Here is a 72,089-nt window from a genome sequence, read left to right on the forward strand (position 1 = left end):
CTCTATTGGAACATCTCCGGGAGTTCTGTTATAGCTTCTATTCACGTCTCTGCCAGCCCGCTCCTGGGGGACGGGGACCGGCAACATCTGGCGCACCACAGCGCAGATGGCCGCAGACACAAGCCTTCTCCGCCGTCTCCTTTCATGTATTTATCCAGCTACTTCCTGTTTTTCCTCCTCCTCTTTGATTGAGTGCCAGGGTGACTCGTCAGGTTCACGTGCACGCGTGTGTCCAACGTGTTGATGTAGGCTACGTAAGATCCCTCTGAGATGGATGCACATGCACAGCAATGCGCTTTGACGAAAACAAACTCACCCACATGTGTTCACAGAAAGGCATGCGCACACACTGCCTAGTTAACTGAACGACTGATTTATTTAATTCTGAATATATGTTTTGTGTGTTTTGTGTGTGCTCACTTGAAGGCGGGTGCTGTTGAAGTTTAAAACCTATTGGCTCTGCCCAGTGCCACTCCGGATCTGCGTTAACCAATCGCTAAGGTTTGGTCGTGACGTATTTCATGCTTAGCAAACTCCTTCACCACTAACGGAACCAGCTGGAAAATTAAACTTTTCCCGAATCCCGTGGGAAGAAGTGCCACAACATCTTGACCACCAACAAAACTAAGCAAAGCCTGTTCCTGCTCCGGCTTTAATTTATCTATATTCGGCAGAGTTTCCACAACAGACCGAATAGCTTCGTTAGCATCTTTCTCCATGGTCTTCCTGCTGCTTCCTGGTATTCGTTTGACTACTAGTGGTGGCTCATTCGCGAACGAATCAGTTCGAACGAACGACTCTTTAAAACGAACGAACCGACCTGATTCGCGGCTCTCGTTCGTCGTCATTCGTCTCGTTCGCCGAGACTCGACTCCCAGCTCCACCCACTAGTCGCTGACTCGCGAGTCGCCGTTCGTTCACTGACTGTGTTTAGCGGTGAAGACTCGAGGACTGAGAAGTCACGAGAGTCAGCCAGGTAACAACATCCCGATTCCGAAGATTAAGCTGATGATCGTTTGCACCATTGCACGATCGTGATTCGTTTGAGAATGAGAACGAGGGAGGAGCCGAGTCTGACCGACTTGGCTGAGAACGTGCATTCACGATTCGTTTGAACGAGAACGAGGGAGGAGCCGAGTCTGACCGACTTGGCATTCGCGAACGTACATTCGCGATTCGTTTGAACGAGGGGGGAGGAGCCGAGTCTGACCGACTCAATAGCCGTTTCTCAATTCGCGTTCTCGTGTGTTCTCGTGTACTTGCGTTCTCGATAAACGTCATCAGTGGTAGCCCAAGCACTGTTCCAATTCCAAGTACGCGAGTATGCGAGTACTGTCGTAAAACCCGGAAGTGTTCTCGATGCGTTCTCGATGAGGCCGTTCTACCGAGGATGCGTCGGAGGTGACTTGTGTGGACTTGGGACCGTTAAATATCCCAGAATGCATCATCGAGTCCGCTGCTGTTCCAATTGCAGGTGCGTACTCGCGTTCTCGGAAGTCTGTACTTGAAAGTCCTGACTTGCCAAGTACGTACTTCCAAGTCTGCGAGAACGTAGTCCGCGTACTTGGTATTGAGAAACGGCTAGTGACTGAGAATCATGATTCACCGCTACCGGAAATGCGAACGAACGAACGAACGAATTAACAACTCTTCTTGGAGAACTGACCGGCGCGAACTGATTCATTCAAACGAATCATGAAATCCACCACTATTGACTACAACTGAAACTCGCGCACGACCTGTATGTCACTGTTCTCAGGCCGCGCCTCCTGTTCGCTGATTGGAGGGACAAACTTGAGGGAAAAGAAATTGTTCGAACATACACTACTCCCAGACCGAAGTATTGAAGTGAAATGAAAATTGAGCGGAAGTACGGAGGCGGGCGGAACCAGTTGCCAACTGTCGGCCTTTAAAAGTTTGAATATTTTATTTTATTTTAAAGAATGTACTGCTTCACTGCCCAAACACATCATCTAGCAAGCAAAAATCTCAATCAAAGTGCTAAAAGTACATAAAACATAATCCTCAGATTCACAGATTACGGTCCCAGTTCGGCCATAAACACAATGGCCTGGAGAACAGATTATATTAGGCGCAATTGACTTTCTACACCGACGCATGTGTCGTTGCTAGTTTACACCCGGCGCAAAGCTGATTTCCCCCCGCAGCAACCAGCGCCACTACACTTGCGCCTGGAGAGGCGTGTCGGCGAAAAGCAGGGGCGTGTTCCGGCGCAAATGATGGTGCTATTTTACCGATCTAAGCATTGCGCCAGTACAATTGCGCAACTGACCGGGAAATACCTAGTCTAAAGTCAGTGGCGGATAGCGCAGTTGGTGTTGCTATTTTGACGTGCCATGGCAGGTCAGAACTGCAAAATACGTTTACACACACGTAGGCTATACACAGCACAAACATGCAAACGATTAGGATGATTTAAGTATTATGATGTCAACGATTGTTCATATGAGTGAAACTGCATAGAAATAGCTTGTGGAAACATTTTTTTTTCCATAGGGGCTGCATGAATGAACACAGTAGAGTAGGCTATGCCATGCGTTTAAATAACAATAATAATAATAATAATAACAACAACAATAATAAACTCGAGCAAAGTATATTCCAGCCTCCCAAAACAAAATCTCGTTTTAAAATCTCGAGTAGGCCTAGGCCTAACAGCTGATACAGCGGTAAGTTATAGGCCTACTTTTAAATCAATGCATCTGCAAACACCGTAGGCCTACAGCAAACACATATTTTCTTGACACAGACATCGTTTACAAGTAGCCTATATTAACAGGGGGACACATGCATATTATGAACACAAGTCGATAACGATAATGTATACAACAGGCCTACTGGTAACAAACGATGTTTGTTAATGTATTTCCGCATATCATTAAATAGACCCACAGTTGCGGCCACATGACCGCGTCCGCATATCATATATGTGTTAAGTTGTCTTTGCCGCAATTTACATGACGACTCAGTGTTTCTGAAGTTGTAGAAGAAAACTCTATTCCATGTGTGAATTAGGCCTATTATTTGGCCATAAACTGAGCCATTTGAATTTTGAAATTCATGTGGTCATGCATCTGTCTCAGCGGAGACGTCAAACGCGCTGTCAAAATATCAACTCGTCAAGTAAAATGCGCTGGCTCTTAAAGGGGATGGGAGATGGCACTCTCATTGGTTGATTGCACGTTTTGCTCAAAACACACCTACAGGTTTCAGACCAACCCATTTTAGATTTGCGTCGGGCGCAAAGCTCATTTATCTCGCCGTCATAATAGCAACAGCGCCATAGAATCGCCCTCAAAGCTACTTTGACTTTGCGCCTTGACGTCTGCGTTTTAGACCGTCTAACTAGGGCCCTAGGAATCATGTCTGGCATGTTGTCTCAATGTACAATATTTATATGACGGTGCATTGCTATGATAGTGTTCAAATAGGGTATAATAACCAGCTCATATTTATAGGTTATTAATGTTTGATGAAGCGTTTGAATACAGGAGCTACTTTAAGAGGCTGGCTCGGTGAAGCCTTCACACTGGTGGGTGGAGGCTTTCTGCTGGTGCAGAATGGAGACAGCAGGAGGCAGTGAGTAAGCTAAGCTTAGTTCAAAATACATGAGAACACCACACTGACAATTGTCAAATCACCATATAGCTTTTTTGACGTACTTAGAGTAGATCCCATAACAATCAATAGCATGGACATTTTGTCATTTATGGGTCCGGCTGAAAAGGTGGATCCTTGTTGGGTTTGCCACAATGTAGCCACAGTGTGCACCCAGGTAACCCAAGCACTGCTATTACCTGGGGTATAGCTATGTTGCAGTGAACACGGGTACAGTGTATAATTACTGTTCTACTTGAGTAAGTGCCAGAGCATACAGGGGACTTAACTCTGCTGCTGCTGCCTCAAAGCTGGCTACAAGACATTCTCAATAGAAATTAGTTCACACACGTCATTAATTTTAGGTCAATAAAATAATAGGTCATAGTAAATGTAAATAAGTATCAACAGACAATAGGTTCATGCATTAGTCATACTGTATCAAAGGGTCAGTCCCTGTCCTGTCACTGCAAGCCTATACAGCCCTTAGCACATTCATGTGGACATTTTATTTCATTTAGTATCTCTTATTGTCTGTGTACCTCACTGTGTACCTACCTGTACCGCATTACTACCACTAGAGGGGAGTGTTTCCTGTTCTTCATTACTACCACTAGAGGGGAGTGTTCATTACCCAGTTAGTCTCCCAATTTCCCAATATTGCCGGGGCCAAACAGGGTTTTGTACAAGAGATTCTTACAAAACCAATGATTGAAAAAGTAAAAGCTTACAGCATCTGGTATTCCCAGGCAGTCTCCATCCAAGTACTAACCAGGCCCGGCCCTGCTTAGCTTCCGAGATCTAACCCTAGCTTGGCTAATTTGGTTATATTATTATTTATTACTATTTTTATTATAGAACAATGAAATCAAGCAAACATGGAATTTAGCATTAATATAAGATACGTTTTAATAGATTGTCACTGGAGTAAGAGAATCCAAATAGTGCCATGACAAGTACAAGTCAGTGTAGAGGTTTCCAGAAAGGACTATAGACTGACCCCACCCCTCCCCTGGTTCTAGACCGACTCCTCACCTTGTTCAGATTGACCCCACCCCTCACCTGGTTCTAGACTGACCCCATCTCTTACCTGGTTCTCTGCACTGTCTGATCAAGGACAGACCGAGGGACACGTTAGGCTTTAGGGTTAGCTAGTTTAATATTGGTAAGCTAGTTTAATATTGCTACGCGATTAAGGATAATTAAGAATGTTTTGAATGGAACGGTTTAGGGTTAAAGGGTTTAAAGGGTTCAGGTTCTATGTTACCAATGGTTAAGTTTAGGTCCTATTTTATGCGGTTAAGTTAAGGTCCTAGGTTAGGTTGAGGGGTTAGTTAAGAATAGTTTAGCTTGAGGGGTTAGATTGTTTAAGTCTAGCTCACAGGTTTTGATGGTTTAAGTCTAGTTTAGGGGGATAGATAGTTTAGGTCTAGCGTTAGTTGCCAGCGGTGTCCCTCTAGTACTCCTGTCTGCTGTCGGCCACCAGGTCACAACATCATCTTTAATGCCCAACATATATTTACAATTAGTATGATAATGATTATGTATGATTATTTATAGTATATAAAGATAAACTTCTATTTTCATTGTTCCAGGTAAATAGCTAAATTAAATGGCCGAAAGAGAAACGTTTTCTACAACGTGGTTGAGAGAACGGTGGCTCTCCTAGCGGAGGAGGAAGGGAGCTCTGACAATGCAGCACGGGGCTTCTGGATCAAAACGTCAACACTGACTGGAAGAAAGACACACAACAAGGTCTTAAAAAAAACAATATTTAATTGGTTGCACATGTGACCACACTGAGCCCAGGGTTTATTAACACTGATGGAGGCGCTTCTGCACAAATCCATTTGGGTCACTTTGCCACGTCAACTCAAAGTGAAGAGACGCCAGGAGAAAGCAGAGGGTCCTCAGGGGCCGGCTGGGGGTCGGGGGGGGGCCACCTGGAACCTGACTGGCCAACACGAGTCCGTACGCGGGTGTACGTACAATGCGGGTGTACAAGTCCTTACTGTGTGTATGCACGTGCGCGCCCACACGGCGGCTCCGGCGGTCACTTCTTCTCCACGAGCGTGGGCTCCGACAGCTTCTGGACGGTCAGCTCCTTCAGCAGCTGCTCCACGTAGCCTCTGAACTGGGGCTCGGGCTCCTGGGGGCCAGAGGAGACACGTGAGAGACCCTCCCCTCTAACCCTCCCCCGTGTGGAGGAGGACAGGATAACAACACAGACCCTGACCTTTATTCATTTTTTACACTCAAACACACACCGTTAGAGTTATGAAGGCTCTGAGAGTGAAGTGGATCTTCCGGATCTGAAGGTGTGTTACCCGTTACCTTGCATATACATCCCTAACCTATGGAGGAGGCAGGAGTGCAGTACATACACGATACACCACAACACAGAGTGCAGCTTGACAACATGCTGTGGTCATGGGCGGTGTTCACCAGACAGGCTCACCTTGTGCTCCAGCAGTCTCTGCTTCTCCACAGCCTCCTCCAGGTTCAGACCCAGCCACTCCGCCTCCTCCTCCAGGATCTCAAACTGCTGCTCGCCACAGGGAACCACCAGAGCACATGTTGACGTTCACATCCAGAAACACAGAGCTAACAAAACACTGTATACAGATCCTGAATTGCATTTAGTGCGCACTAAATGCAGTTGGTGTGAAAGCACCCTCAAAGACTGCGTCGGGTTCTCCGACGTCTCTGCTCCTTCCACATCAATCTGAAGTCGTGGTTCAATCTGGACTTCAGAGAGCCAAAGCCAAAAGGTCCTTTCCCCCAATTCCTTCTCCACCATGGCAGAGATAACCCCCACTACGAGCCTTTACTTGTTGTGGAAGTACCAGAGAGTCGGAGAACCCGACGAAGTCTTTAAGATTCAAAATATCATCCGGAGGTGCACACAGCTTTTGGCCGTGATATTATGTATTATACAGATACCTATATATTTAACAATTATTCGCCGAAGGCAATGTAAACGGAGCCTGAGGGATTTATTAGTTTTTATTAGTGTGACGATGCGATGAAAACAATATCCCGAGTTTGAGATCTCAATCTCAGGATATTGCGCAAGATAGCGAACCAATCAAATTGCGCCATCTTAGGAGGTTCACGTGTAGTATATACTAATATAGAATATTATATATATTCTATATTATTCAACTGAAACAAACTATAAAATGAAGTTCCCTCCCTTCTGCACCTAGATGTCGCACGGGATTGGTTGGTGAGTGTGTGACGCAAGTGTTGTTGTTTTTTTTAGAGGGAGAGGGAGAAAGCGTTAATGTTTTAAACACGAAAACCAAGGCGAGTCTCGGCTGCCTCTTGAAAACACCCAGATGACCATAAAATACTCGATACTTAGATATAATAATTGTATGTATCTCACACAGCTATTTCAGAGCTATATCGATTATGTTCGGTATATGGCACAGCCCTACTCTCGTGTTTGAATATTGTTCTACACAAGATGTTTTTTAACAGGACAATGTCAATGCTCTGTGTTGTTACCGCCACGTGGGGGAGTGGTTGAGGGGAGGGTGTCCACGCCTCATGGCTGTGTTTCCTCTGACCAGTATCCGTTAGTGTGCAGCGGACCCACACACACACACACACACACACACACACACACACACACACCTTGTATTTGCTGTAGACGGTGGCCCTCTTCACGGGGTCCTGGGGGTAGAGCTCGGTCTCCCTGCGAGCCAGCCTCAGCAGCATGGCCCTCTTCAGGTCCATCCCCAGCTTGGAGTTCAGGTCCTCCTTTGAGGTCTGATGAGGTTCATACACAGCATAAAATACTGAAATACTACATCCTACAAAAATACAACAAATCAAATACTCAGACTCAATCATAGGAACTGATTTTTGAATGATCGTACATAACAAACTCTGTAGGTGGCGAAGAAGTAAAAGCTGCGTCACGTTTTGAACTACACACTTTTCCCATCTACTTTCCACTGAAGTTTTGGATTGTCTGTGCCGTAAAAGTAGTTAACTATTATGAAGAAGCATTATGGTAACGCAGATCTGCACCGACTTCGGACGTCACGACTATCCCAGCTTTTACTTCTTCGCCACCTACAGAGTTTGTGATGTACGATCATTCAAAAACTCCATGTTATTTCCCATAGACATTTGACAGAGGGAACCGGAGCCTCCAGAGCGAGAGTTCTTCCGATACAGATACCGAGACCCAAGGTCAGGAATCGGGAAGGAAAAACAGTTTGGAACATCTCTAACCACAGCGCTTCGTGTGAGAGCAGGGTGCGTACCTTGAGAATGCACAGATCAAAGCCGTAGGGTTACGGTTAGGGTTAGCGCTTACCTTGAGAATGTACATATCAAAGCCGTAGGCAGCGTCGATGAGGTCCAGGGTGCGCGGGGTGACGGTGATGGTGAACTTGTGGTCCAGGATCTCGCTGTAGAGCTCCCTCTTCAGCAGCTGCGGTTTCCACAGCTTCTTCACACGGTTAGACATCTTGGGAAGGTCAAAGGAGGAGAGTCAAAAGGCTGCGAAAATGAGGGCGAGTTGTTGCTATAATCATGAAAAGAATATCTTTTAAACACAAAAATAAACTTGAGTTTATTCATCTAAATAAACACAATTTACCTGAAGGTTTGATTCCCTAACCCTTAATAAGAAACGTTTATGTTTATGGTTTCAAATTACATGAATAAAGTAATTAGTAGCTCCTCACTTTGTCATTGTTGGCGTATCTGAAGCCTGAGATCCAGCCCTCGCCCCCCCACAGGCCGTCCTGGGACTGTGGGGGGTAGTAGATGGGGATGGGGACGTCCTGGACGCGTTCCTTGAGGCCTGTGGTGGGGTTGGCTCGGTACTTGGCCCCCAGGGGCCTCCAGTGGACCGGCGTGGGCTCCCGGGGCTCCAGAGCCTGGAGGTAGTGCTGGGGCAGGCGGGCGTGGATGCCCTGTTTCAGCTTCATGGCATCCCACAGCTTGGGAGCGTACTTGTGGAGCGGCATGGCTCTGTGTCAGGCCTGGCTCAGGACTACCTGCTGAGAAGGGGTTCCAGTACAACGGTCACAATAATATGGGTGTGAAATATTATTTGTCACGTTAAAACTAATGTTAAGCCAAGATGTGCCATCGTTTTCCTTTATGCATTCATAGTCATGATGTGCCACTCAATGCTATATACATAGCAAAATACATGAAAGAATGAATATGGATTTAATCAATATGATTGAACAACTTACCTATGGAAAACTGCTGAATAAAAACTATGAATAATGACAATACGACAATACATAATGAATGTATGCTGCAAGTGAACAGTTTGGTTTTCTTGCTGTCAAGCAGTAGCGAATAATCCTCATAGGTTAAAGGAAATGAAACATCTTATGTGGCTCTATGATGACTTTAAAGCGACGGACAGAGCAAACCATCGAGAAAGCACATTCATCATCATAGCATAAAGACTCTAAATCACAAGAGATTTCATAACATAACAGAGTTTTACATGATTACCTTACAACCAAGGACACACCGCCACCCTCACACATGGAACACTTCCGTGTTTATCGAACCCGCCCACCGAATCATGCCATACGATGATTGGCTGAGCTGAAACTCTTGCTGATGATTGGCCCCTGAAGCGGTCTCTTTAGTGTTTCCGGGCCAAGTCGAGTTCGCGCATGGGCGTTGGCAAGTATTGGTGTGAACATAAGAAGTTTACGATCCCGTCGCTTTTCAATAATGAAACAACTATTGTTTGTTTCGTCTTCAGTTTCATTACACCTCATTCACCCTAACTTAGATTGTCCCCATGTAATACGCTGCAGCCAAGGTTGCCAGATTGGGCAGGAAATCTGGCCCGATCTGGCAACACGGATAACTGTTGTGGGATGGCGTTTACATTATTTCAAATTTGTGTGTTAATAAGAGAGAACAGATTGGAAAAGGTCCACCTCGCCCGAAAGGTGGAATTGAACCACTCTGCCGCTAAGCAGCTACAGGTTTGAAGCCTGCACCCCGGACCACCGAGGTTCATCCGGGCAATGAGAGAAGACGTCTGACTTCTTTTTATACCTCATCCGTAGTATTGGTATTTTTCTTATGGTGCTAACCGGTCACCGGTCTGTTTTACATACCTTGGCTAGAATTAATCATAAGATCCCCTTAGACACCATTGGCGGTGAGGATTTGGTATAGATGTTTAGATGACTTCATAACACAAGTGCTAGAAATAGCACGGATACTCGGGAATATGCATATTAGCTGGACGTCTATTGGCCAGCTGAGAACAAAAAGAGGCGTCAGATACCTGAGTCATAGGTAGACCTTTGAACTGCGTCACATTAATATTACAATTTTTTTGATCAAGATGCTTTTCCCCCTGGGAAAAGCTTTTCCCACCTTTTCTGAGATGTCTCCCAAATCTGAATTGATTAGGTCTGAATTGCATTTATGTTATTTATGTTGCATTTACATTGTGATGCATTTTTGTATAATTGCCTTGATCATTGCTGTTTAGGCACTAAAAAATATGTCCTACTAGGGGGTATTTCCCCCTAACCACATCATTATTTATGATACTGATTTGTACAATTATGTATGGCTTATTTGACAGTCATGCATTTGTTTTTGCCATGATGTTAAAACAATTGTATAATAATGACATGATTGTTGACAATCAACTTTAGTATTGGTTGTTCTTGGTTAATGCTGGTATACAGAATATACGTTATAGTATTAATGTAGTGTAGTATAGTAGTACACATTAAGAGGGAATGAGAGACAAGTTATTTTATTTCCTTTAATATATAAATGCAAACAAATAGAATCTCTAGACTATACATAAAATAAGCATACTTTATTAAAGCCTATGCACATCTTAACCCCATCATGACCCTAAGCTTTCACCTCTAAGTTCCCCAGTGGTGTAATGGGTAAGGCACTGGGCCCCCAGACTGGGGTTGTGGGTTTGAGTCCTGTCTGGGGGTGTCTGAAACATGGTCCATAACCCTGAGGCTCAGGGATTTGAAACATTCTCTGTCAAAGCATACCTATGAACCTATTCTTCAGTCGTTATGTTAAATCACTACTCCACTACAGAGACGTTCTCAATGAGCTCTTCCTCCTCCAGCTGGGGGCGCTGTTACAGTTCTTCTCTTGGCGAGCAGCACATCTTCTCCTGACAGGCCTCCCCACAGGCCAGCCCACAGGCCCTGCTGGGGGGCCCCGGGGCAGCACTGCTGGGGGTCACGTCGACAGAGGCGGGGCCCAGGGCCGGTGAGGGGGCAAACTCTGGCTGGATGGTGCAGCAGCTGATCCCGAAGCCCTGAATCACCTTGGTGACCGCAGCTATCAGATCACCACACCTGGAAGAATACTGAGTTTATATATACCCGGAAGAACACAGAGTTCATATGTACCTGGAAGAACACAGAGTTCATATGTACCTGGAAGAACACAGAGTTCATATGTACCTGGAAGAACACTGAGGTCATATATACGTGGAAGAACACTGAGTTCATATATACCTCGAAGAACACTGAGTTTATATTTAAGCAATAACTCACAACAGGCTGTGGAATGTTTTCATTATACCACAGTTAAGGCCAAGGGGCGTTGTTACATTTTTTTTTTTTAACAAATACAAAAATGTAGTCCCTTCTGGCTGCCTGCAAAGTGCACAACGGTTGCTATGCAACACACTGTAGCGTCCTTCAGAGAGAAGGCTAGGCTAGAGGCGGTAGCTTGGTTCACAGAAATTTAGCCTACTATCGAGCAGTTCACTCGCCGTGTGCCTATTGCTTTCGTTAGTGTCCTGGACCTCTCTCAATCGAGCCTTGCTCACTCCTGGAAAAACAACATTTTCACCCTCTCCATCAATCAACATATTTTTAGGCTTCAGTGAACTATGCTATTGCTTTTATATATAAATAAACGACTAGACGACAAATAGACGAGTTAAAGTTAGGCGCAGTGTGATATGGAACTCTGCAAACTTATTGAACGTCATAGCAGTTATGTGCAACATATACAACAGTGAGAAACCAATCAGATCGCTTGATTTAAGCCAGCCGTTTTATAAATACCTGGTAGAACATGTCGTTTATAAATACCTGGTAGAACATGTAGTTTATAAATACCTGGTAGAACATGGCGTTTATATATACCTGGTAGAACATGGCGTTTATAAATACCTGGTAGAACATGGCGTTTATAAATACCTGGTAGAACATGGCGTTTATATTTACCTGGTAGAACATGGCGTTTATATATACCTGGTAGAACATGGCGTTTATAAATACCTGGTAGAACATGGTGTTTATATATACCTGGTAGTTCGGTGTCATTTTATTCTAATTGATAAGAGACAGCAGAGAGAGAGGTCGTGTTTCCCGAAGCTCCGCTAGACAGTGGCAAAAACTACTTAATTCATCGTTCAGGTCTACTTTATTTTATTTTATTTCATGATCATAATACTTAAGAATATATCGTTTGTTTCTGTCAACCTCAATTGCTCGATTCAACAATACTTTTTGGCACTTTGACTACCGGATCAGACCGCAGCAAAAGCCTTGGACTTTCCTATCGCCAACATGCCTCTGTACTCGGATGTCTCAGGCACAGAGACTGGGAAATGCACAGACTGCACCAAACTGCAACAGACAGTGGCTCTATTTGAAGCGAGGCTAGCAGCATTAGAAAAATGCAAAGGACTCCTCCAGGATACAGTGCCGATGGGTGAGTTTGCTGAGCTAGCTCAGACAAATACACAACAGGATGATCAAAGCTACACTGTATCCTTCCCGAAGCTGGACAAGAGAGAGACAATTCCAACTGCCTCTCATTGGCACAGAGTCGGCGCTAAGCCCAAACAACATTCCAAAGTGAATCAACAAGTTCACTCAACGCCAAATGCTAAGCTTCCCAAAGCTAAAATCAGCCGGATTAGCCAATCGCTGAAGTTTACCATGCCGCTGAAGAACCGGTTCCTGCCACTCCAGGAGTCCACGAACGCGCTTGCCACCCATGCACCCCTAAGCCCCGAGATGCGTCCAGACGGATGGTGTGGACAAAGACCGACCATGACCCTGTTGCCAGAGAGGTCAGCTGCGCATGCATCTGCCACCCGTGCACCCTTGAGCCCCAGGATGCGTCCGGACGGACGGTGGGGACAGAGACGGAACAAGAACCAGTCGCCACGGAGTCGAGCTGTGCATGCGTCTGCCACCGCCACCTCAAGCCAACAAGGGCCCATCTCACAGAAAGCAGATGAACCAGACACTCTGATTGTAGGAGACTCAACCATAAAGGATATAACTGGTAAGAAGATCAAAACATGCTACTTCCCAGATGTGATGGTTAGTGATGTCAACCAGAAACTAACCACAATTATATTGGAAAACCCCAAAATCTCACAGGTTATTGTGCATGCAGGACTTAATGATATTCAAAGAGAACAGTCAGAACTTCTGAAGAGGGATTTCACTGAACTATTGGACACACTGGACAAATTACACGTTAGGTCATTCATCAGTGGACCCATACCAGCAGTTGACAGGGGAATAAACAGATTCAGTCGTCTACTTGCACTGAATACATGGCTTTCAAGAGTCTGCAATGAAAGAGGAAGGGGCTTTATTGACAATTTCAACTTGTTCTGGGGGCGCAAATATCTTTTCAGAGCATATGGCCTACACCCAAACAGGTTAGGCTCAAAACTGTTAAGGGACAATCTTCTCTTCTCACTCTCCCACCATGAGAAGAAGCAAGACTACAGCCTCCCCCACACATCTACTGTCCCACTATCTGACACACAGATAGCAGACAGACCACAGACCTTGAAGAGAGAAAACAGCCTGCCCGACACCATCGACACCATGCTTTTGACCCTTTGCCTCTGACCTCCAGCTGTCTCCCGTTGATGATGACCACCAGCCTCATCTCTCCCATAGCCACAACGACAACTCCAGTTCCACTGTCTCCTCCCTTTATGATTTTCCAGATGAATTTAAGAAACTGAGAAATGTTGGCATCAAAATTGCATCTGCGTCAATGATACCATCCCCACGTCATGATCACAGTCTGATAACACCCAAGCGGAGGGTGCCCCAGCCCCCCCCCTCCCTGTACTGATAGTAGTCCTGATTATTACTGAGACAAAAAAGGGTTCAGCCGTAGACACAGCACAAAGGAAGTTTTGAAATGTCTCAACATGTGAAAGAGGCTACTCATTGTAAGGGGCACACTCTAGACCTGGTTATCACAAAGGGTCTCAATGTTTCAGATCTCTCTGTGACTGATCCTTCACTGTCTGACCATTTCTGTGTTTTCTTTAATATATCTTTTATTCCCGACATACAGACAAAATCAAATACTGTCAAAAAACGGTATATCAATGAACATTCTAATGTACTTTTTAAAAAGGCCATCTCCTTGCTACCACCTCTCAACCCATGTTCTGCTGATGACTTTTAGAAAACTTTAATTTGAAAATTTTGAAAGTCATAGATGTCATTGCACCTTATAAGGTTAAAACGATTTCTGGAAAGCAAAAGGCACCTTGGAGAAAAGTTGCTTTTGTAACAGCCCAGAAAAAAGAATGCAGGAAGGCTGAACGCATATGGCATAAAACAAAACTTCATATTCACCATGACATCTATAAAGAGAGCCTCTGTGCCTACAATTTAGACTTAAAAAGTGCTAGAGCCTACATTTTTCTCCAATATCATTAAAAACAATACTAATAATGCCAAAACCCTATTTACAACTGTTGACAGACTGACCAAGCCCCCAACACAAATTCCACCTGACCTTCATTCCACTCATAAAATGTTGCAATGAGTTTGCAACATTTTATACTGATAAAATTGAAGGCATCAGACGCGCCATCAATGTCTCCACTTTAAACAAAAATGCTGGACTACCACCATATTCAGGCAAAAGTAACATGGCAATGACATGCTTTAATGTCATAGACTCTAAAACTCTTGTGGAAACTGTGACACAACTGAAGCCATCCACCTGTTGCCTTGATACTTTACCTACCAACCACTTTAAGAATGTTTTTGACTGCCTAGCAATAGACATATTGCAAATAGTTAACAACTCTCCAATCAGGCACTTTCCAAAAGCCTTAAAAACTGCAGTTATCAAACCCCTTTTAAAAAAGCGGAGCCTAGATGCCTCTATTATTAACAACTACAGACCAATATCAAATCTACCCTTCATAAGTAAAATCATTGAGAAAGTTGTTCTCCAGCAACTTAGTGACTTCCTGGCATCAACTGGTTGCTATGACACCTTCCAATCCGGATTTCGACCCCTTCACAGCACCAAGACCTCCCTTATTAAAGTTGTAAACGACATCCGTCTTAACACAGACTCTGGCAAAATCTCAATACTAATGCTACTAGTCCTCAGTGCTGCATTCGACACTGTAGACCATACAATACTTTTGGACAGATTAGAAAACTGGGTGGGGCTTTCAGGCACTGTCTTAAATTGGTTTAGGTCCTACCTACAAAATAGAAACTACTTTGTTTCCATTGGCGACTTTGTTGGCGACTGTTGGCGACTGTTGACAGACTGACCAAGCCCCCAACACAAATTCCACCTGACCTTCATTCCACTCATAAAATGTTGCAATGAGTTTGCAACATTTTATACTGATAAAATTGAAGGCATCAGACGCGCCATCAATGTCTCCACTTTAAACAAAAATTCTGGACTACCACCATATTCAGGCAAAAGTAACATGGCAATGACATGCTTTAATGTCATAGACTCTAAAACTCTTGTGGAAACTGTGACACAACTGAAGCCATCCACCTGTTGCCTTGATACTTTACCTACCAACCACTTTAAGAATGTTTTTGACTGCCTAGCAATAGACATATTGCAAATAGTTAACAACTCTCCAATCAGGCACTTTCCAAAAGCCTTAAAAACTGCAGTTATCAAACCCCTTTTAAAAAAGCGGAGCCTAGATGCCTCTATTATTAACAACTACAGACCAATATCAAATCTACCCTTCATAAGTAAAATCATTGAGAAAGTTGTTCTCCAGCAACTTAGTGACTTCCTGGCATCGACTGGTTGCTATGACACCTTCCAATCCAGATTTCGACCCCTTCACAGCACCAAGACCGCCCTTATTAAAGTTGTAAACGACATCCGTCTTAACACAGACTCTGGCAAAATCTCAATACTAATGCTACTAGACCTCAGTGCTGCATTCGACACTGTAGACCATACAATACTTTTGGACAGATTAGAAAACTGGGTGGGGCTTTCAGGCACAGTCTTAAATTGGTTTAGGTCCTACCTACAAAATAGGAACTACTTTGTTTCCATTGGCGACTTTGTTTCAGAATCAACAAACGTGACATGTGGAGTCCCACAAGGTTCGATCTTAGGACCCTCTCTATTTAACATCTACATGCTCCCACTAGGGCAAATCATGCAAAATAACAATATTGACCATCACTGCTATGCTGATGACACACAAATCTATGTATCTCTATCACCAAATGACTATCAGCCCATTGATCTGTTGTGCCAGTGCATTGAGCAAGTCAAAGACTGGATGTGCCAAAATTTCCTTCAACTAAATGAGGACAAAACCGAGATAATTGTATTTGGTGCTAAAACCGAAAGGCTTAAAGTTACCCAACACCTTCAATCTCTGTCCCTGAAAACCTCAATCAAAGCCAGAAATCTAGGGGTTATCATGGATTCAGATTTACATTTCGACAGTCACATCAAATCAGTTACAAAATCTGCATATTATCACCTTAAAAACGTAGCAAGACTTAGAGGGCTCATGTCTAACGAAGACTTACAAACACTTGTACATGCCTTTATCACTAGCAAGCTTGATTACTGCAATGGTCTCCTTACAGGTCTCCCAAAAAAAACTCTAAGGCAACTACAGCTTGTTCAGAATGCTGCTGCTAGAGTTCTAACAAAGACCAAAAAATGTGAACATATTACACCAATTCTTAAATCATTACATTGGCTCCCTGTATGTCAGAGAATTGATTTTAAAATCATGTTGCTAACCTATAAATCCCTACATGGTTTAGGGCCACAATATTTAACTGATATGCTTCCACTACATAAGCCTTCTAGGCCACTAAGATCCTCTGAGACCAATCTGTTAATTATCCCCAGAGTCAACACGAAACATGGGGAAGCAGGATTTAGTTACTATGCAACAAATAGCTGGAATAAACTCCCTGAGGATTTAAGACTTGCCCCAACTCTGACAGCTTTTAAAACAAGACTCAAGACTTTTATGTTTGCTTTAGCTTTCTGCTAAATCTTAAATGTTTATTATTTTATTTTATTAGTAACTTTGCCTTTATTTTCTCACTTTCTAAAATGCATTTCTTTTAACTCTGCCTTTCTAAAATGTTTTTTTAAACTTTGCCTTTATTTTCTATCTATTTTACTTTTTACTTAACTATTGTTTTCTTTTATTGTATGACAATGTTTATATGTGAAGCACTTTGAGTCTGCCTTGTGTATGAAAAGTGCTATATAAATAAAGTTGCCTTGCCTTGCCTTGCCTAATCAGGGACATAGAGAGGCGGGCTCACCGGTGTTTCTGGAAGCCATCTTGGCACCGTACGTGCACGGACGCCACACTGCGCGTTTCTGTCAGCTGCCAAACGTGGAAGTCGTGCAGAGACTGGACTCCCGGGATGCGGGAGATCTCCCCCTTCAGCTCTGATACGGACACGCTGGCTGGACTGGCCTGCAGCAGCAGCAGGCCGTACCGGTACACCTGGGGTAGGGTGACCCGCGCTTTGGATTCACAACATTTATCGTATTTATTTTGACCAAAACGAATGAAAAGAGCGAGCGGCCTCCTCTGACCTGCGGCATGGTGCTGACCAGCAACACGGCGATGGCCAGCATGGAGAAGGCCACGTCCAGATGGACCAGGGAGGTGCAGCTCAGGGCCACCGGGACGCACTGCGGGGCGGACAGCATCAGCAGCAGCCCCTGGACCACCGCCAGGACCGCAGGGAACAGCGCCGGGAACGCCGCCGCCGCCGCCCGGAGACGGGCCAGCCACCGGCGCCCGTACCTCCCCTCGTCGGGGTGCTCGTCGGAGGGGCTGCTCGGGACTCGGTCCTCAGAGGCTGCAGAAGGACACAAACAAACAAGCAGCCGTCATGACCTCAGCCTCAGCCGGCCAACTGTGAGGGGGAACAGGACGTGATCAACTAGGACCCCCGTCCCACACCGGGACGAGGGGGTTCTTTACCGGGCCCGGGGGGTCCTCCCGGTACCTCCAGGGCATCGAGGGCGCCTGGGTTGGAGAAGACGAGTGCGTGGTCCCAGTGGGAGGCGTCTCGGCCGGCTGTGGCCCCGCCACGCCCTGGCTCTCCTCCTCCCCCTGTCTCCGCTGCTCCCGGGGGGGGGGGGGGCCCGGAGGAGCAGAGGAGTGGAGACAAACAGGAAGAGGTATGTGATAGATCTCCCAGCTGCGTCAACACCACACCGGCCTCCCACCGAGGACGCTATCGTCCTATCACGGGGCTCCGAGTGCTCACCGCGTGTTAGAAGCTGCCTCGTGAAGGGATGGGGAGGTTTACCTCGTCCGGCGGCCAGCAGCCGGGCCCAGCTCAGGCCCAGCACCAGGGCGTTGTGGAGCACGCTGAGTGCCCCCAGCGCCGTGGACACCAGCGGGAAGCGCTTCTCCGTGGGCTCCGTGACCTGAGGGAGCACCTCCAGGAAGTAGGTCCAACACAGGGTGGCCAGGCAGAGCGCCGAGGAGAACACCTCCACGCTCTGGGTCCTCATCTCTGGGTAGGACAGCCCGGAGCAGGGGCGGGGCGGGGCCAGGCCACTCTCGGGACGTCGGCCCGACTCGGCCTCCAGGTCAGGGGTCGGAGGTCGGGGAGAGGAGGTAGGAGGTGAGGTAGGGGGCGAGGTAGGAGGTGAGGTAAGAGCTGCGGTAGGAGGGGAGGTAGGAGGGGAGGTAGGAGGGGACGTAGGAGGTGAGGTAGAAGGTGGGGTAGGAGGGGACATGGAAGGTGACGTAGTAGGGGACGTAGGAGGGGACTCGGTGGTGTCGTGGCCCGCTCCGCGCCGGGCGTGGAGGAAGACGGACATGTGCATGAAGAGGTAGAGCGTGTGGAAGCCGTCCGTCATGGTGATCAGAGACCTGCAGACGTTGCTGATGACGAGCTGAGCCAGCAGCAGACCCAGGGTCTGCAGCCACAGCCACCACCGCAATGCCCTCAGCCCCCCTGCGGACAGAGCCATGCCTGGCCGGGGAGACACAGGGGGACACAGGGGGACAGGGAGGGAGACAGAGGGGGAGACAGAGGGGGAGAGAGGGGGAGACAGAGGGAGACAGAGGGGGAGACAGAGGGGACAGAAGGGGAGAGAGGTGGAGACAGAGGGAGACAGAGGGAGACAGGGAGGGGGATAGAGGGGGACAGAGGGGGAGACAGAGGGAGACAGGGAGGGAGAGAGAGGGTGAGACAGAGGGACAGAGGGGGAGACAGTGAGGGAGACAGAGGGGGAGACAGGGAGGGAGACAGAGGGAGACAGAGAGGGAGACAGAGAGGGAGACAGAGGGAGACAGAGGGAGAGACAGAGAGGGAGACAGAGGGAGAGAGAGGATGAGACAGAGGGACAGAGGGGGAGACAGTGAGGGAGACAGAGGGGGAGACAGAGGGGGAGACAGGGAGGGAGACAGAGGGAGAGACAGAGAGGGAGACAGAGGGAGAGAGAGAAAGAAATTGAAAGACAAAATATTTTGAATATATATTAATTATACGTAAGTCTGCTAAATTCATTGAAACGTCGAAATCTAAATACTTGCAACTGTAATGCAACTAGAGTTACTTCTACTACTACTACTACTACTACTACTACAACTAATAATAATACTATAATACTAATACTAATACTAACGTCAATACATGTTTCAGGATTTAAAATGGCATGAAACAGTTGTTTGAACACTTCTTTGTGTAAAAACAAGCGTTCAAACACTTGTTTGAACACAAATTGAGTAAGTAAGGACCATGTCCCAGAATGCAAAATGCCTTCTTTCTAAAAGCCTGTTCCTGAACTCGTCCAGCGACGCCTGATAGAACAGAAGTTGGTCTTACCTCAGTCAAAGGTCTTCTGTATCATGCACCATCCCGCATGTCAGTTCATATGTGAGGGGCTGCTGCGCCTCTTTCCCTCCCCCTCTCTCTCTCTTTCTCCCTCTCTCCACCCCCCCCCCCCCCCCCTAAGCCGTCCCTCTCATCCACCCGCAGTCATGTGAGGCAGCTGAAGGAATCGTCCTCTCTAACTTAACTCTTAGATCTACTGAGAAGAACCGTGTGATGGAAAAATGTACATGTTGCCTAAGACTTACAGCCTAAGACTTATGCCTTAGGCTGTTCTTTCCTTCACGTATTGTCTTGCCATCCTGCCTTTCCCCAGAGTCGACTTTTCATTGACCTTTGTGCTTGATTCAGCCACAGTCACAAGTGAGCGATGTCGTCAAAATGTTATCCCATGTGCTCTCGTCAGCTGTCCCACCTTCCTCCTTAGAGTCAACAGTCAATAGTCAATAGTGTTGGATGAAGACGTCCTCTTAAGAACTCTTCTGCTTGATAAGAACACAGGCAACTCTGTGTTTTGGGCAAACATTACTTGGATTGATTATTGACATCTGCAATATGGGGAGGATCTGAAACGGTATAAATAACTCTGTCAAACTGTATTCAGGACTCACTCTGCTAGAGAGGAGTCTAATGTATGCATGCATTAAACCTAGGATAATTGCTTTCCAATGTATTGTGTGCTTTTTTGCAGTGGGAAATCTCATCTGTCCTAGACGCAATATCTGTTAAAGGAAATTGCCACGACAACCGTCACTTCAGAAGGTAAACCCGGGTATCACTGGGGGGGGTAGCGCAAATCTATCTCCAATTATCACAAAGCTGCTAGTTTCAAAGGTCTAATATCTGCTATGATTCTTTGACCTTTGAATGATGGTGATCCTTACCGTAGAAGCTTGTCGTGGAAATTTCCTTAGGAGATATTGCGTCTACGACAGATGAGATTTATAAATGCAAAAAGCACACAATAGTTGGAGATAATTAACCTATTTTAATGCATGCATACATTAGACTCCTCTCTAGCAGAGTGAGTCCAGAATACGGTTGGACCGAGCTATTTAAACATCCTCGCCACATTGCAGATGTCAAGGATCGAATCAGGTAATGTTTTGCCGGTGTTCTCATCAAGCAGAAGAGTGCATAAGGGGATGCCTTCTCCCTTGTGACCGGTTTACCCAACATTTAGACAAACCATCTGCAATGGTAGGGTGGCTGACCCAAGCACAAAGGTTAACATTTAGACGACACTGAGGAAAGGTACGGTGGCAAGACAATACAAGGAATAGGAAACAGCCTTAGACAACTAAAAGGAAACCACATATGGATTTTTCCATCACAAGCTGCAGCCGTTGTCTCCTGCAAGGTGAGAGGACTGGGATCCACTGGACCGGACCTGACAGGAGTTGACACTACGGAATTTTATGAATCAACATGCTTGCAAATTCCTGAGGCAAAGCTTTACCCAAAAAGCCACAAGGCCGGACACACACACACGCACACACACACACACACACACACACACAGACAGTTGCAAACACAGACACACACACAGACACACACGCTCACACACACACACACACACACACACACACACACACACAGACAGTTGCAAACACAGACACACACACAGACACACACGCTCACACACACACACACACACACACACACACACACACAGACAGTGGCACACACATGCTGAGACCCACCCACACACACACACACAGACAGTCGCAAACACAGACACACACACAGACACACACACTCACACACACACACACACACACACACACACACACACACACACATACACACACACACACACACACACACACACACACACACACACACACATACACACAGTCGCACACACACGCAGACAGTCGCACACACACGCACAGACAGGCACACACACGCACACACATATATGCATGCATGCATGCACACACACACACACACATTCAAACCCAATGAATACATACACAAGCACACACTTGAATAAAAGGACGATAGATTTTCATGCACCCACGCACGCACACACACACACACACACACACATATATGCACGCACTGGCGCACACACACACACACACACACATATATGCACGCACTGGTGCACACACACACATACACACACACACACACACACACACACCGAAACATATACAAGCCAACACACACACACACACACACACACTTGAATAAAAGGATAATAGATACTTTTGTCCAGTTAAAATAATCAGGATGCTTTCCTCAATGATTAACCAGTAAAAAACATAGCTTACTGTAAATAATTTGCCTAAACTGCTGCTTCCAGATTTTCCTCAAATAATAAAAATCTAAAAGAAGGGAAAGTTAATGTTTTATTTAAACTTGTCTATCTACTTCAGTGTTCTACTCCAAAAAGTGTGTGTGGGGGGGGGGGGGGGGGTGCATTGTGAACCTTTTAGTACAAACTGCTTCTAAAGAGGTCCAAGGCAACATGTGAATTAATTCAAAGAACTTATGAGAAGGATGTATTGTGTGTTCAAGAGCGCAGGGCAGTTTGACACCCTGACAGTGGGCTTCCTGCTGAGATCTAAGATCTAGGGGTATTGAAGCTGCGGTCTGCCTACCACACATTAAAGCAGGAGGTATCTGGTATTCTTCACCCCAATCACACAACCTCAACAAATAACAACACTATCTATGGAGAGGGTATTTTAAGATCATTTTTTATTGTAGTCACCAGAAAGACCATCATTTAATAGAACTAACCATCTTCAGTTGACAAGCCATGGGACAAATGTACACAAGAATGAACACACAAACACAGACACATAAAACAGGAGCAGGGGCAATGCAGGACCAAATTATGCTGATGTTGAAGCTGGTTGGAATATCTAATAGTGCTCATTGATCATTGTTCAAGGCAAACCATCCCCTTGGGAGATATTGTATTGGTCAGGTGTTGCTCTTCCTGGGCATGTGCTGCTGTCTGAGGGCTTGAACACAACAAACATTTACACCTCCAGACCAAACTACTTCTTTATCACATTTTTCTTATGATTTGGAATAAAAACACTGCAGATTTTTAAACAGTAGAATTATTATTCTTTTTTTTATCCAATCGAGATCACGACCTGACCCACGAGAACAACGCTCTGATTGGCTCGGCTGTGTCAGAGAACGCAATGTAAGACCGACTGTTCGATGCCAGCGGTCCGTTAGGACGCCTGGCTGATCACCGGTTGGCTAGTTTCATCTGTCACTCATATCGTAACGACTGAAGAACAGGGCAACATTGTAAACGTACAAAGACAAATAAACACAATCATGAATAAACGTGCAAAAAACTTGTTTGGTCCCGTCTGTGCGGCTGAGGTTTGATCAGAACCATCACATCTTTGGAGGCCTCTCTCTCCCCCCTACTCATCTGAGGGAGGGAGGGGAGGATTAGGGAGGTGGGAAATTCCTTCACAGGAGACTTACAGTAGCTTGGGGGAGTGTGTGTGTGGGGGGGGGGGGGGGGGCAGAGCTCCCACCCTGGGAAAGGACCCAATGTCCCATCAGCCATGTCGTGTATTTCACCTTCAGGGCCCCAGCTCTCTGAAGAACCAGACATAGTGAATCCTGACCTCAACATCCGCACTCAACTGGGAATAATTTAAATCATACATTAGAATGAAAACGGTTACATCATGTGCTTTCATTGAATAGAATGGTGTTGGGGGAGGGATAAAATAAATGAATGACAGCTTCAGCTATATATTTGTGTAACTTCTAAGGCTCCCACGTGTTTCTTAACAAACTCATCCCTCCATTTTGTGATCTTTATTTTGTTTTTCATATCATTTCATATTCCACTCTCGATAAAAAGAGCAATCTCATTATGCATACAATTAAATACTATTTTCCTAGTTTTTTCTGTGGTGTGATTTTCTTATTTTCTCTTCTTACAAACTTTGATTTAACAAGGCGACCATTCTCCATCAACGCTCACCACATGAGAACGTAGAAGTAAGTCCAAACATTCAGACGCATCATTCATCATTACATGCATTTATTTGAGGAAAAATTGCCTTTACATGTCTTTGTGATTACCAGCACATTTTGATTAAGTTAACAAATTATTAAAAATATTTAAAAATTAAAGCATTACAAACAAACTGGGCAGCACAGCATGTTGTCCCAGACTCACACCCGGACAGGGGGGGGGGGGGGGGGAGAGGACGACCAATCACATTCCTTTCCAACTTCTCATCCCACGACTGTTGGGTTTAAACAAAGGGAATAAGGACTGATTGGAGCTCTAACGCCGTGGTCTGTGAGATGGGAGCAGTATTGCCTGAGCTTACCCCCACACGACTTCCACAGAGTGGAAAGGCTCCTCACACACGACTTGTCCTTTAACAAGTCACAGAGATTCTCCTCTGAAGTGATGCCTGTCTACAGTAGATCACTAGACTCCTCCTCCTCCGCCGGCCCATCTCACACACGTTAAACTAAGCACTGGTCGGTGTGAGTGATGGTGTGAGTGATGGGCGGGGGTGAGTGATGGTGTGAGTGATGGGCGGGGGTGAGTGATGGTGTGAGTGATGGGCGGGGGTGAGTGATGGTGTGAGTGATGGGCGGGGGTGAGTGATGGTGTGAGTGATGGGCGGGGGTGAATGATGGTGTGAGTGATGGGCGGGGGTGAGTGATGGTGTGAGTGATGGTGTGAGTGATGGGCGGGTGTGAGTGATGTTTGAGTGATGGTGTGAGTGATGGTTGTGAGTGACGGTGTGAGTGATGGGCGGGTGTGCGTGACGGTTTGAGTGATGGTGTGAGTGATGGGCGGGGGTGAGTGATGGGCGGGGGTGAGTGATGGGCGGGGGTGAGTGATGGGCGGGGGTGAGTGATGGTCGGTGTGAGTGATGGGCAGGGGGTGAGTGATGGGCGGGGGTGAGTGATGGGCGGGGGTGAGCCTGCATGTGCTGCCCGTCCTCCTCTGCATGTGCTACCCCTCCCCTCCTGACCACAAGGCTCTTCGTGCTTGTTGTCATAACTGCATTCTCCTGCATTTGCGTTCATTCAATCCAACATTGACTTAAACCCTTCACCCGAAGATATCTTTATTACCAAGCCCCTTCTCCCAATCAAGAGAAACAAACACCTAATCCAACAGGACATTTACACCAACGGGGCAAATCGCTTAAAGCAAAAACCCTTAATAAAGAAATAACATAAAACACCAAAGGGAAGGGAGGGGAATAATCCACACAAAGAGAGGCTCATAGAACTATAAAATAAATACAAAAACAATCGATTTCTCAAAGCAGCAAAACAAAAGCCAGGATAAAATTCAAACTAAGAATGAATTGAAGGCAACATGAATCACAGGGGGGGTGGGGGACGCTACCAGTGGAAGACGGAATAAAGAAGGCCAGGAAGGAAGGAACAGGGGACAATCTACTCGTATCAAGACGCCTAACGTGTCCCCCGCAACCGTGAGCAGGTGGCGGGGGGGGGGGGGGGGGGGACATCTGGGAAGCAAGACCACGTTAAAGTGTCTGCGATTGGATTTGACGGGCAGATTTGAAGGCTGTACGGTTTGACTTCCATTAACAGCACGACTCATGAGAATGACGCCACTGAGGACAGTAGTGTTGTGGGGGGGTGGGGGGGGGGGGTCAGGGGTACAGCAAACACAAGAGGGACACTTTCAACGACTTTCTCAACTAATTTCCCCTCGGGGGCCAAACAGATCTGTGAACTTGGGAGACCCCCAGGCTGAGGAACCCAGCGAGGAAGTCGCCTGGCTCCTGGTCAGGGTGTGGCTGACTCCATACCACACGTGTTGCGTAGGGGGGGGGACGACCTGTATTCTGTAGTCTTTGGTTAGTGTCATCATCTCAGCCCCCCTCTTGTGGGGGTCCGGGGGTGTCGATCGAGCAGAGCGCCCGACTGTAGGACCTCTTCCTGGGGGTCGGTAGAGGTTGTAGTGTGGTGCAGGTGGAGCTCTGATGTGTAGTGCCAAAGCGTGGTGATGATGGAGCTGTTTTCTAAAGTCTTTCTGTTTGAAAGGCTCTCTTTTTGGTCTATTTAACAAATGTTGGTATATCTTTATGTCAGGTGTTCCAGGCGGCCGGGGGCCTGTCTGTGGAGGGTCTGGCGGAGAGAGACGACCATCTGATGAGAGGCAGAGCGAGGGTCCCACGACGCAGCCTGCAGAGGACCAGAGGGGAGACACTTCACAGGGATGGGGGATTAACCCTGCTTTTTACATTCAGGGGCTTTAGGGCTTTTATCCAAAGCGACTTTCAATAAGTAAAGAGAGAAGAAACGGAACAACAATGTATATCTGTGGGCGCAGTAAGGATGTTCATAGAACCAAGTGCCTAGCAGCACTAACCATCACTAGGTTAACCCATTCCCCGTACGCAACAACGATAGCTAGGATAAGATGCTACACCATGCTCAGTGCTATCATTAAGATCAGAGCGCCCAGAGGTCGTGGTACCTGGTTAGGGTTACCTGGTTAGGGTTAGGGTTACCTGGGGTCTTCAGGGCACGTCTCTCCGCTCCGTCTCCAGGCTGGCGTCCAGCAGCATGGTCTCCACGTCCGACCCGCAGCTCAGCTCTGCTGTCACCCTCACTGCCCACAACACAACACAACATCCCTTTACTGTCTGTCCTCACCGCCAACAACACAACACAACATCCCTTTACTGTCTGTCCTCACCGCCAACAACACAACATCCCTTTACTGTCTGTCCTCAGACCCAGGGCCTTAAAGCAGCACTTATGCTACATTTTTATTGCAAAATAGGTAGTGTCAGGACCCTGAAAACGAAGACCCGGGAAACAAAGACTAAGGGGGTCTCTCTGCTATTCCCTCGAGGAAGACCAAGGAAGCCACCCCTATTGTAGCTCTGTGTCGTACTTCAATCATGGTCAGGATAGACGCCACCCTAGATCCTCAGCTCGGCGCAGCAACCCTTCCAATCCGTGCCACGCAGCGCTCTCTACCTACACCGACCTCCAAGTGATGGGAGGACTCTGGAAATGCCAATCAGTGGTCAAGAAGGCAGACTCCATCTCGGCCTCCGCATCCCTCACAACTCTCCACTTCCTAGCCCTTACAGAGACTTGGATCACTCTGCTACTCCTGCTGCCCTCTCCACCGCCTACTCGTTCTCACACACCCCAAGACCATCGGGGCGAAGAGGAGGGACTGGACTCCTCATCTTGCCGAAGTGGTCCTACCAAGTCCTTCCACTAGAACACTTGACCAGATATGCATTTGAACTCCACACTGTCACTGTGACCCTTCCTATCAAGCTCTTCATTGTGGTGATCTACCATCCTCCAGATCCCCTTCGCGACTTCTACGATGAGAAGGATGACCTTCTCAGCTGCTTTCCAGAAAATGGCACACCACTCATTATCCTGGGCGACTTCAACATCCTGCCAGAGAAGTTGCACACTAACCTGAATTAACCTGAACTTTTTCTGCCACCTTAGAAACTTAACTCTCCCCTTCTCCTCCCACACACAGGGCCGAACCAACTTGAGCTGATATTCACAAGGTCCTGTGTTACCTCGTAGGGGTGGGAAAAATAATAGATTTTTCGAGGCATCACGATTCTCTTTAGAACGATTCTGTCTCGATGCAAATAAGTTAATAATCAGAATTAAAAAATAAATAATAATAATAATAATAAAATATATATATATATATATATATATATATATAATTTTTTTTTTAATATATATTTTATAAAATATATATTAGAATTTTTAATTAAATTTGTTCGCCTGCTATCACATTCTGTTCACCTGCTGCAGGAGCGCTACAGAAAACTCCTTTCCGCCTGCGGGTTCTCTGCTCAGAGAACCGACTTTATCTAATATAAAATATTAGATAAGGTAATTCATCTGTTGATTGTCTTTAATGATCATCACAAAAGTAGAAAGTGATAAGCAAACTGAGTAGCAAACGCAGATGTATATAAATATTTTCGAAAATCACGCATGTAAATGTACGTAAAAAAAAAAATGTTGCATCGAGGTGCATCGATAATCGTTTTAGAATCGAATCATGAGGTGCATGAGATTCCCAGCACTAGTACCTTGGCTCTCTCTGTCACCCCGCTCCCTGTGTCTGACCACCACTTTGTTGCTTTTTTTTTTCTTCTCTCTCCCTCTACGTTTGCCTCAACTGTCCTGTCTTCACTACCTTCTGTCGAACGATTCTCTCAACTATCCACAGTGGAATCCTCTGACACTATAATATCCTCCCTCTCCTTCTCCTTGGACTCCCTCTGTCCCTTCCACTCCAGACCAGCGCAATCCTCACCCCTCCCTCCTTGGCTTTCCGAATCTCTGCGGACTTATAGAGCAGAGTTGCGGGCAGCTGAGAGGAAATGGAAGAGATCAGACTGTCCTAATGATCTATCTCACTATCTATCCTTCTCTCAGACTTCACCTGCCTTCTACCGGACCAAAATCAACTCCTCTGCCTCCAACCCCAGGAAATTATTTTCCATGTTCTCTTCCCTCCTCACCCCTCCCTCCCCTCTCCTTCCTCCCTCCCTCACTGCTGATGACTGTTACCTACTTTACCCAGAATGTGAAAGACATTAGCTCTTCTTTTACCCATGCCACCATCCTCTCTCTGCCCATCCCCACCTATTTTTACCCACTTTATCCCTCGCTCCTCCGAAGAAGTCAACGGAATAGTTACGTCTAACCACGCCACCGCCTGCCCCCTTGACCCTATCCCTTCCTCACTCCCCGTGGCCGTCTCGAGCGACACTCCTGCCATTTCTCACCGCCCTTAACTCCTCGCTTCACTTCAGGCCTTGTTCCAGCATCCTTCAAGACTGACAGAATAAAGCCTCTCCTCAAGAAACCGACCCTTAACACCACCGACATCCAGAACTACAGACTGGTATCTTTACTTTCATTTCTTTTTCTAAAACACTGGAACGTGCAATCTCTAACCAACTGTCCTCCTATCTCTCACATAACAACCTGCTTGACCCTCATCAGGCTTCAAGAAGGCACACTCCACTGAGACGGCTCCCCTCGCGGTGACTGAGTCCGTCCGTGCTGCCAGAGCCTCATCCCTCTCATCAGTTCTCATTCTCCTCGACCTGTGCGCAGCATTTGACACGGTGAACCACCAGATCCTCCTCACTACTCTCGCCGAACTTGGCATTGCTGAATCTGCACTATCCTGGTTCACATCCTACCTGACGAATCGCACCTATCAGGTAACAAGGAATGGCATCTTGTTCAAACCCTGCACTCTTGACACTGGTGTCCCTCAATGCTCTGTACTGTGGCCCCTTCTGTTCTCCCTCTATACCAGATCTCTGGGCTCTGAAATTACATCACAGTTTTTCCTATTCCTCTCTTTCCCCTACTCAAAACCCTGATTGTCTGGCACATCACCTGAGGCTTAACCCCAACAAGACTGAGCTCTACCTAATGCCAGGGAAAGATTGCCTACACATGGACTTACTGGTCACTGTCGAGAATCACTGTATCTTCTTCTCCAACTGCCAGAAACCTTGGTGTGGTACTGGACAATCAGTTATGCTGCACCGCAAACATCACCATGGTGGCTCGATCCTGCAGATTTGCCCTCTATAACATCCGCAGGATCCGGCCCTTCCTCACAAACTTCCACACAGACTAACTTTGGTTCAGACTAAGGTCTGTTCATACTGACGTCGGTTCAGACTAACATCAGTACAGGCTCATGTCTCCCTTTGGTTCAATAGTCTTAGAGACCGTTTCACATAAAGCCATGTGTAGTAGTGGAGGAGCTCCATCGGAACGTGAACCAGGGGCCTCACCGTGCTCCAGCAGACTGCCGGCTGCCGGCTCCAGCAGAGCGGTCTCTACCTTCGGGCCCTTGGCTTCCAGCAGACAGGTCTCTGCCTTGGGGCCCTCAGCTTCCAGCAGACAGGTCTCTGCCTTGGGGCCTTCAGCTTCCAGCAGACAGGTCTCTGCCTTGGGGCCCTCGGCCTCCAGCAGACAGGTCTCTGCCTTGGGGCCCTCGGCCTCCAGCAAACAGGTCTCTGCCTTGGGGCCCTCAGCCTCCAGCAGACAGGTCTCTGCCTTGGGGCCCTCGGCCTCCAGCAGACAGGTCTCTGCCTTGGGGCCCTCGGCCTCCAGCAGACAGGTCTCTGCCTTGGGGCCCTCGGCCTCCGGCAGACAGGTCTCTGCCTTGGGGCCCTCAGCCTCCAGCAGACAGGTCTCTGCCTTGGGGCCCTCGGCCTCCGGCAGACAGGTCTCTGCCTTGGGGCCCTCGGCCTCGAGCAGGTTGAACTCCACCCTGAGCCCGTTGGGTAGGGCTGCTGGCCCCGCCCCCTCCCCCCCCTGGTTTGCAGCCCCGCCCTGGGGGGGGAGGTCCGGCTGGAGCGGGCTCTGAGGATGGTCTCCCCAGGCGGGCAGGGGCGGGCTTTCCCTTGGTTGGGGGCGGGGCGACTGTGCTTCCTCCAGAGTCTCAGGCACTTCCTGCATGCCTGCCTGGGGGGTCCCCACACCCCTCTCCGCCCACTGCTCGGCGGCGGCCATCTTATCCTCTGGATCCTCCCCCGGTACTACCTCTCCCTCCTCGCTGCTCTCCCACGCTGCTGCTGGAGCCGCTGGCTCTGGGGGGCCGGACCACGGGGTCTGTGGTCCACTGGGGGTCTGGGGTCCACTGGGGGTCTGGGGGGTCTGGGGTCCACTGGGGGTCTGGGAGGACTGGGAGGACTGGGGTCCACTGGAGGTCTGGGGGGTCTGGGGTCCACTGGGGGTCTGGGAGGACTGGGGTCCACTGGGGGTCTGGGGTCCACTGGGGGTCTGGGGTCCACTGGAGGTCTGGGGGGTCTGGGGTCCACTGGGGGTATGGGGTCCACTGGAGGTCTGGGGGGTCTGGGGTCCACTGGGGGTCTGGGGGGGCAAGGGCTCCCCGGGGCCTGCCTGAGTGCGGGGGAAGCAGGAAGTCTCGTTGGCCGGGGGGCCCTCAGGGTCTACAGTGTGGGCCCCCGCAGACCGGTCCGGTGTGAGCTGCTGGTTCCGTTCCTCCGCGGGGAGCTGGGCGTCCGGGGGCTCCAGTTCCCCTTCAGGCCCCTCGGGGAGAATCTGTGGGGGGGCCACAGGGTCTGCTGTCGCCGCGGCGACTGGCGGGTTCTGCTCCGTGAGTCCCGTGGATTGTGATTCGCCGTGGGGGACGTCTGTGGGGGGGCCGGACTCGGCAGACGGCGGTTGCAGCGGGGGGGCCCCCGGACTGTCTGTGAGGGGGGGGGACTGAGGGGGGGGGGCTACGGGGCGCTGGTCCGCCCGGGTCCGGGTCACCTTGGGGCTCTGCCGGTCGGCCGCGTCCAGGCCGCGTCCCGGGTCGGGGAACCCGAACTGGCTGCCATTGTACTGGTGACCCACCGTCACCTGCTGCTGGTCGGGGGGGCTCTCCACCCGAGTCACCATGAAGATCTTGTGGCCCTTCCCGGGGCTGGAGACCGAGATGAGGCGTCCGGGGGAGGGGGGCGGCCCGTGGGGGAGGGGTGGCGGCCCGTGGGGGAGGGGGGGCGGCCCGTGGGGGAGGGGGGACTCCGTCACCGTGATCGCAGACAGGACACTTCTCCCGGCGATGGGGACGGCCGGCGAGGGCGGGGGGGTGCGGGAGGCGCGGTGGGGGGCCGGGTCCTGGGACCGGGGGCCGGTCGGGGCGGGGCTGGAGGAGGACGGAGACTCAGCCTGGACCTCCTCCTCCTCCTCCTCCTCTGTGTCCGAGTCCGACTCCTCGGAGAGAGGCGACGCTTCCGTCTCGGGGCTTGTCTCTGCCGGGCCGACGCTCGTCTCCGATTGGCCACCGCTCGTCTCCGACAGGAGGCAGCTCTTCTCTGACTGGCCGTCTTCGGCCTCCCCGTCCCCCTGGTTCTGGAGCGCCGCCGTCGGGTGGGTGGGGTCCGAGGGCTCCTCCTCCGCCGGGGGGCCGTCCTCTGTGGCGATCTCCGCCATGGATGCCGACTGCCTCATCTTCTGCTCCGTCTCCTCCTTCTCCTTGGCCAGGATGAAGTTCCTCTTGCAGCCGTTCTGGATCTCGGCCAGCAGGGCGCGCTGGGTCTCGATGAAGCTCTTGACCTGGAGAGAGGTCCTCAGCCGTTAGCTCTGGGGTCCACCAACCCTCCCCTCCCCCCAGATGTTATCCCCTCAGATGTTATCCCGCCCAGATGTTACCCGCCCAGATGTCACCCCCCAGATGTCACCCCCCCAGATGTCACCCCCCCAGATGTCACCCCCCCAGCCGCTGAGCCTCACCGTCTCCTTCTTGGGCTCGCGGTCCAGGTCCAGCCTCAGCAGGGAGGTGTTGACCTTCAGGGCCAGGGACAGAGCCATGAGGCCGCCCGTCTTCACCTCGTTCTCCCGCAGGTCCAGTCGCAGCAGCCGGGAGCTCTCAGCGATGAACTCAGCCACCGCCACCGCGCCTAGGGGGGAGGGAGGGAGGGAGGGGGGAGCGGGTGAGGGAGGGAGAGTGAGAGAGTGTGAGTGAGTGAGAGAGTGTGAGGGAAAGAGAATGAGTGAGTGAGAAAGTGAGTGAGAGAGTGTGTGTGACAGAGAATGAGTGAGTGAGCGAGAAAGTGAGTGAGAGAGTGTGCGTGACAGAGAATGAGTGAGTGATTGAGTGAGAGAGAGTGTGAATGAAAGAATGAGTAAAGAGAATGAGTGTGTGTGTGAGGGAGGGAGAGTGTGAGAGAGAGTGTGCCTTCTTCAGTGTGCACTAATATCTACACATATAAGATATACCTTAATATGATTTATGACATTTGCTGGCTATGATCAAATAAACAACAATCTGCATCTCATGAATTGCTATCCTTTACATCTGCTGCCATCTCTCCCATCTGGCAGACAGCTTGTATCAGAATCATCCTCAGAGAGGATGATGTTGAATCAACGTCAACGTCCCCGAACCTCGGCCAATGAGTACCGAAAGCGTCTGCTTCAAACACACCAACGTCTCCCCATAATGACAAACCATTTCATGGTTAATTACTCAAGAGTCAGGGTGAGGCGTCTCGCTCAGGGACACCTCAACACTGAACCGGCCACCTACCTGCCAACCAGCTCTACCTCCTGAGCCACATGCTGCCCCCTCTACACCAAATTAGAGCTCCTATTGAATGGAGAGCGGGAGGGGAGGAGCTACCTTCGCAGGAGAGCTTGGTGGAGGCCAGGCCCAGACGCAGTACCGAGCGGTTGGAGATCAGCCCGTCCTTCAGCCGGTGGACGCCCTCGTTCCCGATGGAGTTGTGACCCAGGTTGAGGGTCTCCAGGCTCTGGGTGCACGGCTGGGGGGCAGGAAGAAGAACCCAAAGATAAAAGGGGGGGGTCAACGGAACTCAGAACCTCATGTTGGAGACGTGCTGACCAGTGAGACCGGGGGACGACACGCATCACAGATGCCATGTTGTCCCTCAGACCCCGAATGTTACTCAGACCCCGAGTGCCCCTCAGACTCGGAGTGCCCCTCAGACCCGGAGTGTCCACCATGGCGTACCAGAGCAGCCGCCAGGTAGCCCATGCCGTTGTGCGTGAGCTGGTTGTTCCACAGCACCAGCGTCACCAGGCCCTTCCTCTGCTCCTTCAGGCCCTCACAGACGTAGGCCAGCCCTGTGGGGGGAGGAGGAGGAGGAGGAGGAGGGGGAGGAGGGGGAGACACATGAGCCAGAGCCGTGTGAACACGCCAACTCCCCGCCGGTCCACGGGGTCACCTTCGAGACTCTCACCGGTGTCCAGGATGTGGTTGTTGCGCAGGTCCAGGATCTGGATGTTGTAGTTGAACTTCAGCAGGTTCCCCAGCTGTGCAGAGTCCTGCAGGCCGTTCAGCTTGTTGTCCGCCAGGTACAGCTCCCGCAGGTTCATGTTCATCTTCAGCGCCGTGGCTGGACCAGAAAGGAGAAAGACGGTTAGACGACGGATCCTCCCCGGTCCCCCGTCCCCCTCCCGGTCTCAGGTCTGCCTCCCCCGTCCCCCGTCCCCCTCCCGGTCTCAGGTCTGCCTCCCCCGTCCCCCGTCCCCCTCCCGGTCTCAGGTCTGCCTCCCCCGTCCCCCGTCCCCGTCTCAGGTCTGCCTCCCCCATCCCCCGTCCCCTGTCCCCCTCCCGGGTCTCACCCAGCAGCATCAGGGGCCTCCCGGACAGGCCGGCGTTCTCCAGGTGGAGGACAACCAGGCTGCCACTGATCCTCAGGGCCCGGGCCACGAAGGGGGCCGAGTGGTCCAGGAGAGGGCTGTTGCGGGCGTCCAAGTACTGGAGGGAACTGGTCTGAAGGGGGCGAGAGAGGGAGGAGGAGGATGATGAGGAGGATGAGGAAGCCTGCAGAGCACCTGGACGTGAGCCCAACGGTTTAAGGATGTTTAAAGATTCATTATGAACAGAGTTCCTTATGACCGCCTTTGACCTTTTGATCACCACGATAGCAAACAGCAGTGAGCAGATCTAGGCTATTTCCTAATGCGAAGGAAGCATGCTCAACGGCCGCCCTTTTAAGGACGCACGTCATAGAACGCTGATAAGCACTGTTCCAATGTTGAGATGTTGAACGCTCGGAAATTCGCGCCCTTTTCACATCCTTTGTTTTTGAGAATTCCGAGATTTTTCAAGGATGCATTGCTGGATCCTGAACGACCCAAAATCCCCACAATCCTTTGCGTTCACACGCTGTGCGGGGTATTTAAAAATTGCGGATGGAAAGAAATATTTTGTGCCATATTGCTTTCTATAGATTAATCATGTAAATGCAAAAAATTAAGCTTAAGACCTGTGCGAATGTTTTTGCAACGTAATGAAATATTTTGCATGGATTGATTTGTTTTAATATGTACGTAGCTGGTGTTTAAACAAACTACTGTCGCCAATAACAATTTCAACAATTATAAAAATATAACAATATTTACCACTGGAGCAGTAATAAAAAGCGGAAGCGCTTCCACACTAGCAAGTCGTTCCAAACTCCGAACACTACAAACGCTAGGCAGCACTCTAGCCAGCACTCTTGCCTCATCTCCATAGGACACGACTTGCAAGGAAGCGTTCTAGCGAGGCTGCAGCCTTCACATTGGGAAACAGCCCTAACCTGCCTTCAGGGAGAGGAGATTACCGAGCTGCCACCCCCCCCCCCCCCCTTCCTTAACACAGCAAAGTTGTTGGATCAACTTTAGCACGTTTTATGTAGAATACGTCTTTCAGACTTGAAGGAAAACATTTCCATTTTATGTAATTCAAGTTTAAACTTTAACAGGTGTATGCAGGTTTAATAGAGGAATGGTCAAATGGATAACATGCTCAGCTAGCTTGATGCTCAGCTATCTTGATGCCCAGCTAGCTTGATGCTAGCTTGAGAGGAGAAGCAGGATATGGATGACTACAATCCTCCACGGTCAGGACCTGACCAAACCATAGAACTCTGTACCTCTGGTGACCTGTGTGACCAGTGGTGAACCACATACCACCCCCCTCACTCTGAAATGAGTTTGAGGAGCTTGATTCTAGTCTGGCTTAGTCTGTGCTAGCAGGTCTGAGTGTTGGGTAATGGTTTGATCCATGATGTTTAGATTTGGCTGGCCTAGTCATTTGAATGGGATAAGTGAGATTTGAGACGACGCTAGAGGGCAGGACGGTGACTACATAGACTAGCTAGTGTGACACATAAGGTTTCCAGGTTCAGACACTGACTCACTGGCTCAGCCAATTAGGATCCTCTCCCTGTTCCCTGCATATACTGACATCAATCAGTAAGAACAAATATTCTTAAACCCTGGCCGGTAGACAGACACCAGGGTTCAGAATCATGAAGTCCTGAAGGCATCTCATGTGACCATGCTACAGCACTGGCTCAGAGCTGATCAATAGACTCTCCGTCCAACCAGCTCTTCCTCACCTTACCGGCTGGTTCCTCTAGAACCACTGTTGGCTGTCTACCTCTCACTATGCTGATGTGACTAGGACGAAGGTCATCTCCGGTGTGCAGTCTTCCTCCGGTAAGACCGGTCATTGACCTATGGTGGGCGTGGTGTGACCTCTCACCTTCCTCATCATGTGGGCAGCGGCCTGCCATCCCCGCGTGCCGATGTGTTTGTTGAAGGAGATGTTGAGGTGTGTGGCCGACTCGTAGTACTCGATCATGTCGAACAGCGCCGACGCCCCCTGACACACACACACACACACACACACACACACACACACACACACACACGTGTTAAATGTGGTCTATACTCTGGGCAAACTCCAAAGAGCGTTGACACCGTTCTCGACTCTATCCTCCCAGACCTAGAGCTGGGAGGATAGAGGCAGTGTTTACAGTGTAGAGCGGGGGGGGGGGGGGGGGAGGGTGGTCGCCGTGGTAACAGACCACCAGGCCCGGCGCAGACAGCCCGTGGACGAGTGCACCGGGTGCGTTCAGGCCAAGGCCAAAAAAAAAAAAAAGAACGTTTTCATCATACAAAATGGAGGATATAATAAATGGAGCAAAGGAGGGAATGAGTCGGCAGGAAGCAAAGCTCCTCCAAGAGACTCCAGAGCCAGGCTTATGGAGTCAGGGCGGGGGGGGGGGGGTCAGGTGAGCCAGATTAGTGCGAATGAGGCCGCTGAAGGTCCCCTTGCCGCTGCGCCGTCGTACCACACGAGGCAGGAATGCCCTGCTTATTAAACCGCGCCCGTCTGCATGTGCGGTTTGTGTTTGAAGGACGTCCCGTGGGAGAGACGTCCCTCACCGTCCTGTGATGCAATACCTCAGTCATAAAGGTTGTTTTTTCCAAGAGGGGGCTGCTCTGCATGTCTGTCACGGCCGCATCAACACGGCCATAATGACCTTTCCTCAATGTCTCTGCGGCCGACTGGGACACAGGAGGGGACGACGAGAGGAGCACTACAGCATGACTCACCGATGACTCACTCGATCGGAGCACCCAATGGGAGGAGCCAGTGAGGACATACAATGGGAGGAGCTAATGGCAGGATACAATGACAGCAGCAAATGATGAGAGCCAATGAGATTGCGATGAGAGTTAACACTCCATGACCGTCTACGGCCACCATTTTGTGGAACTTCTTAACTTCATTCATTCCGTTTGGGAGTCTCTGACCTGCTGGACGTGAGGGGTAAAGTCCTTGGGGAATAAGGAGTACATGCATTCCCACGCACACACTACCTCCTACAGCGTGCAGGAGTGGGCCAGGAGCGCCAAGCATTTAGTCGTTATTTTTCATGGCAGAAGTGATTAAAGAAATATATTGATAATTATGTTGTAATTGTCTGAATGAACTGAATAATAAAACCTTTGCATGTATTTTAACGTCTCTTGGACTTTAAAACGGTTGTGGTTTGAGGAAGTATTTCAATGTGGAGGCGGTTAGATTTACAACCCTCAAAGCTGTATTTGTATATCCTGAGCCGTGCGGGACAGGATGCAGCCTCTGGATGTGGTGTGTGTGTCTGATGTTGTTTACATACACAGGCATGTGAGTAATGTGAACCTCCATGATGAAACCCTTCCACATCCGGTCAGCCACTTGGCACCAGGACAGAGGCAACGCAGAGAAACACAAATAGAAACTGGATGAAGAAGGAGTGAGTGAGTGAGTGTTTCCCTCACATCTTCATCCAGGTTTGTCTGCTCCAGGTCCACCAACTTGAACTGCACCCTCTTCAACACCTCCTCCAGGGACTCGCAGGCCTTGTAGTCCAGCTTCTCACCTGGAGCGCGAGTGCGCACACACACACACACACACACACACACACACACACACACACACACACACACACACACACACACACACACACACACACACACACACACACACACACACACACACACACACACACACACACACACACAGTGTTGTTGGTGACTTTCCATTTCAAACCCAGAGTGCCACATAGTTAGTGTGTTGCACACTCACCTTTAAGATCCAGGCATTCGTTTCGCTGCGTCAGATCTTTCAGTTCCTGCAGGGATAAAGAGGCAACAGTGCATCAGTAAAGGACCCCTGGTTAAGCACTGAGCAATAGCAGAGGTACACCAATCACAGGTCCAACCGTCGAGCAGAAGAACAATAATAAGACCAGGATTGATATGCCCAGGTGCCAGCGATGAACCTCTGGGTGTGTGCGTGGTGCGTGTGTGCGTATTTGTACTCCGTGTGTGTGCCCCAGGGAACTGGAGAGTTCTGACAACACAGGGGAATGCGGCCGGAGGGAAGCAAAGTAACACAGGCCGTGTAACAGGCCGTGTTACAGGCCCTTCAGCAACAATGTGACACAGCGAGTCCAGGAGGGCAGACATGACTCATGCTCCAGAGAGGAGGCACGGCCCTCTTGGAACAGGCTATCATCAAGATGCACATTTTAGTCTTAATGATAAGTGACACAGAGCTGAAACCTCAACTATCAAGGATTGGGGAGAAAACTCCAATAGAGTACACTTTTAAACATTTTATGGAGGTAATCTAAATGTAATCTGTTTGTAGTGACAATAATTCACACACACACACACACACACACACACACACACACACACACACACACACACACACACACACACACACACACACACACACACACACACACACACACACACACACACACACACACACACACACACACACACACACAATGTGCAACAAATCCCTATCCAGAGCAGGGCAGCTCTCCAATGCACCTGATGACCTCTGGGCTGCTATCAGCCCTGCCCAGAGCTCTGCTTGGCACACGCTCTGATAATGTTCCCTCGTAGGCAAACACACGTGTTTTCCACAAACAAGAAGCCCCATCCGCCTGTGCCGTTTTGGGATCTTTCTTTACAAAAGAACCGAGCAAGAAAATAAATACACAAAGCCACCAAATGCCCCTCACGTGTGACGTGTTAGAGCGAGGGGCGGCCCATCAGCCCATCAGGATTAGGAGCAGCCTGGCAGAGGAGGAGGACGTATCGGTGCTGGGGAGGGCCGCAGCCAGACACCGCAGCAGAGAGTGGGGGTGTGTGTGTCTGTGTGTGTGTGTGTGTGTGTTTGTGTTTGTGGAAACTAATGGCCATGTGGGAACAGATGGTGTTGAGGCCTGTCTGGGGTCCGGGCTTCACACCGGGCATGCAGCTCATTTCATTGGTTTGATTCTTATCTATTGCCAGCAGTTAGTGATGATTACTGACAGCAGAGTGGTTTCCTTACCCTTTAAGACCGCCGTCTAATAGGGATGTCAACACCTGTTAATCACATATAGTTCACACTAAAAACAAGATAGTCACTTTAGATGTACTTCTCTTTTAAGATGAAATTATAATAAATTAATAACTAACTCTTTCGTCGTTTTTCATTTGACATGGCAGATTGTCAATGCATGTAAGGGATATGGTAAACACAGCCTCCCTAAACTACATTCACCAGTGTAACCCCAGCCTTGTGCCGTGTCTGGGAGTGAACACTAGGGGGTGCACTCCGTGCACCTCCTCCCAGGTCTGGCTGTATGTGTGTGTGTGTGTGTGTTGGGACGGGGGACTGCAGACGTTGGACCAGGCGCATGAACCACGCCGCTCAGAGCATCTACTGCTCAGAAGGTGTGGATGTGTTGGTGAGCAGGTTGTTTGTTTGTGTTGTTTGTTTGTGTTGTTCCTAGGATACCACATTGAATAGTTGAACTTATTCATTGAGCTGGCCCTGTGATGCAGAGAGAAACCAGTCAGTGGACTGAGGAGCCGGTGATCAGATACAGAGGTGCAAAGGGTCTGGCTCTGGAACACTGTAAATATCCCTCAATGCACATAAAGTGTCAGGCCCCTGGCCCCCTGCGACGTCTACACGCCAGCGGGGCCCTCACAGAGAACGCATTCACAGCCACCAGGGAAGAACTGCAAATGGCTGAACTCACCTTAACCCCTCCCCCTCGCCGGCCAACTATTTAGTTTGCCTGGCCTGTTTATACGGCCGGTTTAGCACAAGGATGACTAAGCAGAACGGAGAGCAGTGGACCACTGATCGCAGGGCTAAACAACAACGGGACCGTCAAGGCAGCCCTGGTGGTTCTGTTGTAGAGAGAGATAGGGGGAGAGTGGGAGAGTGTTACTAAGACACAACCAGAGAGGGATTGAATAAGGGACAGAGTTAGGCAAGAGACTAGGAGCTAGGTAGAGAGAGAGTGATAGGAGAGGGAGGGAGAGAGACCAAAGCCAGTTAACTCCCAGTGGAAATGTACTCACACAGCAGGTCTAAAAGCAGCTTGCGGGCATGGGACAGAAGCAGCTTAGCATGTTACTGTGTCTTTCCACAAGTGGCTGTGATGTCAGCACAGTGTCTCAGCTGACCTGCGGGTGTGGCGGTGAGGTCCAGGGTTTCCACTGTGCCACGTCACAGCCTCAGCGGGCCGGGCCTGCCTACGTCTACACATCTACTCTTCATGTTGCAGGGTCACAAGCGCGTGCAGACGTGTGAGCGTGTTTATAAAGGCAGTTACAGAGGCCCGGCTACAGGGCCCGGAAGGGTGTGGCGAGGCGGGGGGGGGGGCAGTACAAACAGTCCCTGAGACACTGGTGTTACTGTCCCATCGCAATGGGACTGTTCTTCCAACCTTCCAGACCCTGACCTTGCAGAACAGCTTCCCACCTAACCACTCCGTCCCAGTCAGATGTTTGATCAGTCATAGGGCCTGTGTTTCCCATACATAGACCGATGTGTGGCGCAGCACCACCCACAGAGTCAACACTGAGCGCCACAAATTGATTCCTTTTTTTTTTAACGCGATTATGAAATATTAATATCATTCCGTTCATTCATCTCCGCATAGAGCTCTTTCTCCCTGTCATTCTCGTTCACACACACACACCACACACACACACACACACACACACACACACACACACAAAAAAACGCAACTCTTCTGACAGTATTAATATTAAAATAATGTAACCAACCTGCTTCCCGACCCACTTATTTTAAAAAGCTATAGGCCATGCTCTTGATTAGCTTAATCATAGCCTTATTGGCTTACGTAAAAACTGACATCCCTGAGTCATATGCATTTAAAACAAAGTATTACAATGTTGATTCCAACTTCCAAGCAGTTTAACGTGAGGAACCTGCATTTTTGCATTAGCCTATTTTATCCCGCTTCAGCATTCATGCAAAAGTTAATAATAGCTATATAACATTCACAATAAATAAGGATTTCCCACTAGCCTACATAAAATGTTGTTTGAGCAGTTACTCACAGGGATGCCTAATTGATGCTATCTCCCGAGCATAAAATCTGAATATTTTAAGAAACATCTTTATTAGTGGACACTCTTAACAGTCTGCAAATTGAAACCTTTGCACACCAGGTCAACAAATAGCCTAGGCTTAACATAGGCTACCTATTCAAAATAAAACGGTGACTTAAATCAGTCAGACAGTTACCTGGTCTAAGAAAAAAGAAAGAAAGTTGTCTCTACGTCAGCAACTGGAAAGCTCGTGCTGCATCTTTGCGCAAGTCATTCAGCCAATGATGTCTTTGTCTTTTATATGATATAGCCTACTCTATAAATTACAACAGTGCATTCGGCATCTTTATTTTAACCGAATATCACAAAATAATTTTTTGGTGACTCGCAACCGCTCAATTTGGATCAACCCGCGTATCACTGATACATGCACGTGGACTGACGCCTCTTGCACACTACCTCCGTCAACCTCCGTCAACGGACGCATCTCATTGACTTTACATGGGGCGCCCTTGAAATGCATTGTGGGTCCGTCCGTCAAGTCGGCTCCGTGGCTGGCGTCAAAAGTTGAGAAATGTTAAACTTTTTGGGAAGTGACGGGTCAGTCGGCCAATCAGATCGCGGTTATGCAAATACACTACAGTGCCGCTACTTGGACTCTGTCCAATGAAATGGTCTTTGTGATACAACCCGCCGTGGAAATGTCAAAAAGCCGGCTGGCAGCGGGGGATTTAAGAATGGATTTAATGGATTTAAGAATTGGGCGATTGCTGTGGTACACGTACAGGGGCAACACTCTCCTTGCGACTACGGGATCCATTTAGCAATAACAACAAGCAGGAAGACGCAGGAAAAAGCCGGCTTTATAACGCCTGGTGCAAGGAGAGCGCAAGGAGAGTGTTGCCCCTGCTGCAGGCTGAGTCCACAAAGACTACTCTCCCATACGTCAGACATGCCCTCGCCCATCCGTCGACTGACGGAGGTAGTGTGAATGAGGCGTGACAGCTGATTCGCCTGCTCCTCCTCCTCCTCCTCTCCCTGCGCACTGACAGCTGATTCACCCTCTCCTCCTCCTCTCCACACGCACTCACAGCTGATTTGCCCTCTCCTCCTCCTGTCCACACGCACTGACAGCTGATTCGTCCGCTCCTGCTCTTCTCCACGTGCACTGACACCTGATTCGCCCGCTCCTCCTCTTTTGTTTTACCAAAAAAGTTAAATACAAGAACAGGTTGATTTTGGTTGAGGTAGGTCTTGAGTTCAGTATTTGAAATAAAAACCTCCAGCTTTAGTTGTTTTTTGCAATTCATTCCTTGAATGTCACATAATCTAAAGATTGCCACTAAAATAGGCAAAAATTCAGGTAAAAACTAAACCGTAACATCAATTTTGGTGAGTAATTATCAACAGACCGCCACGGCACCGTGACACTCGATTCCCTCACCGGCGCCAGGCGGGCACCACACATTGCTACCTGGTCTGTGGGAAACACTGGACCTGCTGTGTGCCCAGGTGGGATGGAGTCCACCCTGCACAGAGCTGACCTGAGGTCAGGGTCTGGTGGTCGACAGCCACTTGTTCGGCCAAATTCTCATTGGTTGGACAATTGCTGTGTTCCTTTCATAAGGAAAATGATTCTTAATCCATTATTTTTAGAGCGTGGAGGACATATGCACAACAATGTATTTTTTATGAGTTATAGGCTATATTGTGTTAGAAATAACATTAATTATGAATATAAATAATATTCTAGTCTCTGTAGTTTCTGATATAATAATTGTATAGTTTAATTTACTTCGAGAGTTTTTCCCAACTTTGAACTCGCCCAACTTAAAGAGGATGCTATTGTCCTACTGAACATTTACTTGGCTACAAACCAATGTACACCATGTTAAATAGGTTGTTGGTGTGGCGGAAGGTGGTTAAAAAGGATGACAAAACAGTGTGCTGGCATCCTCAAAACAGTAGGCTGAAGTTGTGATGCGCCTTGGTGTTTAGCGCTTGATAGGCCGAGTATGACCGTATGGGACTAGAACCAATACCCAGAGTTTTATCTGTCTGCGTTTTGCTGTCAGTGCTCCACTGTGTTTATGTTTCAGCGAGGGGTGGGCTGTTGTGAGGACTTGAGTACTTATGTAAATAGACCCTCAAATGTTCCATTGCATCACTGTGAGGCGGACTATTTCAACAGCGTGTGGGTTTTCAGGGGCAGGAAATTGCGGCAAATTAAGGAATATGTCATTCACCTTTACCATCCATCACTCTCTACGTACTTTTGACGCAAATTGCTAACTCAGTCACCCAGAGGCAATGCGATCCCTCTGTCATTTCCACACCAAGCCTTTAATTCATCATTACTCCGTTCCCGGTGACCAATCACAAGCGAGGGCCCCTACTGAGACATGAGCCAGTCAGCCTTTCCTCTGAAAAAAGACTGTAGGGTGCGTTCACATCTGTCGTGTTTCATTTAATGCTTTCAAACATGGGAGGATTTACACCCTTGGTGTGAAGAGAATCAAGCCTGATTGAGTTACGCTCTGTATGTGTGCAAGATGTGTTAAATCCTGGCCTATAGAAAAGATATGTCCTTGGAGTTTGTCTGAACGTACTCCAAACGTACTGAATGTTTGGTTGAGGACTTCAGACGTAGTGGGGGTGGAATATAAGAGCTTAATACATCGTTCTCTCTAGCGCTAAACTAGCAATGCATTTACTGATGTACCCTGACTGTGTTTCCCTGTTCTTAATAAACAGCAGAACACTATTTACTGCAAGTTGGCTCATGCTACCACTTATCTTTATTCCATGAATTTTTTTTGCATTTCCCTCAAAACGACTACAGGGGCTACGCAGCACTTGTGGCCAAGGACAGCAGAACAAATACAAATATTGTAGAGTTTATATCAATATCTACAGAGACGATCTGCTCAGAACCTTCCAGACGTTCTACTCAGAACCTTCCAGATCTCAGACCGTTGCTCTCCTTTTATTTGACGCTATTCTGTATTAATTAATTGCCAATTGGTTTTTATTAAATTTTTTAATTTTTAATAAATTCTCATAATGAGCATGGTTGGTTTATTCATACAACGTCACGACTCAAACTAGAGAGAGGGCAACACATCACTTTATTCACCTTGAGTGTGTTTCTGTTCAGCTGTGTAAAAGCCAAACTAAGTGAAAAGAGTGAAAGCAACCTTGAAAAGGGCTTATAGAAGGGAGGATTAGGACAACCTGTGCTGGCTAATCCCAACAAAAGAAAATGAAATATGAATACATTTTTGTCTTTCATAAGTAAATACCCCCTTGGTGGCTTGGTTTAAAAAGCTGTCTTTGAAGAACAACACTCAGCTCTTTGACAGCAAATTGACAAAGAAACTAATGTTTCACTCAAATTCTGCAACAGCATGACTTCCATAACAAAACTGAAAACAATCCTTAAATGTTATTGATTTTCCATTGAGCTTTTGACAAAGGAACCAAACTTTGAGTTGTGTAAGTGGCGGGTTTCCTTGGTCGTCTTATACTCAGGTACCAGAGATCTGGTTAGAAGACAGCCTTCTCAGAGGCCATTTCTGTGGACTTTGACTGTTTTTCTACAAGATGCAGCTGACGTAGTTGGTGGCTATACACACAATGTTAAAGCCGTCTGCACTACACCCTACAACTAGCTGGCTCCACCCCGGAACAGAGCGCTCACACATCTCCACATGTCCAGACACATCCCCCCACACATCCCCATAGACAGCAGGGTGGCTGCTGACTGAACTGGGCTGGACAGAATTCAATGAGACTGCTCTCCTCGGGAGCTGGTGCTTCAGCCTGCAGGAAAACGCTGTGTGGGCGCAGGTGCACGTGCGCATCCGTGCGCTCACGCGTGTGTGTGCGTGCGTGCGTGTCCCTGGTTCCCTGCAGCTGGAGTCCGGGCCTCACCTGAATCTGTTTGAGCACTTTGGCGATGGGCTTGCAGTTGAGCTTCTGGCAGCCTTGTCTGTAGGCGGTGAGAATCTCATCCACGGTCACGTTCTGGGCTGGAAAATAATCAAGACGGGGTCAAAGGTTAACAGGGCCTTTTGTATAACATCTCTGTTACTTCTACAGCAATATCACCCAATCTATGCTCTTCTTCCTGTGTCCTGCTTGGAGGTAAATGTGATAACGCGTAGGCCTGACACATATGATTACTTTATACTCTACTCTGAAGCATCAAATCATCCCGACTCTCAGGCAGGAAGGCCCTTAACCGTCTGGTTGCCCCCTGCACGGTAGGTCCTCTTCATTTGACTGGTTTTACGGGGTTTGGACACACCCTTCGCTTGTTAATAACAGCACTCAAATCACAGTGTGTTAGTATGGTAAAGTCCTTTTAGTAAACCTTTTGTTTTGTGTACTCATAGTGAAGACTTTTGTCTTCAATTGTTATTAACAACCACCCCCAGGGAATACTCCTCTATTTGAGCTGCACTAAACCCAACATCATCTCTGACCACACTGAGTCCCCACCTCCATCCCCTCCACCACCTCCACCACTGCCACCGCCGCCACCCCCTCCAACACCGCCACCCCCTCCTCCATCGCCTCCAACACCACCACCGACACCCACTCCACCACCTCCACCATGAGAAATAAAAGTTAAGAAACTTGAGAGATCTGTGGACAAAGTTAGGGGAAATTTGGGGAAAACTGAATTTGTGCTGCTGTTAGCATTTCTGAATGCTGGCACCAAGGTGAGACCAAGTCCTCCTCACTTCATGTTCTCCTCCTCTACCCACCACCACCCATTGCCGTCTCCACTCAGATCCCTTCCATCTACAGTGTGGGTTAACCCTAACCCACCACGTCTCCACTCAGATCCCTTCCATTTACAGAATGGGTTAACCCTAACCCACCACCCATTGCTGTCTCCACTCAGATCCCTTCCATCTAAAGTATGGGTTAACCCTAACCCACCACCGTCTCCACTCAGATCCCTTCCATCTACAGTATGGGTTAAACCTAACCCACCACCCACTGCCGTCTCCACTCAGATCCCTTCCATCTAGAGTATAAATGGGTTAAACCTAACCCTAACCCATCACCCACTGCCGTCTCCTGCAGTATGGGTTAACCCTAATCCTAACCCTTCCATCTACAGTATGCGTGTGCCTGTGTTCTACGGTGAAAGGTAACCTTTGACCCCTGAACAGCACTGTGGGTTTTCCTGGTGAAAGTTAACCTTTGATCCTGTGCTCTGAATAGCACTGTGGGTTTTCCTGGTTACTTCACCTCCCTTAGCGGTCAATCGAGTACCGGTCTATTAATAGTGGATCACGGGACTGTTGACTCATGGCACATGTCAGTGTTCACTGAGGACGGGGGCAGGGGACGGATAATTTGTGGGTTTGTTTAAGGGCATTAATTCACCATTAACCATTATCGTCTCCAAGTGGCCCAATGAAATACAGGCTCAAGTAACTGATGTCCTAGTGACCGAAATATGTGGTTTTAACCGAAAGGAGAGAAGATTCTTGATGTGACGCTCTAGGGACCTGACACCTGGACGAAGGTGAGAGTCTCAGTACGGGGACTTGAGCGGTAGTGATATGCTCATGGTCACGAGGTAGCATGCCCAACTATTTAACTTGGCAGAGGTACGTTAAGGTTTCCCGACTACAAGCCAGCTTTGTGCGGGGCATCCTGTCTGCAGGCGGGGAGCCACGTTGGCTCATACACAAATATTTACACATTTCTATTGCATCGATGATGAAATCTCACCCAGGGCATTGATAGAGAATTGGTGCCGTCATTGTAAATTATCATCATAAATCCAAAATGAATTATTATTATCCTCTTCCATCTATCGCCTCTCCTCAAATATTGTGTGAGCGTGCGTACATTTGCTAAAAATAGAGGTCTATAGATTTTAAAAACAAAAGACCATAACATACGAGTAGCAAAACATAGTTACCCATATGGCTTTGAGTCATTTTCATCATTGCTCATGGACAAGAGAAGCTAGAAACTACAACTTGTGTTGTACAGGTTCAAATGCATGCATGTCTGTGTTTGTGTGTGAGAGGGGGATTGAAAGAGGGTGTGTCTGGCGACGAAGCCAGTAGTACACAATGTACCCAGAACTGTGCTAGCTAAACCAGGTGCTAAACCGAAGCAGCAGCCCCTGCCTGTTGGCTTTGGGAACCCGTGGATTTGTGTGAGGGTTAGTCCCTCCCATCTCGCCAACATAGGAACCAAATGCACGGCCTAAAAGTCCTTCCCCTGTAAATCCATATCCGTAACATGTGCAGTAAATGGCAACGGCTGAGGTTTTTGATTGAGAAAGTTTAAGAGTGCACCATTGCAATCCATAGTAGCGCATGCAAAGCTCATGAAAGCATGTGAAGAGTGGGATAGTTTAGCTATAGGAGCTATGGGATAGTGTTCAAGCACCAGCACGAAAGGTATTGGCTTTGATCCCGGATGTCTGCTGTCTACATGTAGGCAACCAGCAGCAGGATGACACAAACATCTGAACTCAAGGCCACAGTAACTGTTGCATCATGTGTCTCAGACGTCAGGCTGCACTGCTGTGGTCTGTCTGGCTGCCGTTAGCCTAACCCTAGGCGGCTCCATGGACAGAACAACGGCGGGGAGCAGAGACAGCCGGCTGCATGGTGAAATCACACCCTGCCCGCCGGAGACCACAGGTGGGGAAGAGCAGCTAGACCAAGACAAGCGTGAACTTGCTGTTGGCCACGCGACTGCGCTCTGCTCAGTGTTCTATAGGAGCAACACACCTTTCCTTTTCCTGGCCCTGTTGGGCAACTTCCAGGGATGGGGGTGTACAATTATAAATCAGACAACACACTTGATCAAGTGCTGCCGTCACAGTGGAGTTTCCGAACATAATTTTAGGCTAACTAAGGCTGGTTAAAGCTTGGAGGATATTGCTGCTGGTTGGGGCGAGCGCTCTCTCCAGTAAGCCATGGCCAATGGTCAAAACACTAATGCATGTCTGCGGCCCCTTGCAGCCAAGGTTCAGTGAAAGCATGAAATGGACGGCAACAGGCATCCATGAGGAACCTTGGCCCCAGGACAGGAGACAACAAACACAACAGTGTGTTCAGCGTTGAGTCTTTTCAGAAGGTGCGACAGATGTATATCCTCAAGCTGGCACAGGAAGTAATGAGGATCATTTGTGACAGCATTTTTTTATTAATCCATTCAAAAAGTTCCTTTTGTAACAAAAGATGTGACTTGTTATTCTATCTCCCTTTTAATCCTATGCATCAGGTGGTTATATCCTGAGAAACGGGGCGGACAAGGGTAATAGAGAACTGAGGAAGAAACAGGTTCACTGACTTCTCACTCATGATCCTGGCCTCAGTGCACCGGGAGGGGGCAGGGCACGGCACGGTGGGCCAGCCCTGTTGTATTGGTGCGACAGTGGGATTGGTTTTGTAACCAGAAGTGCAGCCCTGCTGCCAACAAGGGAGTATCCCATAATAACACGACACAGAAGAACAGCCAGAAGAACGGCCAAATACACCCACTGATTGTTGCGTGGCCTAATATTGCCAATCTGTTGAGGACCATCGTGATAACAGATTGAACTTTAGACAATATCGAAAACGCTAGTTAGTAAGTGCTTCTATGAAAACTGGAGAACATCAGTGGCTGGAACCTGTTTGTTTTCGTGTTCCTGTGACACTGATGGAGCAGAGGAGACACACGCACACCCAGACGTCTACTCAGTCTCTCCTCGGATAACAAACAGAAATGTAAAAACACACGTACAAAATCAGTACAGGAAGGAAGGCATGGCAGGACTTCCTAACACTGACCGGGTTCAAGTGTGATGATGAATACTGAATACAATAGCGTCTCAGGCCTGGAGCCCTGGCTAACAGGATCAACGAGTGGGAGTAGGAGCCGTACCCTGCTACCGCTGGTGAGAGGAAGGAGGCTCGCTGCTGCGCTCACCTTCATCTACGGCTTCTTTCTGGGAACCGGTGAAAGGGGAGGAACCTGTTCAGCCCATTAAGAAGTGTAAACACGTCTCCCCAGATACACAGCGGCCAACACATGAGTCATGTGGAATAACAAGGGCCATTCAAGAGCTTGTGTTTCCACTGTCACGTGTTGAACATGGGAAGGTGTTCCCGGAACTCATCGTTATTCCGGTGTGGAACAACATAAGCCAATAATAATAACAAATAGTTGGTTCTACTTAAAAGGAGCTAGATAAACAATGAATCAAATCCCGAAAGAACCAGCATTTATCCGTTCTTTAGAGAGCCAGCAGATTCCCTGACATGGTGGTGTGTGGATGCTCTGCCGTCCTACTCAGTCCCACATCCATCGTGCATAAGATTCACAGCATGACTGGGATTACAAAGGGTCCACAATGCATTCCTTCTGCGTGGTGTGCAGGGATCCGATCCAATACACACACGGCCCCAGCAGCGCCTAGCCTCCAGTGGGCACGGCTCCATCTCCTGTTTCTACACCGCACTGCTCAGCAGGAGGCCAGGTGTAAACACACAGGGCTTTGGGCTCTCCCCTTACCCCAGCAACAGTGAGGGAACAAGTAAAGACAGGTGTTTGAATGTGTGGAGCAGGACAGACACAACACACACTAGGGAAGAGGCTGTCGCCCACACGGCCATTCAGTTTAGAAATAATGGCTTATGTCAAGCAAGTTATCAGTCCAAAGTTGTCTTGGCTTACCGTCTAAAATATTGCTTTGCCTGAAGAGTGGCTGATGAATTAATTCTGTTAATAGATTGTATTTGGGATTACCAGCAGATGCTTTTATCCATTTTTTATTTATCCACACTTTAGCTATTAGTTAAATTTGAATTCTCTGTTTACACTGCGTTTCATGAATGCTATGTTTGATTAACATGAAACTGATTTGGAAAATAGTGAACTACTTCCATCTACTACACTAAGGCCTACATATACAACTAAAGAGTTGTGGTTAAAGGGTAATGGGGGCTAAACGGAACACACACACACACACACACACACACACAGTATGAGGTCACACAATTCTCTAATTCGTACATGACGCTTGCACAACTGCAATGGCCCTGAAAACAGAAGCGCCTTGCTTGAAGTACAATGTTCAGATGCTTATCTCCAGCTATGGACTGAGTCAACATCTGCTTCTCCTCATTATGCTTTGCTGTGTCTAGCTCTGAATCCTGGCACACACATTTATGAGCACTTGACCACACAAAAAGGGCAGCTGAAAAAAGCAGAATGTGAGTTTGGTGGCCTTTTGCTTCCGCATGAAATGACACATGGACACACAACTTGGGGTAAGGCATAGCTTATTAGCAACCTACCACATAGAGTATATTATAAATAACCTACGGAGTATTAAAAAGTGAACAATAAACCCTGCTAAAATTCCACCTTCTGAGATGCTTAACAACCCCCAGGGAAAAGGGGGCCGGGTTAGTTGATTAACACAAAGAGTATCACCGTGTCACCTCTTCTTAGCATGCTTGTAACTTCTGTCACGCTTCTGTTTGAAAAGCTCCCATTAAACTGATGAAAGACAATGTTTATCTCAGAGGCTAGGATAACAGATTGAGAGGAAATCTTCTTCACATGCAGTCTGGATCCCCTGCCCCAGTGGAACGCGGCATCCACTAATCAAACTAATCGATTTATTACAACATAAAAACACTGTACCCCTCCAGGATAGGAGGGGTATGGAGGAGAGACCAGCCCATACCTCCAGGATGGGGGGGGGGGGGGGGTATGGAGGAGAGACCAGCCCATACATCCAGGATGGGGGGGGGGGATGGAGGAGAGACCAGCCCATACATCCAGGATGGGGGGGGGGGGGGGGGGATTATGGAGAGACCAGCCCGCCCATACATCCAGGATGGGGGGGGGGGGGGGTAGGTATGGAGGAGAGACCAGCCCATACCTCCAGGATAGGGGGGGTATGCAGGAGAGACCATCCCAGTATAGCAGTTATGGGCAGGCTATGTTTTCGCCTCCATAAGCGCATTAAATACTCCGAACTAGGATCTTACAAAAAGGAATTTCTTCATCAGCAGAACCAGATTGAATGGCATTCAGATTAGACATGGAACTCCCATTGCAGTTCAGATAAAACAAGTCATTGTTTAATGTGCTGAGATTTTGGCAAAGATAATCACGCATTTGGCATTTTCCTACCACCACACCCCTGCTGCTCAGCTCATTTCTGAGATCCAGAGACGGGAAAGTGATGATCAAGGACCATGAGGCAGAATGGGTGAATCTCTATGGAAACCGCTCACCGAGACACGCATTCCAAAACATATTCTGTCCACTGTAGAGGACGTAACACTTTGGTCACAAGCTCGTATTTAGCGTCTTAGTGCTGGTGTCCGAACTATCCTCCCCATCCCTGGGTCATCGGTCCCAGACTCTTAACAGAGGTCAGCGGCATCATCCACATGCGACAGGGTTAGGCCTGTCCTCCGCTGTGAGCTGCCTGCTCACAGTGGAGGACAGGCAGGTGTGAGTGAAAGTGGGTGAAACCTGCCGGTATGGGCCTGGATCTGGAGCATGGTTTAAGGTTGGGTGGTTAGAGACAATGCATGCTATAAAGGAGATAAGGGGTGTGTCCCTGAGAGACATGGGTTTTAAACGGGTGAGTTCAGACCGGTTCAGCAGCTTTGAGTAATGGATCTTTATAATGAAATCTGTCATATCAACTGGATGTAACGATACGCGTATTCGTACCAACATTTTTCGGTATGGGTCTAACAGTTCGATGCACGTTTAATTTTGTTGCGTACCGGAAAAAAAAGATTTTTTTTTTTATTGATGATAATAAAAAATCATCAATTTGTGATCATATTGATCACAAACTCTGAGTGTCTTGCCCTGATGTTTTGTGTTGAGGACCACATTGGAAATAAGTCATGGACTTTATTGTGTTTTTATCCTCAATTGTATTTGATGTCTTTTCATGTGTGTAAGGCATTTGTTTGATACAATTTAATAAATCAAAAAAAAAAGTTGAATAAAAAAAAAAAAAAAAAAAAAAAACTGCTGTACCGAAAAACATACCGAACCGTGACTTTTGTGTATCGTCCCTCACTGGATTTGATAAATGAACCACCTGTGGATGGTTTAAGACATGCAACTTGCACATCATGTCGTTTACTAAAATTTGGAAATCAAGCAAGTAACTGTGATTATTAGCGGCTCATTGCCATATTAATATCCATTCATAGTATATTATTATGATTATCAGAAGAAATAATTAATTAGGGGTCCTACGCAAAACGTAGGAACCCTATTGTATATATTTTTTCAGACTTTTTGGCACCAAAAGTTATAAAAATAGGCTTGTAGAACTCGTAAAATGAGTTGGGGAATCAAAAGATGGGCCAGAATAACACATAGGTGGCGCTATAAAAAAGGCCTGGGAGTTGAGCATTTAAACAGGCTGCCATTACCACTAGGAAGGTGCAATTTGGATGTTGCATGCAACTTTAAAATCGCAACCCATACGGTCAGACCATTTGGATATAGTGCAGTGAATGCAACTTGACCACACACCCACACTCCAACAGATTTGGTGCCAGAGATGGTAAAAGCTGCAAACTTGGCACACATGTACAAGGTGACTGTGGGCCTATATGGTGTAAAATTCATAGCAATAAGGCAAAAGACGGCAGAGATACACATTTTAAAGTGAAATGCATGCATATATGTCAACCGCTGTACAACACTTTTAAACAGCTCTAACAATGCGTCAAAATCACGTACAACAACATCAAATCATGTATTCATTAGGCCACCACCATACTCCTCATACAGTTGGACCCCATTATGGTTGCTTGCAACTATATTTATAATGTATTCTTACATTACTTTTTTAGGGTGGATTAAAAAAAAGTGACGATTAGAAAGAAAATACAAAAAGGAAGAGTGCGTGTCTGGGCAGGACAGGCAGAGCTCTGAGGGCCATGTGATAATGACACTGGCCCTCGAAATGGCTCCGACAAGAGATATCATGACAACTGGATGGACTATATTTACATCAGGAAGGTCTCTGATCTGGGGCGGCAGCATCCTAGTGCTGATAAGAGCGCTGCAGGACATAATATCTTCCTGTTTGTTGAGGGAGGAAAAAATACTGGGAATAAAAGCATTCTTTAATTGATAATGAAATAAAAAGTATTAAATGTAAACTGTAGCCCTACTTTTCTAGATCATTATTATGTATGTAACGTTATGCATTTTTTATTTGGTTTTCATGAACTTATTTGATTAAAATAAAATCCTTAGAGATCACTGTAGGGTACATGATTGAGTTTGGTGACCAAAGTGTGTCACCAAACGTCATTGTAGAGACGAAACAACCAAATCAAAGCTATGGCCCCCAAGCTGATTGGTTTAAGTCTGTGACTGTGATCATGATTGGACAGCTGACCCACCACCATGGACTTTACTTATTTGATCCCAATTTGATTTCACTTGAACTGTTTGCTGTTAATGCTGCTATTACCACTGCCAATGATTACGGCCGTGGCATTTATGATGCGGTAGAGGGGTTTGAGCACTCAGCATGCAGTGATGCCCAACACACTACAAATCGCTGTGTTAACCCCAGTTCACACACAGTGAACAGTTAAACTGGGATTAATAGAAATAACATTTACTCAACTACAGCAACCCCTGCCTTCAAATGGCTTTAACGTTTTTTCATGGCTATATTTCAACATCAATCCTACTCAATTTTACCCTTTGTGAAATAGCCCAATGTGGCCTTTGTAAACCATCTCTTATTGGTGGGCTGAGAAGGCTTCAGGTCACATGTCCTTATGATTAAAATCAACACTCAAGGGCAGGGACACTGTGGCAACCCGGCCCATGCACAACGGCCCACAACGGCCCTTTAGCACCTGCCCCCAGGGGGCAGGTGCTAAAGGGGGTTTACCACCCATTTCACCCAGTTGGCGCTGGGGAACGAGACGTATGGTTCCCAAGCAGGGGACTGGAGAGGTCCGAGATTCCCTCCCAGGACGAACCAGTACCCGGGAAAGCCGGAATTTACACACACACACACACACACACACACACACACACACACACACACACACACACACACACACACACACACACACACACACACACACACACACACACACACACACACACACACACACACACACCAAGGCACATGACCAAGCAACACCGTCAGCTCGTTAAGAGGAACAGAGTACATGAACTGATTTGTCACCAAACCACAAACCACAAGCTGCTGAATAAGAATGGACTGTCTGAGAGACGTATTTATTAGTGTCCAAGATTCATTTTTGTGTTGCTGTGGGGCTAGTTATACAACCCCCTCGGTGTACAGGGTTAAATGCTAAATCAAGCGCTAGTAAGATTAATGCTCAATGCCTATACAACATGTGGAATTAGAGGTGGGCTTACACTTAGTACAGACTAGTTATGATTACACTGTGGGCTCTCAGCCTTAGAACTCAATCCCACCACATCATTTGCAGCAGCAGTGCATTGGCTCCTGGTTCTTAGTAAGTAAAGGACACACAATGGCCTTAAAGCACCTTTTAAAAAGGCTTTAGTGATTTGCCAACATTCACAGGTAGCAGGACAACAAAAGATGACCTGGCAGCACAAGTTTGTAGTATGATGCAATGATGTTGCAAACGCATGCTTCACTTGTGTCCACACACCACAGCTGTGTACAGTGTGGATAGTATAGGAGAAGGTCAACATGGAGATAAAGAGAAGCATCCTAACAAATAACATCTGAGGCCCTGTCCCTTCAGGAAGGAACCTCTCATCAGCCGACTGGTTTATTTTTTAGCAACTCAACTTCTGTGTCTCGTACTCTGTGATGCACTTACCACCAGGCAATACTACAATACCACGAGTACACAACTACAATACCACAGATCTCTGAGCAGATCTACAGATCTCTGAGCTGATTAACCAGGGAGCTCTTGTTTCCGACTCCTACTGCACTGTGTTTGTCTGTATCTGACTGAGGCCCTCCCCCGTCGCTCCCGTTGGCTGGAGCGTTGACAGAATGTAAACATGTGGAAGAGCGATGGGAAGATCCGGGATGTCCGGATGTGACCGAACAATATGCTATAAGAAGTGCTGAAGGACAGTGACCCTGTTAGGGATGAGGGAAAGGGGTTTCCAGTCTTCAACACTCGCCTTTCCTACCGAATATAGAGCGCCACTGAACTAGCGCTCCAACACACTCACATTGTACACAGTGGATTATAAACAGCCATCATAGGATTAGGGACTTTACTTTTTAAAGGATATACGGTCAATTGTTTCCGAAGGTGGAAGTACAATTAACAGTTCACAGACCAAAATACTAAAACGAATCAAGTCATGAACCCAGTGTTCAACTGAATGATTCATTAGGCTGAGTAAAGCATCTTTTGGGAGGCAGCATTGTAGTCTGACATCAAAGAATTCATACAGGCTATATTTCACAGTAGCGCTACATTGTTATGTGCATTCTGCGACATAAAGGCAATAACACAGAATGCTGACAGTCTACATCTTTAATATGCAATATCTCTCTGCAACAGTTAACCCCATCTGAGTAAAGATTCTTCCCATGGAGAATAGTGACTTTGAAGCCTACAGACTGTATAGTGGTCGCACATTTTTTCAAAGTCATTCCTTTTTTCTCACAAGTACAATGTCATCCATTCTAAAACAATCTTGATAGAGCCGTTTAACACCTTGATGTATTTACTACCTAGGGTGAGGATGGAAACATTTGAGAGCAGCTTCTCCTACAGTGATGAAGGACAAATGGAGAAGACAAGGGATCCAAGATAGGCAGTGGATGAGCTAGGCTACACACTGGAATGGGTGACTGTTTGTCCTGGTGGATGACATTAAAGACTAGCGCCTGCACCAGATAGCTGCTCAGCAGATACTGGGCCCATTGTGGCCCAGGGTAAACCATGACGAGCCTTGGGGGCGAAGCCCCAGATACATTTCATTTCCTGGCTTGTGGTCTCCGCCTTCGAACAGGCGCGGACATACCCAGACAGACATGTGCATGGAAGGCCTCAAGCCAGTGTAAAACAGACCCAGGTGAATATTGGATACCTGACGTTTGTTCTTGGGACATTCCAGACCGATTTGATGCAGTTTTCAATACCAAATCTCTCGTTAACCTGTCGGAAAAAGAGTCTGCCGTGTTTATCCACTCCCTATGGGAAAGGTCAACGCAGGAAGGAACGATGACAGCCCTGCCTCACAACTCCATTATGAGCATTCATCATCCCACCAGAACTTTCAGGGGATTTAAGCGGAGGTTCATATCCGTCACTTGCAAACATTGATGGTGCCTGTTTATACAATCATCACTTTTCGGCCTACATGGAAGTAAACTTAGTGGAAGGCTTGTTTGTTTTGTCCAGTACTTAAGTTAAGATGCTATGGTCAACCCCTCACCACTCATGAGATCTGATAAGCAAACAGTGGATCCTCCTTGATAACAACAGCTGTAGTATTTCAATTCTTGACTGATGAAAGCTGGATTTCGTGGAACTTCCAAGTCCCATGGTTCCCATGCGTTTGGTTTAGTGTTACAACACAAATGCTTTGTCATTCTAAGATGCTTTTGTCATTCTGTCATTCAGGTGCCTTCAGTGATCTCTGACAGAGAGACCAGGGGTAGATTCACAAGGATAATTCAGGGTCCCAAGACGGTTCTACAACAGAACACGACTAGGGGACCACAGGTTCCAACAGCAGCAGAGGTCATACAGATGTGGCTTTAAAACTAGTGGTCCACCAAACAGGCCTGTGCACTTTGCTGCAGATTCAGCGAGCGAGAAAGAAAGAAAGAAAGAAAGAAAGAAAGAAAGAAAGAAAGAAAGAAAGAGAGTAGGTTTCTAGAACTCTGCAAGACACGTCTGACTGAAACGTTTGTGTTTCCTTAGGCATTGAATTATTATATTCAAGGTTTTCAAGGAACATGAAACATCATGTGATTTCTGCAGCAGACACTGGCGGCCTTTCCCTTTTTATCCCTGATACTATCAGTTGGACTTTTGGAACTTAAATAGCACTGGAGATAAACTATGTAGAACGAGAACATAATATCTGGATACCTTTGCTGTGCCTTTTGCTTTTCACCCCGTTTGAGTGGTGCAAGGTAACGGGGGGGGGGGTTTCCCGGCCCGTCCACTAAAATAAGAACAGAAGATTCCAGATAGCAGGATACAGGAAGCCTGTACACACTTTCTGTACACACTTATTGTATGTTGTAAGTCCTGGCACTTACTGTACATACTTATTGTAAGTTGTAGGTCCTGGAACTTAATGTACACACTTATTGTATGTTGTACGTCCTGGCACTTAATGTACACATTTATTGTATGTTGTATGTCCTGGTCCTTAAAAACAGTCTCATCATGTAGCATCTTATCCTAGCTATCTTTGTTGTGTACAGGGAATGGGTTAACCTAGAAATTGTTAGTGCTTAGCACCTGTTTCTTTGAACATCTTTACTGTACCAACAGCGATAGTTTTTTCTATATATATATATAGTTTTTTCTCCTTCTGACAAATGGACTAATTTGTAGGTCGCTTTGGATAAAAGCGTCTGCTAAACACCCTAAATGTAAATGGATTGTCACACCTCGAGAAGTGGTAGACAGTAAGGCCCAGTGCTGCTCTGTCTATAGACACATACCAGGAAACAATACAGGAATATAGATTGTGTGAAAATGTTGCATGCATGCCGTTTTCTTACCCAGGCGAGAACGTGGCCTTGGGATCTTACATTGCAGTTGGGGTTCAGGTGAGGGTTCCAGGCTGGCTGAAGAACCCTCACCAGCCTTGAGAAAGGCACATGGGAACCGATGTACGCACTCACAGAATTATCCAACGCTTTGGATAAAAGTGTATCAGATGGCATGATATTATTATTAATATAAAAATGATTGCATGGCTCCAGTAACAGGGCTCTGTTGTTAGGTCTATATCATCATTTGAGGACACGTTATAATCAGCCTAATGTATGGAGAGACTCCTGGGCAACTCCACGCTGCCGAGTTGAACTCACCCATCGTAACATTACCCAACTTCAACAAAGTGTCCACACCGACGCACAAGGACTCACCATGTCTCCATGGGTCCTTTGGCTCCACCGCTCCAGAAACGATATCCTCATCTGAGGGGAAGGTCACCTTCTTGCTGTCTGCTCTGTGGTGGTCCTCCCCATCCTCCAGGCTGGGGGGCCACAGGGCCTGGTCGGGGCCCGCAGCAGCTTCTGTACTGTCCTGGCCTCGTTCAGAGGGGCTCTCCGCCTCCTTGTTGGTGTATCTGCAGGTGGCCGCCGATGACTCCACAGTCACCGACGGCTCCGGGCTCTCTGGGTCGGCCTCCAGGACACCGCTCTCGTCCAGGCTCAGGTCCACCCCGATGTCCATGTCCCCGCCGCCGTCCCCGATGGTGAACTTGGCACTCTCCGTGTTGCTCTGCTCGATAACCTCCACCCTGATGTCCCCGTGGTTCTGCTCCAGACCCGACCTGTCCTTAGGGTGTCCAGCTGTAGGGCCGTCTGGGGCGCTGCTGCTGTTCTTATTCCCGTTCACCTCGTCGAGTCCCCGTGTCCCCGGGGCCGGGTGGTTGTCCTCCTCCCCCCCCCTCAGGGGGTCAGTCCGCTGGGGCAGCACATAGGTCTCACAGGGCTCTGGGGTGACATTGTTCTGTTTGCCCATGTCCCCGTCCATCATCAGTTCAGTAATCCGGGACAGGACCCCCTCCGTGTGGCTGCTGTTGTGCTCATGGTTCACGCTGCTCTTTGTTTTAACATTACACAAATCTAGAGATTGCTCCTCGATATTCATGTTTTCATTTCCAGTTAATGTAAGTCTTCAGTTGTGTCAGAGAGGCTGGATACTAGATCTAGAAGTACTAGAACAAAAAACAATCAGGCAGTGGACATTATTTGGTGCTACAATTTGTCCCTAATGAAAAAAGATCAATGTTTGATCAATTATTATAAATAATGGTTGCAATCTACAGTTACTGATATTGCAAAAGTACTATCATTCATATTCAAATGATGCTCAAATGATGAAGCTGACTTTGTATGCATAATGATTCAGATGTATAACAGTAGGACATGGTCGATTCATGTAATTCATTCCCCAGGGTGTTTTCGTTCCTTGTACATTATGTAACTGTTACCTGTCTGACCCCCACCTGGATATCCACACACGGGTTTTGTTTACCAAGAAACCAAAGTAGCCATACCCCTGTGATAACGCAGGAACAGCTGTCAGGCCATCAGCAAACTACAGGCAGCGTTTGAAAGATCAGGACGTCCAGTTCAGTCAGGGCGCCTCCATTAGGCCAGTACATTGAGCCAGTACAGTGAGCCAGTACAGTGAGCCAGTCCCCGGCCAGACCAGTGGATTTGCATGAACTTAGCTGCGCTTCCTAGCTTCAACTTAATGCCCGGTGACATGTAGGCCGAGATGAGGCTTCATTCTCCACTTGTTTCGGGGGACCCAAAGGCTTCTCCTCCGACAAACTATACGGTGTTTTGTCGGTAAAACGGTCCCGTCCCCTGCGGCGGGTCTCGGTGCCCTGGTGAGCGGGTCTCGGTGGGCTGGTGAGCGGGTCTCGGTGCTCTGCTGAGCGGGTCTCGGTGCGCTGGTGAGCGGGTCTCGGTGGGCTGCTGAGCGGGTCTCGGTGGGCTGCTGAGCGGGTCTCGGTGGGCTGCTGAGCGGGTCTCGGTGGACTGCTGAGCGGCTCACCAGGAGTCTGGACTCAAGGAGAAAAACAGCGAGCACGGAACACGTCTCGGTGGCTAACGTCAGCGCTAGCGGTTTGTTTCCCAGAGACAACTACGTCCACCGAATGAACCGATGCTATTCGATATTTTGTGGGGGAATTAAATTAATATCCCGGCGCAAGTGGAAACCCCCCGTACGGGGTTTGAAGGAGACGCTACGTGTATAAAGCGTTAGCTTCTGCTAGCTAGCTGGAGACCCGACGACTGTTTGTTGTCCACACGTCACTACGTCACGGGCGCGTCACGGCGGTGCGCGTTCAAGAGACCCGCGTTACAAAACAACAGGTTTGTTTGTTACAAAACAAACTATGAAGGAAACGTGTCTATTTCCTTTATCGTTGTATTTCCAGAAATCGTTAGGAAGCCTGAATTAGATCCAAACATTATTTTAATCCGAGGAGTATCGTTGATGATCGTATTAAAAGAGAGAGCACCTTTGTGTTACTCTATACACGTGTGCCGCTGTGCACCTGTCCCGTGTTGGCATTTTATCTGGAAAGCCTAGGCCCGGTCCCATTTCTATCCCCTTATCAAGAATACTTGATTTGAGTGCCCTTAGCTGCAAGTCAGCTACCGAGATGGCTAGCGTTCTAGGGTTGATTTTAAGGGGGAAACGGCACTCCCCCTTGCTCCCTTATGTATTGGGACACTCTACCCCATTCGCGGGAACGCGCAGAATCTAGGGTTAGGGCTCAAATCTAGGGGAAGGGAGACAATTGTGAAAGGGCATTAGGCTTTGGGTTAACCCTAACTCTAACTGCTTGTATGTTTGGACTTAATTAAAGCGGAAAAAACAAATGTTCACATGAATAAATTAAACCACGTGTAACACGTTTTGTTTTTAGAACAGCATGAGTCACATTTAGGGGCAGAATCGGGTGTTGTAAAATGTTCAAAAAGTCAATTTATTTCAGTAGAAGTTACTCTACTGTAGCCCAATCTAAAGTATTTGATGTTCGATGGTCTGATGTTTACGGGTGCAAACCCAAACACCAGATGGCAGCACTGTACTGATTTAGCGGTTTGGTTTATGTTTGTTTTTAAGGGTAATCTATACAGTCACGTACTGTATACAAATGTATATACATGGACAATCAGTTTTAATAATATTAAAAGCATTGTGGCAACATAATTTCTTATTCATTGTCGCTTTCCTTGCCTTCTTGGGTCCTGTTGTAATTGCTAATGGCTTGCTTGCTCTCTGACAAGTTCAAAGACAACCAATCACATCCTTTGTACATGTTTGTACTCCCTTACCTCCCTGCTGAGAGAGAGGGAGAGGGAGAGAGCGAGAAAGAGAGGGGGGGAGAAAGAGAAGAGAGAGATAGGAGATAGAGAGAGAGGAGACAGAGAGAGATGGGGGAGAGAGGGGGGGGGGGGGGGGGGGGGAGAGGAGAGAGAGAGGAGAGAAGTGAGGTGGATGGATGAAAGACATTTTGAGTTGCGGTTCAGAATAAATAAAAGGTGTGGCATGGCTCCAGCAGCAGCAGTCGGACCGACCAATGAAACCGGGTCCATCCCAGAGGGTTGTCCTAGAACCGACTGCATGAGATCCGGGTCCCAGTTCACAACATCCTGTCGGGATGACCAGGACAGGAGGGGACAGACACACCAAGCAAACAAGAGAGTATAAAGGGAAATGTAGCCAGCTAATGATATATCCTCCATTTACTCTGCAACCCAGAATGCATCCGTCCACAAGCCTTTCTATGTAGTGGCGTCGGTCTTGTGTTGTCATCAGAGATGACCCATTAGTTGGGGGTTCTCCTGAGAGTCCCTGTCTGGACCGGGCCGGAAGGCTTCTCTATTTATTAGTAGCAGTAAGTGGTATCACTGAGGTCTGTAGCCTGCTGCTTGGTTGAAGCAAGACGAAAGGAAACATGGAGAACCAGAGAGAAATAATCAGTTTATTTAGAATCTCAGATCAGTCGCAAACCAGGGTCCTTTTAAATCACCTAATGCCTTACTTTACATTTGATAGGTTTGTTTTGCTGACTGTATCTAATTCAGAATGAACTCCCGTAAGCAATGCGTCTGTCAAACAAATATGGCTTAAAGCTTACAGTGGGGCCAGATGGGTGTATTTATGTGTGTGTGTGTGTGTGTGTGTGTGTGTGTGTGTGTGTGTGTGTGTGTGTGTGTGTGTGTGTTTTTGTGGACATGAGCTTATACAAGGGAGCTTAAGCAAGTGTGTGCTCCTTCCTGGACAGCAGATGGTATCTGGACTTGGATGTGTGCTCAGACAGACTCATTTTAATTGCTACAACACCACACACAAAGTATATGCAAAAATATGTTCCAACACATACACACACACAATTGAAGTGTGCACACATGGTAAAATAGCACCGCTGTTCTCAATCGTTGACCTATAATCAAAGAGAACACTTCAACATCTCGATTTCCATTCACAAATATCAACTTTCACAAGGTGTGAAACCGTGCCTTCTTCTGCCATATGTAGGGTGCCAGACAACCACAAATACAGTACTGCAGTACTGCCAGCTGAATGGAGGAGAGTGTGTCTGGTCCTGATGTAAATGGAAGCTAATGTAGAGATAATTGCCATGGGTTAGCCCAGCTGGGGAAGGACTCAGGCTCTGTGTAGAGCTTCACTCTGCGTGGAGCTTCACTCTGCTTCACTGTGTGTGGAGCTTCACTCTGTGTGGAGCTTCACTCTGCTTCACTCTGTGTGGAGCTTCACTCTGTGTGGAGCTTCACTCTGCTTCACTCTGTGTGGAGCGTCACTCTGTGTGGAGCTTCACTGTGTGGAGGAGCTTCACTCTGCTTCACTCTTGAGGCGTCCCAGATCCTAAAAGTAACTGCATGCATGTTATTCATCAGTTACTTATGTGTGTATTTATTTGTGTTACTTATTTGTCACACACACACACACACACACACACACACACACACACACACACACACACACACACACACACACACACACAAGCACACTATTGTTCTTAATATAATTTTGTTTTTAATATAAAATTCATATATTTAATCGTGATGATTATATCACACACAAACACACACACACACACACACACACACACACACACACACACACACACACACACACACACTGTTGACACACAATTGTTCTTACATATTTAATCGTGTTCGGTGTGGGAAGTATGACATCCTGAATAGTTGTTTTCCACTTGGATGGGGAATTCCAGGATGACTCCCATGTATTGCACTTTGTTCTGCGTCTCCTCCTGGCTCAGCCCGCCTCAGCTCGCCTGTCAAACCACGTCTGAAAATAGGCCCAGGCTTGGGTCTGGAAAAGCAATAATGTTATGAGATCTCGGTGTGGACCAGAAGTCTTGTTATAATATTAGGAATAGGGTCAGCTTTAGTGTGCTTATGGTTAGGGTCAGTACTGACATCACACAGAGGGGGAAGTGTTGAGGTGCTCATTAGCTGTAATTGGTCACAGCTGAGGCTGCAGGTAAGACTGAGTTTAGCGTGTCTGGAGGTCGGTCTGCAGGTGAGACTCGGAGTGGTAGGACCTAACACGGAGGACACGTTTCCGTTCAAGACACTTCCATGGGCAAACTTTTGGTTTGTAAATACACTGGGGAAACTGAACAACTGGATTTAAAGCGCGGGCTGGTCACCTGGACTGACGGTTTAACCCACCAAGACCAGGTGCGCCGTGACACAGGGAGCTGTTTGCGTATGGTGGCTGTGGACCTGCGGTGAGTACCTCTCAGCTCACCCCCTAGATAGGTAAGATTGCACTCACCCAGGCAAAGTTTAGGTACATACTTCACGTTCAATGCACCACGTAGGGACAGACAGGTTACAGACTGACTACCCGGATAAGTAATGAGTGCCGTAGGTCTAGAGCTTAACACCTGTGCAAACTATTTCTGGAACTTATGTTGGAAGAGGCAACAGAGGAACAAGGGGAACCCTTCGCCTTTAGGGGCTGGGAAACGGGGAAACATCTCACCGTTTGATCTCACATTCTGACCTTTTCTGTCCTGTAATTCTCTTCTCCTCCTTTCATCTCTTCTCTTTCATCTCCAGGTTTCTTTGCAGGAGACCTTTAGTCTTAATTACTTTATCGACATGATCACATGACCATTCATCATTTCTATTTCTATTCTGCTGGTCTGAACTAGAGCCATCAAGAGACACATTGTTAAGTGGCTGAGGCCCATAGCTAAGAGCAGCCAGATGCAGTACAAACGGAGGCATTAGTACTCAGACTGGGGTAGGGGTGCCAAGCACAGTGTATTAAATCATCTAGGTGTGAAGCAACATGCTAGCATATTTATAGGTTGACAATCCTCTTAAACTGGTTGGTAGGCTTTGGGAGTTGGGTATGCTACCCACGGCCATGAACGTGTCTCACATCCCTTCCTTGACCCCTCCCTCTTTGGAAAAGGATGTGGGTGTGGGTGTGTGTGGGGGGGGGGGGGGTCCCCAGTTGGCCCTACTGGGGCTAACAACAAACCACCCACCCCCAAATATGAAAGAACAGGACAGAAAAGGACAGGACCTTAAGACACACAACAAAGTCCAAATCATAAAGACAAGACAAATCCCAGAGAGGCAGCACAACCAGCCAGCAGTCCAATGACCAAAAGCCTCCCCATGGGAACGGGAATCTGGCTTTTAACGGTCCAGGTGCTCCTAATCAGCTCCACTGATGCAGCACACCTGAGCATGGGCAGAGACATGCAAACAGAACAGGGACAAACACTACTGGGAACACAACCACACAGGCAACACATACAGCCGTGACAGCTGCTATACAGTTGTAGAGTTATGGTTTGAAGATGTAGCCTATATCTTGTATTTGCCTGGTCCTGATTGTCAAGGTAGCTAATCAGTAATGTTTTAATAAACCATTGCATGGGTGCACTATCTTTCTGTAGTCCTCCCCAAGGGCTCACTGAGTGTCACTTAAAAATAAATGCCTATTGTATTTGCACTTAAAGCAACATTGCCACTCTTGAGTGGTTAATTGGAGCTCTGAAACTAATCTGCTTGTTACACACCTTCACAGGTCAACTATGAGAACAAACTGCGGTTCTGTGAGTTACACAACTGAACAAGAAACTGCAAACTGTAAGTCACTGTTTCTCTTTATGCTAGGAAGCGTTAACGTAGTTTGGTTGGATGAATATTAAGTTTGTTGGTGGATGGGTTTAAGTGTTTAATTATTTATTATTTGTTGAGGTAAAAGTTGTGCAAGTAGGCAGTAAGTGCCAAATAAGTATGATTTGTGGGTACAACAAAAAAATACCTTTCTGCTACTTCTCTGAACTCTGCATCTGTCACTCGTCTCTAGTGATGGGGGTGTAGTCTGAGTGGGCAGAAATTGCATGCTTGGATACGCTGCTGTCCCAAGGCTGCCGTTCTGTAGCTGTTCTACTCACGAGAAGCTAAGTGCTTAAGAGTCTGTCATAATATCGGGTGCATGAAATGGAATGTCCTCCAAGATGGGGACAGGCACCTCCACTGAGGAACTCTGAGGGCAAGATGTGAGTGCTTCTTCCCTTGGCAACTGATACACAACCTAGGACTTGCACCAGATAACCATGGGACACAGCTCAACATTCCTCTCCATACAACTTGAAGACTTGGTGACAATTTCTCTAACAGCCAGCAGGAGAGTTGGAGAGCACAGCTCAATTCAAAAAGTTGAAAAACATATTTTGAAGATGGTTTGATTTGAGGGACACATCTTCCACGATCAACTGACCTCGTCCATTACTCAGATCAACCTGAGAAATGCTTGCAAGTGGGAGGATACAAAACACAGTCCGAAGAATGCTTCCATCTGAGCCAGCAGGGGTTCATCTGTCCTGCTGCTCAGAGGGGATGATGGAGAATCCTGCTCTTCAAGACCTACAACTCCACCACTGGGTTGTCCTTCTGAACAGAACAACTTCGGCTCACCACTTACCCAAAGTCCTGTCCCTGACCTCAGGCTTATCAAAGCTACAGCTGCCATCTGTGAAGACTTCTCATCCACGAAACTACTCCACTGCCAGGGTGTGACTTCAGGCATGTTCATTCAGTCAACCTTGATTACCTGCTGGAGATGCCCTACACCTGGACGCAACTGAGGAATGGTGTGCATCATTTGAATCTCTGGAGCTGGTGGTATTATGGCAGGAGGGTATTGCAAATCTCTTAAAGGAAACTCACAGGGTTGGACCTGGCATAGAGTACTCCATTGGTCAGTGTGGTCAGGGTTGGACCTGGTATAGGCTCCATGTGAGGGTGATCGGGTTTCGACCTGGCATTGGGCACCATGTGAACATTGCCAAGGTTCAAACTGGCATAGGGTACTACATGGGTCAGTGTGGCTAGGGTTTGACCTGGACTCTACATGTGGCCAGGGTTGGACCTGGCATAGGGTACTACATGTGGCCATGGTTGGACTTGACATAGGGTACTACATGTGGCCAGGGTACAGGGTACTGGCCTGGTACAGGGTACTACATGTGACTCATGTAACTGCTGCTAGAACTGCCTCCTGAACACTTGGTTTCTCCTGAGGGGGCACGTCTACAGAACTGTAGACTTCAGACAGCATCGTATCCCAGCATGCATCTCTGGCCATGCCAACCACACACCCATCAGTAAGACGTGTGCTAAAGATAAAGAGTTCAGGGAAGTAGTGGGAAAGTGGACAAGAGGGGTCAGAATGATTTAATGCATATCAAGGCTGTATCTGTGTGAATGAGGAACATTGTTGGAGGGGTAGGCTTTCCTAAAGCACACAGACTTTTTGGAATCATGATTACATCAATATATATATATAGCAATAGTTTACCTACATATTGCGGTACTTTAGGTAGAGCGTTCTTAAAACTTCTTAAAAACTTACCTAAATTTGCATTGTCCTGCAATTTTACATAAACTATAAACTAAATGGACGGACTCAAACTGCGTTCCAACTGCGTAAAAATTTCGGACTCAAGTAATAGATTCAGCGATCGTTGAAGGCTGCAAAAGATTTTCAAGCGGCTACAATTTGGCATTTCGTCCTTGAGTGTTGACGGCTCCTACATTTACAACAACCCAGCACCTGACCATGGCTTGAGTATCATTTTAATATTCTATTCACTGTTGATGTTGCTAGTCTTCTTTGGTTCACACCTTATGTTAATTCTAAATATCAAGGCAGTGATTTATTGTTACAGAAGTTGAACCTTTTCAATTGCTAACGTATCTTTTGAAACCATACTTTGTGATAGGTCCCATTCCAACAATAGAGCTTCATAGTTAAAATGTAGTTTGTCTCAAGGTGTCTGTTACCACACCTAGCTCTATACCGGCCAGCTGTAACTTGCTAAAGTGAAGGCAGGACCAACAAGGCTTTTATAGGAAAAACCTCCAGTCTCTGCTCCATTGTAGTGTTGACCAGTGATGAGTGTGTTGGCACCATGAAGTCTTGTTTTGGATGTTTCTTGTCAACAGTAGGGCAGACTCCAGTACTTGCTGTCTTGATCATGTCCAATGCCCAATATGTCAGAGGACCAGAGGGAGGCTGATGTTGGCCACCATAGGGTAAACATCACCAAGAGTATCTTTAACATCCAAAAGCGCTGATGTTCTTTAGGTCTGGAGACCAGTACTGGGATTTTTTTTTATAATTCTGTGCAATTTGATTGCACAGAATGATGTGATCAGAGTAAATTCCTATTTGAAGTTGAGACTTATGAGCATGAGCGATTTAAACTTTTACAATGAACCACCAATGCAAAAAGTGTGCAGGTTTTGTTATGGCGTGGGCCCCCACTCTTACCAGATGTTGGAACAAACTGCTGTGGCGTTTTACTGGACCAGGGATCCGTGGTGGAGAGCTGACGGAGGAGCCGAGCTGACTGACCTCTCTGGAGAATGATGTCCCTGGACTGTAATGTCTCTTGCTGACCCTGGTAATGGAGTACTGCCTCTTGAATAGCCACTCAACTACTAGTCAACCTGTCGCTGTAGACATGGCTTCAGAGCCATTTAGAAGAGTCCCAGGGTCATTTTATTTTATTTACTCACAATTTCCTTCCACAATAGGGAAGCTGCAGTACGGTCTCTCATGCTTTAAATGTTATATTGGATAATTTAACAAATTATACTAAATGTGTGCTGAGGTGGGAGAACTTATATATTGATGTGTAATTAATAGGTTTATGTTTTTGTTTTGTTTGTGCTGATGACCCAACAGGAGCTGATGGGAGGACTACAATGGGACTGCTAATATATTGGAGGTAAATACCAACTGATGGTCAACCTTTTAGTTTAGAATTATGTTGTAGGTGTCCAAAGAATCAAACCCACCACCCCTGGCCAAACCAGACCTGTTTTTTGTTTTTTTTGTTCTGCAGAGAAAAATTCCAACAATCGTAGACTACATCCCTGCTGTTGATTTGTGTAGTCCAGTTAAATGGTTTCTCAAAATTACCTGTATAAGAAGTTGTGTTTTGTCCTTCAGGCCCAGAGGACAGCTGAGACTAGAACCAGGTAACCCCCTCAGGACCAGGGGTTAATGGTGGATGTCGGGGGGCCCCCCTCAGGACCAGGGGTTAATGGTGGATGTTGGGGGGGCCCCCCTCAGGACCAGGGGTTAATGGTGGATGTCGGGGTCCCCCCTCAGGACCAGGGGTTAATGGTGGATGTCGGGGTCCCCCCTCAGGACCAGGGGTTAATGGTGGATGTCGGGGTCCCCCCTCAGGACCAGGGGTTAATGGATGTTGTGGTCCCCCCTCAGGACCAGGGGTTAATGGATGTTGTGGTCCCCCCTCAGGACCAGGGGTTAATGGATGTTGGGGGCCCCCCTCAGGACCAGGGGTTAATGGTGGATGTCGGGGTCCCCCCTCAGGACCAGTGGTCCCTAGCCTAGGGTCTCTGACCCTAGGCTCAGAGAGGTCAAGGTCATCAACACATGTTCACTAGCCCTTCCCTCTGACCCTAGGCTCAGAGGTCAAGGTCATCAACACATGTTCACTAGCCCTCCCAAGAAGTTCACACCGCTCCGTTTAAAAGAGAACAAGCTCAATTTATAATTATTATTTGAATAATTACTATCATTAGTATTTTGATATGAAATGCAATCTATATTTTTTTTTTTTTTGGGGGGGGGGGGAAAAATGTACTGATTCCTTTGTATAATAAATACAATCAATTCTTTTTTTTTATTTGTTTGTCCATGCATTGTGTAACAGGCAATAAATGTCTTCTTTATGAATTGGGTGTGACTGTACGGATATTTGATGTACTATGTCATCGCCTTGTTTTTGTTTGTATAAAATATGTACAGATATAGATTTAATACATGTAAATGTTTGACTAATATATTGGAACACTGTTCAAATATACAATATAAGAATATTAAAGTAACAATATAATGTATTATTTTATTAATGTCATTTGAAACATTTAGTGTCATTTGGATTTCTGTACGTTTTGATAACTTCATCACTTTGACAATAAATATCTGAGCTGATTGATTTTATTTTTTATGCCGTTATAGAATTTCTATTTTGTGAATAAACAAACGCAACTATAAAGACTTTCATAGTTGCATAATTTGCCCAAATGTTGTAATTTGCATATTTAAGTTAAGTAAGTTGTGTTCTATTTGTTTATGTTCTATAATAGTAATTGTATCAATACAGTTATAGTTAATTAGTTATGTTACACATTAGGCATTTATTTTTTTATTATTTTTTATTATTTTCATCAAAAGGAAATACACCAAATACACCGTGTAATTTCATACTTCAATCAGCATACAATTCCTGGTAGTAACAGTATTCCTCTACTCCATATGGTTTTAAACCACACTCACACATCCACATAATATATACCATTTATTCCCACTCATCCACATATCGTTCACCTTTTAAACACACAAACCCAAACACACACCCACAGTTTGTAACCCAAACCCACCCACCCACCCCCGCTCAACACACACACACACACACACACACACACACACACGCACACGCACACGCACACGCACACGCACGCACACACACACACACACACACACACACCCCTATGGCGGCGCACACCTGCATGTAGTTCCGCTGATTATTCGCTGATTATTTCGCGGGTCTCGGTGCGGATCGCGCTGCGTCTCCATTGAGCCTCACTGAGCTGCTGCTGCTCGTGCTCCGTCAGCTGTTGGCTCCACCACAGGTTAGATTGAAAAAGACGCTGAGCCGTCTCCATTACACGGTTAATATTGACGTTATTTTAGTAGTTTAACCGAAACATGGTTAGAAACGTCCGGTTGAAGTTATAAAAGTAACTAATGATCCGTCTGGTCCTTTTGTTTTCCAGGTTGACCGTCGGGTTAATTAACGAACACTTTTTGAAGTAAAACGGCCCGCTACATCCGGACCTGCTGTGAGTAGGACACTTATTTATAATTTATCTTAATTGTTTTTTACTCTAGGCCTACTTGATAAGTTGAATAATAGTAGTTCTGGATGTATGTCGTCGTAAGCTGTTTTTAATTGAGTTAATTGATATTTGATGACGCGGTGACGCGGCTGCAGATATTTATCAATGACTCCATGACGGAGTTGGCGGCGGAAGACGTAGGGGGGCGGGGCCATTACGTCACACAATGACTCCGCATTCGGTTACCGTCGTAGTTAGATGGGAAAAATAACTTATTTTAATAACTTATTTGGATTTATTGGATTAATCACTAATTAAAACACACACACACACAGACACACAGACACACACACACACACACACACACACACACACACACACACACACACACAAGCCGTAAAACGAATCTCGTTGCTCTCCTTCACAGCTCAAGAAGAAGAAACAGATTCTGTGAGTATCACGATCGAACCACGAAGAAGAAACTGCGAACTGTAAGTCACAACATTTTCTTTTAATGCTGTGGGCTGACAGCGTTTAGATTATACCGGTTCGTAGGCCCCGCCCCACGTAGGCCCTGCCCCGCCCCACGTAGGCCCTGCCCCGCCCCACGTAGGCCCTGCCCCGCCCCACGTAGGCCCTGCCCCGCCCCACGTAGGCCCTGCCCCGCCCTCTCTGGCCTCTCTCTCGCCCTCTCTGGCCTCTCTCTCGCTCTCTCTGGCCTCTCTCTCGCTCTCTCTGGCCTCTCTCTCGCTCTCTCTGGCCTCTCTCTCGCTCTCTCTGGCCTCTCTCTCGCTCTCTCTGGCCTCTCTCTCGCTCTCTCTGGCCTCTCTCTCGCTCGCTCTGGCCTCTCTCTCGCTCGCTCTGGCCTCTCTCTCGCTCGCTCTGGCCTCTCTCTCGCTCGCTCTGGCCTCTCTCTCGCTCGCTCTGGCCTCTCTCTCTCGCTCTCTCGCTCTGGCCTCTCGCTCTCTCGCTCTGGCCTCTCTCTCGCTCGCTCTGGCCTCTCTCTCTCGCTCTCTCGCTCTGGCCTCTCTCTCGCTCTCTCGCTCTGGCCTCTCTCTCGCTCTCTCGCTCTGGCCTCTCTCTCGCTCTCTCGCTCTGGCCTCTCTCTCGCTCTCTCGCTCTGGCCTCTCTCTCGCTCTCTCGCTCTGGCCTCTCTCTCGCTCTCTCGCTCTGGCCTCTCTCTCGCTCGCTCGCTCTGGCCTCTCTCTCTCGCTCGCTCGCTCTGGCCTCTCTCTCTCGCTCTCTCGCTCTGGCCTCTCTCTCTCGCTCTCTCGCTCTGGCCTCTCTCTCTCGCTCTCTCGCTCTGGCCTCTCTCTCTCGCTCTCTCGCTCTGGCCTCTCTCTCGCTCTCTCGCTCTGGCCTCTCTCTCGCTCTCTCGCTCTGGCCTCTCTCTCGCTCTCTCGCTCTGGCCTCTCTCTCGCTCTCTCTCTCTGGCCTCTCTCTCGCTCTCTCTCTCTGGCCTCTCTCTCGCTCTCTCTCTCTGGCCTCTCTCTCGCTCTCTCTCTCTGGCCTCTCTCTCGCTCTCTCTCTGGCCTCTCTCTCGCTCTCTCTCTCTGGCCTCTCTCTCGCTCTCTCTCTCTGGCCTCTCTCTCGCTCTCTCTCTCTGGCCTCTCTCTCGCTCTCTCTCTCTGGCCTCTCTCTGGCCTCTCTCTCTCTCTGGCCTCTCTCTCTCTCTGGCCTCTCTCTGGCCTCTCTCTCTCTCTGGCCTCTCTCTGGCCTCTCTCTCTCTCTGGCCTCTCTCTGGCCTCTCTCTCTCTCTGGCCTCTCTCTCTGGCCTCTCTCTCTGGCCTCTCTCTCTCTCTCTGGCCTCTCTCTCTGGCCTCTCTCTCTCTCTCTGGCCTCTCTCTCTGGCCTCTCTCTCTGGTCTCTCTCTCTCTCTCTCTTCCCCCCCCCCGTTCTCATGCCTCTCATTCGTCCCTAGAAGATACTTTATCCGTCCACTT

The 72,089-nt window shown here is 47.7% G+C and overlaps 2 protein-coding genes and 1 non-coding gene across 7 annotated transcripts; all 3 read right to left on the reverse strand.

Annotated features, from left to right (window-relative positions):
* Window positions 1–5,382: 5,382 nt before the first annotated feature.
* Window positions 5,383–9,167, reverse strand: mrpl28 (mitochondrial ribosomal protein L28). Of its 2 annotated transcripts, none has more exons than XM_084466538.1 (6): window positions 9,115–9,167; window positions 8,325–8,642; window positions 7,952–8,104; window positions 7,261–7,395; window positions 6,077–6,163; window positions 5,383–5,767 (listed from the first exon to the last, which is right to left on the reverse strand). In XM_084466538.1, the coding sequence occupies exons 2-6, from the start codon at window positions 8,607–8,609 to the stop codon at window positions 5,672–5,674; spliced, it is 756 nt and encodes a 251-aa protein (XP_084322664.1). In that variant the 5' UTR covers window positions 8,610–8,642; window positions 9,115–9,167; the 3' UTR covers window positions 5,383–5,671. The 2 variants fall into 2 exon arrangements, with proteins under 2 accessions (XP_084322664.1, XP_084322665.1); XM_084466539.1 differs by having other exon boundaries at window positions 8,325–8,639; window positions 9,115–9,147.
* A 389-nt stretch (window positions 9,168–9,556) lies between these two features.
* trnastop-uca (transfer RNA opal suppressor (anticodon UCA)) lies at window positions 9,557–9,643 on the reverse strand. Its single transcript has one exon. It is a non-coding gene; the product is annotated as a tRNA-Sec (tRNA).
* A 12,791-nt stretch (window positions 9,644–22,434) lies between these two features.
* Window positions 22,435–59,992, reverse strand: ppp1r37 (protein phosphatase 1, regulatory subunit 37). Of its 4 annotated transcripts, none has more exons than XM_084467421.1 (13): window positions 59,220–59,992; window positions 58,081–58,877; window positions 44,880–44,977; window positions 37,657–37,702; window positions 37,350–37,450; window positions 35,782–35,901; window positions 33,870–34,020; window positions 33,485–33,640; window positions 33,256–33,368; window positions 32,905–33,046; window positions 32,016–32,182; window positions 29,564–31,838; window positions 22,435–26,352 (listed from the first exon to the last, which is right to left on the reverse strand). In XM_084467421.1, the coding sequence occupies exons 2-13, from the start codon at window positions 58,808–58,810 to the stop codon at window positions 26,261–26,263; spliced, it is 4,191 nt and encodes a 1,396-aa protein (XP_084323547.1). In that variant the 5' UTR covers window positions 58,811–58,877; window positions 59,220–59,992; the 3' UTR covers window positions 22,435–26,260. The 4 variants fall into 4 exon arrangements, with proteins under 4 accessions (XP_084323547.1, XP_084323545.1, XP_084323546.1 ...); XM_084467419.1 differs by having other exon boundaries at window positions 59,154–59,992; XM_084467420.1 differs by having other exon boundaries at window positions 22,435–25,922; window positions 26,252–26,352; window positions 58,081–59,992.
* Between the last annotated feature and the right edge of the window lie 12,097 nt (window positions 59,993–72,089).

Source organism: Micromesistius poutassou (genome assembly GCF_964030765.1).
Source record: "Micromesistius poutassou genome assembly, chromosome: 4".
NCBI lineage: Eukaryota > Metazoa > Chordata > Actinopteri > Gadiformes > Gadidae > Micromesistius > Micromesistius poutassou.

Excerpts from the sequence above, each read along its gene's own strand:
- mrpl28 (XM_084466538.1), bottom strand. The coding sequence starts at position 8,609 with ATGCCGCTCCACAAGTACGCTCCCAAGCTGTGGGATGCCATGAAGCTG. Across the intron at positions 7,396-7,951 it reads TTGATATGTACATTCTCAAG|ACCTCAAAGGAGGACCTGAA; the intron begins GTAAGCGCTAAC and ends GAACCTCATCAG. Across the intron at positions 5,768-6,076 it reads AGAGACTGCTGGAGCACAAG|GAGCCCGAGCCCCAGTTCAG; the intron begins GTGAGCCTGTCT and ends TCTGGCCCCCAG.
- ppp1r37 (XM_084467421.1), bottom strand. The coding sequence starts at position 58,810 with ATGAATATCGAGGAGCAATCTCTAGATTTGTGTAATGTTAAAACAAAG. Across the intron at positions 44,978-58,080 it reads AAAGGACCCATGGAGACATG|CCCAGAACGTGACCGTGGAT; the intron begins GTGAGTCCTTGT and ends ATTATTTTCCAG. Across the intron at positions 33,047-33,255 it reads GCTACCTGGCGGCTGCTCTG|CCGTGCACCCAGAGCCTGGA; the intron begins GTACGCCATGGT and ends CCTGCCCCCCAG.